The 72089-nt window shown below is 43.2% G+C and overlaps 1 long non-coding RNA gene across 1 annotated transcript; it reads left to right on the forward strand.

The window, feature by feature from the left end:
- Positions 1-2280: 2280 nt before the first annotated feature.
- On the forward strand, positions 2281-35500 carry LOC308478851. Its single transcript, XR_013987335.1, has 5 exons — positions 2281-2389; positions 31380-31516; positions 32601-32659; positions 33595-33689; positions 34204-35500. It is a non-coding gene; the product is annotated as an uncharacterized lncRNA (long non-coding RNA).
- Positions 35501-72089: the final 36589 nt, after the last annotated feature.

Raw genomic sequence — 72089 nt, forward strand, 5'->3', positions numbered from 1 at the left:
AAAGTGATGGGAAAATGCATTGGAGAGTATGGGAGAACTCTTCCTTTGATGCAACACCATCCAGCTTCCCCGCCAACAAATCATAATGAATGCCCATGAAATGGCCAATGCCTCCCTGAAAACAAATCAGGATGAATGCTCAACAAAGAGGTTGAATGGAAGCACCTGGCTGGGTGCCCTCCACAAGTTGTTGGGCTCCAGTTCCCATCAGCTCTAGCTTGCTGCAATCCAATGGTCAGGTGTGACGGTGGTTGTCATCCAAGAACATCTGTAGGGTGCCATGTTGACTAATTCTGTTCTAGGTTATCTACTTATCCACAGCCAATATTTATACTTAGTAACAAAGAGGCTGCTCCATTCCTGTATTCTGGCAGTGAGTGCTAATGCACTCATTGCATTGCATAAGGCACTGTGATGATTGGGAGGTCAGTACATACTAATTATCATGCATTTGCATTTTTCCTTACAGTAATATAATTAATAAAGCTATTTTAGCCTTTATCAACCTATGTTCTCTTTTGTGTTGATTTACAGCGGCTCCTTCATTTTTACCCTTGCCACCACTACCTCAGTCCGTTCAGTTGCAAACTTTCTGGTTGGAGCACGATTTTCTTTTCCATGCAAAAGAAAGAACAGCAGCAGCCCTATTTCCATCAATCAAACGAGTGCAGTCCTGCGATCAAAACAATTATACTCAAGGATAATGGCAAAGAAAAGGCAAAGAAAACATTACCATCGAAAACACTGCCACTCTGCAGCACAATGATTGTTCTGGTGAACGATTATTTGATTTTGCTTGAGTACTGAAATAATTAAAGCCCAAAAGATGCAGACAAAATATTTGATGCCACTAATGAAATCCACAAATGCATTCCTAATAAAAGCGGGGTGGGGATCAGGGCTGCTACCAGTACTTTTTTACCTTTTCTTTTTCTTTTTAATATGTAAAAAAAATATCCTTAAAATATATATAGCTCACGTACAGCTTTTCATTGGTATTCAGGAAAGACTCTCTAGGCCCGCGCTTTTGACAGCCTATTTAAAATGTGTGAGAGAAGGAGTCTTCCATAATAAGGTTATGCTGTATTGATTTGCCTTTCAAGTATTTATGTATTATATGTGCTATTCCCAGAAAGAGGAGGTGGGAAAGTGCCATCGTGGAGAGCCCCATTATTTCAGGGCTAAAAGGGAATCTCATAAGTGGAACATAAAGGAAACATGTAGAGATTTCATTTATACGGGATCACGCTTTTGGCAAGCCTCCGTGAAATTATAGGGATGTTGCACCCTTACACATCAGCAGTGGGGAACCTCTACAACCCTCCCATTGTTGGAGTCATAACATCTAACTAGTCCCATCCAGTAGATGGGAATTGGCAGCCCATCAACATCTGGAAGACGGCAGGTTTCTCACTCCTGCAATACTCAGTTCCTTTGGAGGAAACCTCATTTCAATGGGATCTGCTTTTGAGTCCACATACATAGCATTGCATATGCTTCTTAGGGTGGGATTTGTGGTTTCCTTAAATTGGTATGTCAATTGTTTTTACAGTGCACTCCTGTGCATGTCTAGGTAAAGATAAAGGGACCCTGACCATTAGGTCCAGTCGTGGCCGACTCTGGGGTTGTGGCGCTCATCTCGCTTTATTGGCCGAGGGAGCCAGCGTACAGCTTCCAGGTCATGTGGCCAGCATGACTAAGCTGCTTCTGGCGAACCAGAGCAGCGCACAGAAACGCCGTTTACCTTCCCGCTGGAGCGGTACCTATTTATCTACTTGCACTTTGACTTGCTTTCGAACTGTTAGGTTGGCAGGAGCAGGGACTGAGCAATGGGAGCTCACCCCGTCGTGGCGATTCGAACCGCCAACCTTCTGATTGGCAAGTCCTAGGCTCTGTGGTTTAACCCACAGCACCACCCACGTCCCTCCTGTGCATGTCTACTCAGAAGCAAATCCTATTAAGTCAATGGGACTTAATCCCAGGGAAATGTGGATAAGATTGTCGTGTTTGTTTGTTTGTTTGTTTTCTTAGGAAAATTAAAGAACTGCTACAGAGCAAACATATAAAGGGTGATTCACAACACCAAGAAAAATACATGAAGATGAACACCGTCTCGGAACTTAGTATTCCAAAACATTACAAAGCGTATTCATTTCTCTATCCAGTTGTTCTTCAGTATGGTACCTCATACAGTGAGTCAGCTTTGACATTTTAACAATATCCCTTATTCTTAAAAATCAGCCTGAAACCCAAAGTGCCACTGCTTCCCACCCCATCTGTCTCCTCTACATCTCTTTGTGTTCATTCATTAATTCATCATCAGCTTTAAGTCCATTTCGTTAACGCAGGCATTCAAATGACACAAGAGAATTCATTTGAGAGTCTCAAGGTAAGAAATACTCCCTATTTTCATCAAAATGTGGTAATACGGTGTGTGTGTGTGTGTGTGTGTGTGTGAGAGAGAGAGAGAGAGAGAGAGAGAGAGAGAGAGAGAGAGAGAGTCTGGCAATACAGGCAATCTGTATGTATTGCAGTTCATATACACTGCTTATTTACATTATAGTGCTGTTTCATACTGTCCTCATGTAATTTTGTTATTGCAACTTGCTCTGGGCTCCCTTTGGAGAGGAAGGGGAAGGTTATAAATGGGAAAAAATAAATAATGATCACCATAATACAACCACCTATTAAGAAATCATCCACTGAGGCATGGCATGATAAGGTTTGCCAGATCAGAGTGGCAATCTGAAAACAGGCCAAGATGTGACCCTGAATCCTTCCTTCTGCTTTTCTTTGTGCTTCTTCCTTTTCTCCCACCCCCAATGTATATCAAGGGATACAACTGACATAAGGAGATGATAGCATTCTTTTGGTTCTATTGATCATTCTCATTATTAGCCCTTCCAGAAAGCACAGCTACTGCATTTTGCTGCTTGGTCAAAAACCGAGTCCTAAAATAACTTGAATCAGATCAAATTATGCTTAAATCACCTTAATCTCCATTGATTTTCAGTGACACTAAACCAACAATAGAATTATGTTGTTTTATTGTTGTTTGTGGAACACATTGCTCATACAACAAAGTATGTATTTTAAATAATGGACTTTTTACAAAGGATATGTTCTGTTTTGTTTCTTTGTTTTAAAGTTTAACATGTACATTAAATATACAGGCAAGTTCTGGTATCGGCTTCACTTATTATATGCAAACATATGAAATGTTTGCAGTTTTTGTTGATGCAAATTGGATGCACAAACAGCTGTTTTCTATCTATATCACCCCCCGCAAATGCAAACTCAGAGATGAACATCTAAAAGTGCAGCATATTGAAAATGATGCAATACAGTAGTATTTAGATGCCCATTTGAGTTACCTTGCGTCCCTTTAAACCGGGGTAGCAAATGCAGCAATAGGACTTGCTCCCTAGGAAGTGAGTTTAGAAGCGCAGCTTTTTAAAGCTACCTTTGCTGTCACCACAGACTTAATTGGGGCCAAGTAATAAATAGCAAACTATGATCTTTTTGGTCTCTGCTGTTGAGACTGGATTCTCCTCAATCACCTTTATTACTTGCTACCAGTGCACCAGCTGTCACCTAATAACCCCCACCTCAATGTTATTACTGTTGTGTTAATTTAAAAGGAATTCCCAAAGGATATATGCTGAACAGGGGCAGCCCACCCATGAGGCAAGGTCAGGTGAATGGCTCAGGCGGCAGGATCTACAGGGGGGGCAGATGCTGATGTCACTCTTTCTTCCCTCCTTGTTGCTCACACTTTCTTCCATGGCAGGGTGGGAGGTGCCATTCTGGGGTCTGCCTCAGGTGCGAAAATGTATTGAGCCGGCCCTGATGCTGATGATATGTATAACTGAGAACCCCTCTTGGATGAGCTGCTTATGCAGAGGGCTCTTCTTGTCAATCTTAGGATCGGCTAAAATCGAGGCAGTTTATTTCAGTGATGGCAACAGCTATCTTTGTTTTTTAATATATAGATATAATTTTTATTTATTTACTATTTAATAATATACATTCGGGGACGTGGGTGGCGCTGTGGGTTAAACTACAGAGCCTAGGTTCGAATCCCCGCGATGGGGTGAGCTCCCGTTGCTCGGTCCCTGCTCCTGCCAGCCTAGCAGTTCAAAAGCACAAAGTGCAAGTAGATAAATAGGTACCACTCCGGCGGGAAGGTAAACGGCGTTTCCGTGCGCTGCTCTCGTTCGCCAGAAGCGGCTTAGTCATGCTGGCCACATGACCCGGAAGCTGTACGCCGGCTCCCTCAGCCAGTAAAGCAAGATGAGCGCCGCAACCCCAGAGCTGGTCACGACTGGACCTAATGGTCAGGGGTCCCTTTACCTTTATCTTTACCTAATATACATTCACATCATCATTATTCACTTTACTACCCTGGCTCTTTAGAGCCTATAGACTTCCTTCCCTTCCGCCTCGTAGTTTTCAAAATTAACCTTTATATCATTGCATTTTGTACATTTTCCAATTCTAATTACACTCATTACAAAGGACTCAAAATTTAAATAAATATAGAAAGGTAGAAAATTTCTCATTACAAGTCTTCAGACAACCCTGCTAGTGATGTTAATTGCTTACAATAATCTTTCAGATATCGTATAAATTTACTCCAGTCCTTTTGGAATATTTGATCATGCTGGTTTCGGATTTTTCCTGTCAGCTTCACTGGTTCTGCAAAGTCCATCATCTTCATCTGCCACTCTTCTTTTGTTGGTACTTCTTGTTGTTTCCATTTTTGGGCTAAAAGAATTCTTGCCGCAGTTGTTGCATACAGAAACAGTCTTTTATCTTCCCTTGGTATCTCTTCACATACTATACCCAGTAAAAAGGCTTCTGGTTTTTCAACAAAAGTGTTTTTAAACATTTTCTTTATCTCATTATACACCATTTCCCAGAAAGCCTTTACCTTTTTACAGGTCCGCCACATGTGGTAGATTATACCTTCCCTTTCTTTACATTTCCAATATTCATTAGTTCTTGTCTTCTACATTTTGGCCAGTTTAGCTGGTGTTAAATACCATCTATACATCATTTTCATAGCATTTTCTTTAAGTGCACTGCATGCAGTAAAACTAATACCTTCCTTCCACAACCTTTCCCAAGATTCTAACTGAATATTATATCCAAAATCTTTAGCCCATTGTACCATCAGGCAACAGCTATCTTTTATACTAGCTTTAACATAGGCCTGTCACAGTTGTGCAAAATATGCCTCAGTAAATTACTGTTTTGTAAGTTGCTCTATTTAAATTATTCAGATACTGTTACTATGGAACTGCAAGTTTTGTTTGCTCACGTTGCACTCACACAAAAAGAGTCTAATAGTCCCTGGTGTCCGCTGAACTGTGCAAGAGCTCATTAAAGGAAAATACTTTACTAGGTTTACAAGACACACATGAGAACAGCTGAATACTTTCACCACTATTTTTATTTCATGCTTTCTGGTTTTGGCAGAACATGCTTTAAATATAAAAATTAGTCCCCTTCTAGATGTCCTTTTGAGTGTGCATTAATGATGATTTGTGCTCATGATGCTATCAGTGCATTCATACATGATCCTACTTTCAATACACTATGGGTATTTGAGTTTTTTTATTTCCCGCCAGTGCACATCCTGCAACTTCCTGCTGAACTAAAGGATATGTAATAAGAAAAAGAAAAAGAAAAGAGTATCGTCCCAATATGTGATCACAGTGGAGAGACTTTAAAATGGAAATGGGCAGAATAATTTATTATCATTCAAGTAATGTTGGTGGGAATTAATGGAGATAAAGTTATTGACATCTATCAATAATAATAACAATTAGGGAACCCATCTTGGAGTTTTTGTGGGTAAAAAGAAATGATTGATTCTGAGACACCTCGACTTAAAAGAAATACTGTTTAATAGAAGGTGGAGAAGATGAATGTTAGCATGGACTGAATGTCTTAAATAATACCTTTTTTCTTTTTTTAAGTAACCAGTAAATGGAGAATCGGAAGTTTTCTCTTTGTATCTTTTTCTTTCGTTTTTGCTTATATCTTTTCTCTCTCCCCCCTCTCTTTCTTTTTATTGTCCCTTTCTTTTTTCCATTTTTCTCCTCTTTCTTTTTCTTCTGCTTCTTCTTCCTTCTTTGGAGTTTTATTAAGGTCCAGAGATTGTATACTTATGGGGATGGCAGATGGTTGATGGAGGACCCTGGGTGAGAGTCAGGGAATGGCCCTCTCCCAGGGTGAGAGGCTGGGAGGAGAAAGGAAAGATTCCAGGTGGGTTGTAAGAGCTAAGAATTACTTTAAAGAGAGGACTCTGTATTCTACTTATTCAATTTGTATTTTTTGTAGTTATAATTTTACTGTATTTAAAAAAGAAAATTTAAATTTAAAAAAGAAAATAATAAAAAACATGAATATTAAGGGATTGTAAATTATACTAGAACAATGGTGGCTTCTGATGTCTCTATCTTGGGTATGCAAATGCTTTCATAGTAATACAAAGGTCCTGTCTAGTATGCAAGTCAGATTCATGCCAACACTTTACTTAATCTACTAAGTGCCCTTAATTTTCACTACCATTAGTAGCAAAGGAAAGTGGCTCTGCATATCATATGTAACTCCACTTTCCAGGTATGAAAATGTTATACTTTTTACCATTCAAAACCTTGTGTGGAAGTCTCACATTCTGAGCTCACGAATCCTGCTATTATATATTCCTGTTTGAGAGACTTCACCTATATGTGAATTGACAATGCAAACAAAAAAATGTGCAGCTGAGAGGTAAATTATTATAATATGAATATAAATCTAGAATAGAATAGATGAAGCATTTCCTCCAAAACTCGTTTTAATAAACTGCTCAATTATTTCTGTTATGCATGCAAATCCTCTTACAGATGAAAACAAAGGCACTATAATTAGTTTGTTATAAGCATCCCCCCAGAACAATTCCCTAACTTATAAAGACACTGTATTTTTTAAAGTAATGTTTATTTCTAAATTAGGTTACACTGAATGAACTTTCCAGTTTAATTATGAATATTATAACCTTTATACATAAAAGAAAGGAACGAAACAAAGGTGAATGTTTGCCTGATTAGTGACACAAGCAAACAGCCAATAATAATAAATAACCCCAGGAACTATACCAGAATGGTTCTAGAAAGGCCTTTGAGGTGATTTATTAACATTGGCATTCTGTTCCAGCTTCTTTTTCAATCTGCTTGCAAAAACTGAGTTCATTTTCCCCCCAGATGCAAGCTGTATGGATCAGGGAATCTATGAAGGAAAATGTGTTTGGATGCTTTCTATTAGGAAATGCAACCTTCTTGCCACCAACTAAGAAAGTATTGTATATAATAAAAGAGGACAAAAAATCAGGTGCAATAAAGTCCCTGCATTAGAGGATCTGCATGGTATTCCACATGGTTGCAATTGGCAGAGCAGCAAAAACGAACTCACGTTTCAAACTGTTTCCTTAATATAGCACATGGAACGTGAGAATGTACCACTGTATTATGGAAGAGGAGTTTTCAGCACAGCTTCTGAAGTGTTTGGTAATTCAGTTAAGAAACAATGTTAACCGTTGATGGCTAAAGGGGATTATGGTAGCTTTTTGTTGACTTCTGCTTGTGGACAGGAGCAGCACTCATTGGTCTGTGGTGTGTTCTGAGCACCATGACAAATGTGAGATGAGGAATGTGCTGAACCACTTCCCCTCTTTTTGAGTAAACAGTTACAAATGCCCAGCTATTTTGTAAGCTGCTTTGAGACTCTTTTCTAAGAGGCATGGGATAAATTTAATAAATAAATGAAATGGCTAGCCTTTCCAGATTGTGTCCCATACTGAAATCTGATATCTTTAATGGCAGTCTGGTAAGCAGAACTACCTTATGCCCAACTCTCAGTCCCTCTCAGTGCTGCCTTATGTGGACTTGCATATCACACAATAAAAGAGATATATTCCAAATGCATGAAATCACCCATCACGTGTGCAAAGGAAATATTTCTGGCAGCATGTGTAGGAAGCCCAAGATGAATAGAAAGACATTTCTGCCACTCAAAGGAGCAAGATCTTTAATATAATGGTTTAATAGTATTTCTAGTTTTCATTTATTTAAATTTGCCTTCAAAACACATCAGGCTCCTAACAGAAAGGCAGAAGCAACTCTGTAGCATTCAGTACCTTAAAGGAGCACAATTTAATTTTCAGCCCCCAAATGTGAAGAAGATTACAAGTCAAAGCAAATTTGCTGCTTGAACATCTGACTTGCTTGAAATGCACCCGAAGGTATGAAGGGATATAACTGTCTTTACTGGTAAGCCCCCTTGACGCTTGGCCTTTTCTGACACTTAGGAAGATAACCATCCATAATGTCATGGCTACAAAAGAAATTCTTCAAGACATAGCAAAGAGATTATTTTGCAGCTATGGAGATCATTGGCCTGAGAAAATGACATTTGGAAGAAAAGTCTCTGTGTGCCCCAATAGGGGGCATTTGTCAGTTCTGGAGTAAGCAATGCCAGTGGGGTGAACTATTTGGAGTTAATTTCCAACGCTGTTCTTTATTGTACATTGTAGGAAATTGAAATTATATCCCACTACAGTAAGTTAGCAAAATGAAGTTGATTAAGCTTTCCCCCTCTGGAGTACCCTATGCCAACTAAGACAAAGTTTTTCACATCTCATTGAAGCAAGTCTTTCTGAATCAAGGGGGGGGGGGGGAATTATTTGACACATCTCCTCCAGCCATTGAAAAGCAGTTGACTCATGTAGCTACAGCATCATGACTTGCCATCCTGTTGTTCTGAGTTTGTTTCTGAATCCAGGCACTTCTAAGGGGAAAGAGATCAATTGGAACAAAAGGTCTACAAGAAATGACTCTAATGGAAGCAAACAGTTGGTGGGCAAGGGGGGAAATGGGTGGTAATACTGACTCCATGTAAACCAACCAGTGCAGGGCATGAACATCAGTGGTACATTTCCAGAGCGCAAAAAAATGCATGTTTAAAGCAAATCATATGCTTTGCCTCCCCTTCCTCAAAAGAGCTCAGAGTGGCGTACCTGAATATGATGACCTTGGGGATGAGTGATACTGGGACAGTTTCTTTCCCTCAGCCTTAACCTACCTCACAGGGTTGTTATGAGGATAAACTGTGGCAGAGAAAAGCCATATATGCCACCTTGAGCTCCTCTGAGGAAAGGTGGGATATAAATATATATTAAAAATGGGATAACCTGCTTTATGCTCACACCAACCATGTGAAATAGGTTCGGTTGAGAGACAGTGATTGGCTGGAGGCCACACAGTGAACCTCAGGGCAGAGAAGATTTAAACTCTCATCTACCTTATCTTAGTTCATCATACCAACCACTATATCACAAAGTATTAATGTTTCTGAAGTACATTTTAGTCACAGTCTAATAAAGAGGAAGGGAGGCTTGTGGTTGCAGTCCTAAACACACTTACTGAGTAAACCCCACTGGCTACACTGGGACTTGCTTCTGAGTAAACAAGCATAGCAAGGCCAACGAAGTGAATGAGCTTAAACAAGTGAAAACTGTGCTGAATTATGCCCACAGTATACTTTATGGTAATAAATTCTCTTCATGTTAACACTGCATATGAAGAAAAACACATTGCACATCTGCACTGATTAAAGATATAGCAACATTGTTTGTTTGTTTGTTTGTTTAAAATATCTATTAATGTGCCCTTAATGTGAAAACCACAGCACAGGAAACAATAATTATAATTAAAAATGGTCTCAAATAATATAAATCTGATGAAATGAGAAAAATACATAAGACTTTAATATACTGTATAATATTCTTTTGCTTCCTGGCTGTAACATCAAACCGCTAACTTTATCCTGCCAGTTTGCAACTTCTAGCTAGCATTGTGCTGTTGCAGTTAGCCAGGACTGTTGTCAAGATAGTCTATATGAGCAACAAGAAAGATTCTTGACTGAGGACCCCCCCCCCCCCCACAAATAGAAAGGGATGGGAGTGTCAGTATTTTTTCATTTCATCCCTTCATGAAGGAAGGCTGTGGTGGGTTCCCTCAACTTTGAGGTGAGAGACATAGGCAACAAAGCATAAATATTTGTTAACAGTAGAGAGGAAAAAGAGGAGGGTGGGGCAACATAAACCCAAAAATGAGGGAGGAGTTTCAGTTTCAAAACAACTCGTTAATAATAATAATAGATTTATTGCATTAGCCATGTGGCCATAGCATGATATACATTGAAATAACAACATAAAATGGGGGTGGGGAGGTAGAGGTAGATATCGTCCTGGGCGAATATTTAAAGAAAGAGAAAAAAAAAACAAAAACTGCTGAGGCTGGAGGAGGACCGTTGAAGGGTCCTTCAGCTCCTCAGATTAGTCCTAACTCGATTGTCCTTGTACAATAAGGCTACTTGGAACTTCGTTCGGTTGTGCGGCGTATGGACTGCAGCTGTGGTGTTAAGGAAGAAGTTAGTGCCGCTTTCCTCTTCATCACACTAAGCAGGAAGTTAGCTGTCATCTCGGTAATCCAACAATCAGAATCCTGCAAAAAGAGGGACACTATCCAAGGCTGGATTGGGAGATGGAACTTATTCACGAGGGGAGTTAAAAACCGAGATCTTTCATCTGTCCAGTTGGGACAGAAGAGCATTACATGTTCCATAGTCTCCAGGGCCGTGTCATTACAGGAGCATGTTCTGTTTGCGATGGGAACTCTGGAATAACGACCCAACGGAACTGCTGTAGGATAACAGTTGAGACGGGCACAGGTAAAGGCCCTTCGCTTAGCCTCCGAAGAAATTGTGAAGCAGTATAGAGGGATCCCTTCAGGGGGTGGAATAGCTAGGGCTAGGCCTGAACACGGTCCTCTTGCACAAGAAGCTGTGTTAGAGAAGTCAAGTTGCTGTAGTTTCTTTTTAATTGGGGGTAGGGCCACCGGGCTGATACACTCTAAGTTAAGAACAGTTTTACAATTCAAATTGAGAAGAGAGCGGAATTTGAGGTTAATTGTAGTTTTCCAAGGGGAATTATGAATATCTCTTAGGATCAGATTGGAAAAGCCACCTCTAATTCGAGCATCCGATGCTAATAGGTGGAAGGTGTAGGAAATGGCTCGACTCCATGCTCGTCTAACAATTGAAGGCTGGGCGAACTCGAGTCGTAGGGCTGCACCTGAGACACATCTCGGGACGCCGGAAAGAGATCTCAGAAACATATGAAGTGGGCGATCCAAGTTACCTGATATTGCTGTAGTCCATACTTCGCATCCATATAATAATTTAGGGACAACTTTGGCATTAAATATTTGAATTGCTGCTGGAAGGTGTTTGCCGCCCTTCTGGTGGTAAAATCGGACAATGGCGTTAGAGGTCGTGGTTGCAGCGAGAAAGGCAGATTGTAGATGGGTGGTCAGTAGTGATTAATAAACTCAGTAGTGATTAATAAACATGCAAAAGAAAAGAAAAGATATGCAAAAGACATTTTCTAGCTCCCCCCTCTCTGTCAAATAGTACATTCTGCCTGAACCAGGCAGTGATGCTGCTGTAGCTTTGTGTTACCTAGCAACAACTTGTGCTTACTTATTTAGTAAGTTTTCAGGAAAGTAATCATTATGCAGTCGCTTGAATAGCAATAAGGAAATAACAAACACACCTCAGCAGCTTTAGTGCACTAAGGATGTATCTAGTCAGTCTCTTACTAGCTTGCTCCTTCAAATATGGGCTTGTTGAAATGGTCAGCAAATCTGATCAATTTAACTGCAGTGATGACTCTGCCCTTGTTTTGTTTGCCAAATCAAGGTAACTGATGATGGTTTTCTAGTCAAAGTCGATGTACTTGCTTATAGGGCTGGTATACTGGGGGGCAGATACAGGAGTAGGTGATTTGCGACTCTGGACTTCATGGTTTTCTGGGGAATTTAAATTTATAATGCGTACTTCTTCACTTACATCACAATGTGGTAAGCCAGCCTTGCTGCATTTGGTGGGGTCTTCCTGATTATTCTGCTTAGTGCCCAATCCTGTCCTGATAGCATATATATTTCTAATGAAAGATGTAAGAAGGCAGCAATTTCTGTTCTGATCTGCATTCATCACAATCAGTGCTGCTTCCATTCTGCTGCAGCTTGGTCTCTGTCAAATTATTTGTTTTGCTATCCATGGTAAGTTTTTATATGAGACCTTTTGGTGAAAGCTAGGTGAATGCAGGTGGTGCTATGGTCTAAACCACTGAGCCTAGGGCTTGCCGATCGGAAGGTCGGCGGTTCGAATCCCCGCGACAGGGTGTGCTCCCATTGTTCGGTCCCTGTTCTTGCCAACCTAGCAGTTTAAAAGCATGTCAAAGTGCAAATAGATACATAGGTACCGCTCCGGCAGGAAGGTAAATGGCGTTTCCGTGTGCTGCTCTGGTTTCGCCAGAAGTGTCTTAGTCATGCTGGCCACATGACCCGGAAAAACTGTCTGCGGACAAACGTCGGTTCCCTTGACCAGTAAAGTGAGATGAGCGCCACAACCCCAGAGTCGTTCGCGACTGGACTGAACTGTCAGGGGTCCTTTACTTCTAGGTAAAAAAAGATGTTGCTGTTATTATCATTAGTTTTAAATTTCAAAATTAACATGAAACAACATATACTTGTAAAGTATTTGCTTCATTAGAGTATGCAATACATATATTAGAGTATGCAATACATATACAGTGGTACCTCGGGTTAAGTACTTAATTCGTTCCGGAGGTCCGTACTTAACCTGAAACTGTTCTTAACCTGAAGCACCACTTTAGTTAATGGGGCCTCCTGCTGCTGCTGCGCCGCTGGAGCACGATTTCTGTTCTCATCCTGAAGCAAAGTTCTTAACCTGAAGCACTATTTCTGGGTTAGTGGAGTCTGTAACCTGAAGCATATGTAACCTGAGGTACCACTGTATTGCAATGTGGTGCTATGGAAGGGCAAGAGAAGCTGTGTTTTCCTCCTTCGAAAGTTAGATGTCTGAATAATAGACAAGTTTTGGAAAATTGTGAGGTGTTTTCGGACGACAGGCAAACGTCAAGCCAGAAGTGCATACAGTCATACCTTGGGTTGAATGTGCTTCAGGTTGAGCGCTTTCGGGTTGCGCTTCGCGGCAACCTGGAAGTAACAGAGCGCGTTACTTCCGCGTTTCACCGCTCACGTATGTGCAGACGCTCAAAATGATGTCATGCGCATGCGCGGAAGCGGCAAAACGCGACCCGCGCACGCGCAGACGCACCATCACGTCTTACGTTCCGTTCAGGCTGCGAACGGGGCTCCAGAATGGATCCCGTTCGCATCCCGAGGTACCACTGTATGTGGTTCAGCCAGCTCCAATTCCAAACAGAGTGCTATGTTACTGGCATTTGACATCCCATCATGTTGAGCTTGGGACTATGCAGGTTGCATAAAGGCATACCTTAAAACTGCAGTGAAGCTACAAAACAAAAAGTGCACGGCTCGTACCACGCTTCAGCTGTGCATTTCATGCTATAGCTCCCCCCCCCCAAAACCTGATTTAGTTATTCAAAATGAAATAGTGGAGGCAGTTAATCCTGAACCCACCAGGGATCCTGAACAAAATGGCAGCACAAGGGAGATGCAACAATGTGGGAATATCTGTTGCCATGCCAACCTTTGAATTTAAAGCTACAGCAGAACAGATACTATTGTTATGTTATATATTATACAGGGTTTCTCCAACGGTAACGTAATAAAGGCAATGCCTTCCCCCGCATGTTAATCTTTAGAATAGCACAACTTGCCATAAACAAGAAAGACGTCTCTTAATACCAGAATCCTGTAGGAATATAATGGTTTGTACATTTGGAAACTGATTGCATTTAGCTTACTGGGGCATGTTACCATCTGTCAGGAGAACCTAACTCACAGGGCTGTTGTAAGGAGAAATGGGAAGAACCATTGAACATTTTTTGGGAGGGACCAGAGTGCAGAGCTTCAGATAATGTCCTTCTGGATAAGGCCAGTGGCCCATCTAATTCAGCATTCTGTGGTCACAGCAGCCAACCAAATGCCCATGGGAAGCTCAAAAGCAGGACCCGAGCACAACAGCGCTCCCTTGACTCAGGGCTGTCTGAAGCATATGTAGCGCCGGGGTGCAAAGATCCACCCGGCGCTCCCCGCCAGGTTGTCCAGTCCCAGGCACGCAGGAGGGCGGAGCCGGCCAGCTGCCTCAGCATCTCGCTGGCTTGGTCGCCCCAGAACTCAGCAGCTCTGAACGACGGGTGGGCTCTTCCCCAGACTCAACTCTTGGGCCTCGGACTCTCGGCCTGGTGCCCCTGAGAGCCCGGCGCCTATAAGTAAGATGGCCCAGCCTTATGATTCCCTAGCAACTTGAATCCTGCCATTGATACAGGAGGTAATATAGTCACTGTAACTAGTAGCCGTTGATAGGATAATGCTGGATTTACACACGAAAGACCCAGATTCATATTTCTGCTCACCTGATAGCCTTGGACAAGCGGATGCCTCTCAGTCAAAGCTGGCTTAAAAGGCTGTTGTGAAGATGAATGAAAATATATATGTAAAGCATTTTGCTCGCTGGAAGTGCTATAGACATGATAAATCACAAACAAGCACCTTAGAGTTAAGCTTTAGAATACAGTTCTGCATGCCGGCAAATACCTTTCCGCAATGTATTCTGAGCCATGCACTTTCAGCAAGCTACCTATCAAACTGCAACCCTCAGCTCCTTCAAAATAGAAGTCTCATTTTTTATTTTGATTGAGGGATTTAATCACAATGCTGGGTAATGAGGGTAGATATGATGCTTCCTGGTGACAGCCATGAATAGGAAAACTGACTGCATGAATGCTAAGAGTGCAGAAAAATGTGCTCATAAATGTTGCTGGCAGGTATTCAGCTGCAGCTTCAACCATGTACCAGGGAACTTGGGGCATTTGTCACTGGCGAGTTTTACTGATGATTTTCCAGATACTTGCTTTCAGATCTGCTTGCAAATGAATGATGGGCCAAGCCACACATCATAAAACACGCATCCTAAACACAGACACAAACATGCACTGCATGCATGTCTTGACTTGAGAAACACTACACACAAACACACACACACACACACACACACACACTACCTAGGAGCCATACAATAGCAAAGTGCATTAATTAAGAGTGTGGATTCTGACAACACATCTGGGTAAGAGTAAGCTCTACCTTACTCAGCAAAAATGCATGCACATTTTACATCGGGCAGTAGGTTGGAGGAGGAGAATTTTAGTGATATTCTTTCAATTATCAATAAAGTTTGCTTGATATGTACTGACATGGCACTCAGCAGAAGGCAGTGCAACAGGTGTGGAAGGCATCACGCCTAGGGGCAGAATGTGACTCTCCTTCAGGCCTCTCTATCTGGTCATTTGGAGCTTCCCAAGCCACACCCAGTCCTTCTGCTGGCCACACATCTCATTGGCTGTGCTTCACGCCTACATTGAGTGCTCATGCCTGGCTGGAATGTGTCCTTGAACTCTGCCCATGGCTTGTCTAGATGGAAGACAGAGAGGGATGTGTCTGAGTGCATGTAGAGCCCAGCCTGCTGTCGCGGGAGACAATAGAGGCATGTGCCTTAGCGGGTGAGGTCAAGCTGTTGGAAGGTCACAGCACCTGCTAATTGTCATGTAACCTCTGAGTAAACAAATCTGAATGAATGCTCAATAAAAACCGGATATAGTCTGAGTGCCATGTAAGCTTTGTGCGAGCAAATCAGGATGAATGCTAAATAAACAAGTTGTCTGGGGGAGCCCAAAGAATGTTGCGTATAGTGTTCAGAGCATGCTTGCTATTTGTAATCCTTGAGTGTAGGAGTTCATACGAATCTGTGTATCCAACATTTATTCAGTAGGAAATAGTAGAATGTCACATGGCTGGTAAATTATGAGAAACGATACACTAACCGGGAGCATCAAAGGCTGAAACTAGCTGCGACAGCTGTGAAAGTTTAACTCACACTGTTGCTTTTAGTTCAAATCCGTGAGAATATCTACAGTAGACCTCCTTTCCCCCCAGGAATACACAAGGAATGTTACAGCCAGGGATGTATAGTTCATGTGGATGTGAGTAATCCACCAATCAGCACTGTCCTCATAGTGCAATGCTATATAAGCAGAAGTCAGGGAGTATTTGTGTCCAGTACCCAGAACATTCCTGCAAAATTCCAAATGTGCCCTGGGCAACCGATGGCCTCTTACAGCCTGACTTGCAAGCTGGTTAAGCTTGAGTCTTTGACTCCAATCAGGAACCATTCAGTTGCCTTCCACACTCTCTTTTAGCAATGAAACAACATTGTTTTCGAGTATAGCTGGAGACCTCCTGAGTCAAGTGGCCCTGAAACCAATCCATAATAATTTCAGTTACATTTCATGATGGATTACTATGAAGGATGAAGGAAGGTCTCACTCACTCATTAATTTTCAACTTGTTTTGGTCTGCTGGGAAACAGATGTGTCAATGGTAAAGGACACACTTGAATCATTTTCTATTTCAGTGGCAATGTTATAGGAAAAGAACAACAGCTTCTGAAATTATAATATGTGTCATGTCAGATATTATCCAAATTTTGCTACTTGGACTCCTGCAGCTTCAGTCCAGTGCCTGCAGTATTTGGAGATGGCTCGTTTTTAATCTTTCAGTAAAATTAACTGTGTGCCATGGCTGAATAAGTTAGATTCCCAGCTGTGACACTTCTACTCTCCAAATTCATTTAGGATGTCTGCAGTTATGTTCTGGTTGCAATACATGAAGCAAATAACTTCACCGTTTTAGTTGCAAACTGGTGGTTTGGTTTTTTTTAATTGCATACTCCTTAGAGAACAGTACTGGATACAATTTTGTGGTGTTTTATATAGTGCATGCTATATTTTCTTATATCCTGATTTTCAGGTTGGTTAAGCTGGATTGGAGGCCATTTAATACAGCTTTATTATCATGCGCCTAGATAAATGTGTTGTGGTGTTGATTATGATAAACATATATTAAAGTCAGAGTACATTAAGTTTGTATTAATCCAGGACACAGTATGAAGGACCAAGTGGGAAGGAACAGAAAATACAGAGACTGCTGCCCATTCCCCCATCATAGAGATACTTCTGAATTGCCACAGATTCATATAGAATTTCTCTGGCATATTATTGTACCAACACATGACAAGTGAAGATAAAAATAAGTCATAAGAATATAAGGAGGGCCCTTCTGGAACAGATAAAAAATCCATCAAGTTGAGCCTTCTGTCTACAACACTGATGAATCAGATGCTTCTGAGATTGTATGATGAATAGGGACGTACATTCAGGAGAAATGCATCCCTTTTAAAATGTAGTCACTGTTGCCCACCTTGAAATCTCGCTGGCTTTGAAGTTGGAGGTACCTTAGATTCTTCATGAGTAGGGAAGTAACCTCAAACCCCTTACAAAAGTATAACACAGAGTGAAACTGGTTATAAATATCAATAGGACAAATCTGAAGCAATGCACCAAGTCAGTCAACTTCAGGCGTCTGATTTGCAGTATTATTGTGTAAAGGCTTCAGATAACGAAATAGGGAAATTAATGAGTTTCCCTGGAAATAAAAGATCCAAGGCTTGTATAACTTTAAGTCAGCTTTCAGCACTAATTTAATGGACAGCATTCGTCTCACATGCAGTATGATGTGGAGCCACAGGAAGGAATCTCAAAACGGTTGAAGACAAAGCATGTCCCAAACTTGCCAATCTTACGTTGATTCCTAGAAAGGGTGGGCAGTGGATGTGCAAAGGACTCAGCATTCAATCAGAGAGGATCTTGGAAAATTGCTCAATCTAGTTCATAAGCAGTAAGCACTACTTAGCACTGTTCAGGAATGGAGTGAGCCAACAATGTCCTCTTGTAGGACCCTTTCATGATTGGGTGGACTGGAGATGTTACCTGTCTGGATGTAAATATGTGGTACCCTGAGCAAGGTGGCACTATTAAATCTAACTTTCTCTACTTTTTATGTGCTAGACCTTACCAAAATATAAACAGAATTGTGATCCAATAGATCAGCAGCTATGCATGTCCATTAGAACAAATTTGCTGGTTGCTCAACGAGGCTTACCTATCCATAGCGCATAATAGGGACCCCATGTGCTCATAGTCTTTGGTCACACAGCCATCTATTTTTCCTCCCATTGGACACAGGAGGTCTATAGATTTTGGATAACCATACAAATCAGAAGTCATACTCTCTGTCACCAGAGCTCATACATAAATACAAGCACAAACACATATATTATAGAGGGGCATGATCTTTTCTTCCCACCTCATAGCCAGGATTTGTGATTTATAATTGTAGGGAGAAAACTGAAGTGGAGACTGCGATGTGTGGGATTTTAATTATACAGAACCCAGAAGTTTATAAGAGATATGCATGGCATATATAGAACGTTGAGAACACTTAACTTTGTAGTGGAGAAATCTAGCTCAAGTGGTGACATTTTAGGCTTTTGTGTTATTATCAACAAAGAAATAGGTGACCTTCACTGCTTCTTTTGTTCTCTCCATATTACTTTGCACATGCTGCTATTTTAATAGGTCTCTTTACATCATCCTCAGCACCATGAGTCAGAGAGCCCTCTCACTCCCACACGATGCATTGCACGGAGTATTGTTGAACTTCTCGAAAGCTAGTGATATTTACAAAATGGACCATTCCTCACCAATTCCCTAGATATCTTCTGGGAAATCAAATCTCTTCCTAATAACAGCCTGCTTATTATTATTTTCTTTGGTGTATTGTGTTACACACACTGCTGAAATGATAAATGTGCTTGGCATATAGGGAAGACTGACTTCTACTTTGGCTGTTCACAGACTCTATCCATTCAAAATACCCAAAATTAAAGTTGATATTTTATATTGGTTGAAAATAGATGTTTCCCGCCTTCCATTAAATATTCCCATAATGTTAATGGAGGCTGCTGTAAAATAAAAAACAAAACAAAGCAACACAAACCCCTATGCCATTCTTCTCGATACTTCTTTGACTCATTTAAGTTTTCTTTTCTCAGTCATTTATTTTTCTACAGGCTCCTCTGGCATACTGTGCTTTCTTTTATTGGCTTGTGACCTGTTCTTATCTGAATAATGTGGGCCAACACTTTAGGGTTCATATGAGTTTGTCTATGGAAGATGCTACCTTAGGGTGAGGATTGGGACCCCTTGTATCTTCACAGTTATGGTAACTAATTCTGTAATGTCACTTGGTTGTCATAAGTAAGCTGAATCTCTAGAAATGCAAGGAGTGGGACAACCACTGGTGATTTATGAATGCTTCTCTAATTGCAAGACAGAAACTTGAAATTCAAAAGTTTTCTTTAAATCCTATCTTATTGGAGCAGGCCTAGCATCAGCACAGGCACTCTGGGGCAGCTACTAAGGGTCCAATGCCTGAATAGGGCCTTTGCCTTGTGGCTGCCATTTTGTTTTCTCCACAGTGCCCCTGATGTTGCATTGGCCCAGTGTGTATTGTAAGGAAAACGAAGTGATTCCTCTAGATTACTTCTGAGGAACATTCCTGCTCCTTATAGTATGAAATCACCCCTCACATATCTGCCACACAAGAATATAAATCCTTCACTGGGAATCTTAAGGTGTGCAGCCATATGGAAGGAAGCCCACATATAACACTTTGCTGGACTGAAATGAAACTGTTTCAGCTACGGCTGGAGGAAGAAGTGACTGAGCAGGGCTTTAGGACCTAGTCGTCGTCTTCTTCTTCTTCTTCTTCTTCTTCTTCTTCTTCTTCTTCTTCTTCTTCTTCTGATACTTCCCATTACAGCTAGGTTCCATATCAGCTATGGAGGATGTCTGGTCCATCTTGTTTTTGGACTGCTGTTCTGATCTTCCCTGAGCACTGGCCATGCTGCCTAGGGCTTATGAAATTTGAGAATACATTAATATCTGGAGGGCCACAGGTTCTCCACCCCTCTTCTATATAATCTCAAGCTTTAAGTCAGTTCTTCCACTTATACAGTGTTAAGTAGGCATACCTGCAATTCTAAACCTAGCTGCTCAGGGCGCCTTCAGAAGGCAGCTTCTAGCTTTGGTTTGGGTGCTTGCATGACGCCAACTTAGCAGGCATTTTCAAACTGGGCATCTTGTTTACTCGACACTTTATGACTTTTTCAGCTACGTAGACTGCCCAGCCCCATGCTGGCAGTGGCCCGTGGTATGGAAAAGCCGAGGCAGATGGGAGAGCAACAGGGAATAGAGGCCTGGGACAAGTAAACAGCAGGAGCTGGATGTGTACTTTCAAAATAGCTGTCTGGCTGTACTCTGAGTCTCTATAGAGAGATAGTTGGGGGGGGATACTTTAATAGAAGCAAATAACGCAGCAGGCATGAAGATAAATGGTGTGAATTAGCATACTCTGCTCAGAGAAGTCCACCACATTAACATATCCCTGTTTCACTTGCAAATGAAAAATGACATGAAATTACATTCATTTTCTCCCTGCACTTTGTGCTAAGAAGATACTGCTTGCTGGGATGGAATGGGCAGAATCAGTAGTGGGATTTCAAAGTTAGCCCCAATTCTCTTCAAAGCTATGGAGAACTTCAAGCTTCTGAATGCTTAGGCACCACGTTGTAGTGAAAATAAATACCATCCCACTGACTCTTTCAACAGTTGTCTCCCCTATTGTTCATTACCATAAGCTGATATTGGGGCAGAAACAATTGCTATCGTTTTAAATCCCCCTTTCTACGTTGTGCTTGCATATAAACTGAAATAAAAGAAAATAATGTTTGTTACACTAGGGAACTTTTTTTTTTATTCTCCCCCCAACATTTATGTTTGAAACCTATTATCATTTGTGTTGTATGAGGTGAGTGGGAAGCAGATAATTAAAAAGAAGTTGACCTCCGTTAGAAAAACATCTTAATAGCTGTCTCTCATGATTAATTCATTGAAACTGGACTCAGGATGAGTAATAGACAATGTCACTTCTTTATCTCTTTCCTCTCACAAGCTGCTGTCTTCTAAGTGAAGGCAGAAAGAAGTCTCTCTCTCTCTCTCTCTCTCTCTCTCTCTCTCTCTCTCTCTTTTTATTCTGACAGATGTGGATTCATGTTTTTTTTGTGGGGGGTGTGCGGAATGGATAAAAAGCCACCTGTTTGCTTAAGCAAACGGTTGTTTTCCTATAGTACATTTAAATTCAGAAAAATGTAGGCAGGAAAAAAGGTAAGTTACTAAGTTATTATGGAATCTGTGAGAAGGGCAGGGCTTTTTTTTCAGCCGGAACTCACTGGAACTCAGTTCCGGCACCTCTCAGGTGGGCGCCATTGTTGTTATAAGAAAACAAGGGAGGAGTTCATTGTTAGTTCCAGCACCTCTTTTTCTAGAAAAATAGCACTGGAGAAGGGCACCATGAGAGGAAAACTAACTTTGGTTCCTTCTAGCACAAGCCCTTAAATTATCAGTTTCTGACTTCTCTTGCTGACAGCAATACATTGCTAGTGCTTAAAGAGCCAGGAAGAACCTTGGCATAGTGAGAGCTGATGTATCTCTGGCCATCATTCTTTAGGGAGTACAGTGTCGTTAAGACAAGGCCATGTGTATTTTACCTTGGCTATGTTCAGAGAATACATAATTCTGTATTTGAATAACACAATATTCAGGACACCAAAAAGATTGCCATGTTAATGGTCAAATGCATGCTTACCAGTTAACATTTTATTTATACATCATGAGTGGTTATTGTGTAACTAAGCCTTGGCTATTCCTCAGAAATGTAACCGGCACTGCAAATATAATATATGGTACTGTAATTGGCATAAAAAGGGCATGCACTTTGAGTTTTAGCATGGTTCCATTAGATGTGGACACTTCCTTAACTGCTAAGCCATCTCATCCACATTTGCAAGTGGCTAGAAGGGTGTTTAAATATTACACCAGCTTTCACATCTAAGTACCTGCTTCTTTAAAGACTTTTCATTTATAACCAGCCCATTTACATGACCAGTCCCAATAAAAGTAGTGAGGAATGTACTCACATGAGTAAAGATTACTCATCTGAATAAGAACATATTGCTAAAGAACTAAATTTATAATTCTGGGGTAGCCAATGTAGTGCCCTCCAAATGTTGTTGACTACAACTCCCATCAGCGCCAGCAAGCATGGCTGATGGTCAAGGATGATGGGAGTTGTAGTCCAGAACTATCTGGTGGGTCCTACATTGGCCACCCTTGGCAAAGTTAATCCTCACCGTATCTGCTTCTGGGGCTCCTGCAAGGAGATAGAGGCTGCCATCAAACACACACTTACAGTACTTGGAAGTAACTCCCATGGAGCTCAGTTGGACCTACTGCAGAGCAGAGATGCAGAGGATCAAGCTGTAATGTGAATTTATCTAATCCCCCTTTAAAGCTGTCTACACTGGACAACCATTGCCACTTCTTGTGGAAGAAAAATGTGTTGATCAGCTAGGCACTATGTGCAAAGAAATGCTGCCTCTTGTTGGTCCTGAATTTTCTACCCTTCAGCTTCCTTGGATGATGTTCTAGTATGACGAAAGATGAGTAAAACTCATCTCTGTTTGTTTTCACACTATGCATCATTCTATTAATACCTCTATCGTGCCTCACCCTTTTTCTGAACTAAATAGCCCCAAATGTCATAACCTTTACTCAGAGTTGTTCTTGCACCCTGATCATTTTGATTGTCTTCTTCCGCACCTCTGCAATATTCTTTTTATGAGGAGGAACTGAATTCCAATCCAGTTTAACATGGGTCAGGGCTTTCCCCGCTCTGCCAGACATGCTTTTATGTATTTGTATCTAGATGTAGGTTGCCACCTTATATGGCATCCAATCATTAATCTACCTAGCTTAGCCCTAGACTTTCCTAACCTGGTGCTCTCCAGATGTTTTGGCCTACAATTTCCAACACCCTTAATTATTGACCGTGTTGGCTTGTGCACATGACAGCTGGAGACCAACATTTGGAGGTCCCTCGGTTGTGGACCAGCAGCTGATCTCCAGGGTTTCCTACCGAAGTCATTTCCAGCTCTATTTGAAGTTTCCAGGGCTTGAATCTTGGACCTCTGCATGCAAAACATGTTCTCTGCCACTGAGCTCTTCCCATGTGTGAACTGCATTATTAGCCAAGCATACTTCTGCAAATAATTTAATGAGCTTGAAGACATCCATCCCTTCCTACTGTGAACTAGTGAGGTTAGCAACCTTTCAGGTTAGAGTCTTTACTCGCCGGTGCTGGGTTAGTGATCCCTCGAGGAAAGAATCAGCTCAGTGAGATAATATGAGCAGGCCAAGGAGGCCTCTGCCTCCTAGCAGAATTGCCGGATCACAGTAATTACTGTGGCAGAATTTACCCTTCTATGCAAACTTTAAAGGCCCTGGAGCCAATCCAGAGCACTATAAAATAATAATGGTGCAGTTTTCTCCCTCCAAAGGGTCAGCCTCCATGGATGCTTTGTAATGCAGCATCACTTTTAACTCAACCACCTAGGCCTTAGGCTACCTAGTAAAATCAAATGCAAACAACCTTTTATTGCTGTTTCCAAATTACTGTAGACGTTTAACTTGATGCTGCTGAGTGAATTCCAGTCACAGTAAGTAGTTTTAGCATTCCGTATAACAACCGGTGGGCTTCTTAGCATTCTACTAAGGAAAGGAAACAAGTGCAGTATTCCACCTTGGGAAAATGGTCTAACCGGGATTGCAAGCTGTGGGCTACTGTTCTGATAATACTCCACAGGATCTATATGCGGGGCCCCATATTCGCATGCAGAATTGCTCCTGGGGATAAGGACAGCAGCATTTTTAGTTTGCCATGTCCGAGACAATTTGTGACCTACAGTGGAACGGAGCTGTGCCTGGTAGGGTGAGGGAAGGGGAGAGAAACTGGGCAAGATTGCAAACTGCAACTGTCTGCTGGACTTGGAGAGTCTTGTCCCTCTTGCCAGTGGTGGATATTGGGCTTTACAGTTTCAGCGGTGCCCTGTGCAATGCCAAAATCTAGTGCCCCCTGCCTCTTGCCTTCCATTGTTTGCCATTGCTGCAGCGCCCCCTGTGGTGCCCTTTTGGCTCAGCGCCCAGTGCAGGTGAACCGGTTGCACTCCCATAAATCCGCCTCTGCTCTGGCTGGCTTTATGCAGTAAGATAGACTTAGAAGGGGAGTGGGGGCAGACCTAGAGGAAGACTACTTCCCTCTTCATCTTTTTTATGCAGCTCATTGTTGTCAGAACACAATGGGCAGGTGTAGTAGCAGCAAACGTGGTGTAGTAGTAGTGAGGGTGTCAGACTAGGACCTGGGAGACCAGGGTTCAAATCCCCACTCAGCCATGTCCCAGGAAGTGGTGGGCTCACCTTCTCTGGAAGCATTTTAGCAGATGCTGGATAGCCTTCTCTCACGTATGTTGCTGCCTCCTGAATTGCAGAACCTGCATTCAGCAGATCACAGTAGATCAGGGGTAGGCGACATGGGGCCCTTCAGATATTGTTAAACTACATCTCCCATGAGGCTCACCAATGGTGACAGCCAAAGGTGAGGTGTGATGGGAGTTGTAGTCCAGCAACATCTGAGGGGGCACTACATTGGCTACCGTAGACTAGGTGCTCTCCAAGGTCTCTTCCAGCTCTCTGATTTAATGAAACTTGACTATACGATAGCTAGGCTGTGAGGATAAAAGAGTGCAAACCATCCAGCCATTTTTGGGAGTATATGAGTGGAACTATGTACTATGTTCCAGGTGAAGAAACGGCATACATTTACATAATGGCATTTCAGTTGTTTGACTCTATTTTCCACCCCATTGCATCATGGACTTTTGTTTGTTGCTTTTATCCACTGTAGCTCAAATTCTTTACAAAGCTGTCCCCCGTGGTGTCCAGCCATGTGCACTAAGCCCCGGCTTAGCCTTCCGTCTTGTGAACACATTCTTGCATTATTTATACACTCTGCAATGCAAATGGGAGAGCTGCCCAAGCACGTGAAAACCCATCCGCTCCAAATCTGCCTTTCGTCACCTTTCTTTGCTCATTCCTATTGGGAGGCAGTAAACCTGGCTGCTTAAATAACTGCAGAGAGTTGCTCTTCTCTTCTCTTTTCCGCGTTATGTATTTCCTCATTGGACAGATGCTGATGGCAGGAACACAGTTCTGCCAGTACAGTATGATGGGTCACAAGGCAGTAGTTGGCCGTTGATTTATGGAGTCCTTTCTCAGATGGCAGAAAGAATAAGTACGGTGGGTAAAGTCACAAAGCTTCTAAGTCTTTGCTGCTGGTAGCATTTGTTGCAAGAAGTGTGTGTGTGTGTGTGTGTGTGTGTGTGTGTGTAGACATGTGTACCTGGCAACTGGGGGAATTACATGTCTCAGAAAAAATATCTGCATGAGGTCATTTCCCTTCAGAATGACAATTATCTAGGACAGGGATAGAGGATCTGTAGCTCACCTGATGTTGCTGGACTAAAACACCAAGGGTCACTAACCATTGGATTTGCAGGCTGGGGCTGATGGGAGTTGGAGTCCAACAACGTCTGGATGGCCACCCCTTGCTTGGGATGTTTGAAAAGAGCTTTTCATAAGCTTTTAGGAGGAGAAGTGTCCACTCATTTATGTGGGGCACGTGGACCATGGCTTAGGAAAGGAAACAGAACCAGGACATGGTCAAGAAGTAGTAGCTGATAAGCTCCTCTTGCTAGGTGGTCTGGGAATAGATTGTACCTGGAAGGGAGCCAGCATGGTATAGTGGCTAGAGTGTTGGACTAGGACATTAGAGACCAGGGTTCGAATCCCACTCAGCCATGAAGCTCATTGGGGAACCTTGGACCAGTCACCAACTTGCAGCCCAACCTACTTCCCGCCCAGAAACCTATGTCCCCACTGTGAAAGGACATGTGGATCCAGAATTGGCCTCCACAGTCACCAACGGACACACCATTCAAACCGTGCTCATGGAAGACAATCTGACTCGGCTATCGCCAAAGAAGAAGAAGAATAATGTGGAGAGGGAGAGAACCTTGTATTTCACTTTGAGTTCTTGGAGGAAAAGTGGGATTCCTTGTGGGAAGTGATTGATAAAGGACATTATTAATAATAATTTCATATCAATGTCATAATAAAATAAAATATGGCAATGTTGCCTTTGGTCGCCACTGGGGAAAGGAGCCCAATCCGTTATTCTGGAGGCTAATGTAGGCAGCAGGTTTCTTGAACACAATAAGAGGGTAATGTATAAATGAGCCTCAAATAGCTAAACAGAATAATTTGCATTTTAACATTGAGTCTCGGGGGAGGAAAGGCCTTGGCCAAGGCTCGGATGAAATCCCCTCCCCTCATGAAACTGTCGTCCCATTGCAAAAACAGGGTCCCATTTTCTGCTGCTTTCCTGAGTGAAATAACTTTTTGGAAGGGGGTTGCTGCTTATATTGAGCCTTGCCAGGAAGTATGGCCCACAGGAAACTGTGGAGACAGCTGTGAACTGCCCCTTGGTTCCCATACTTCCCATAATGCCTTGGGAGTGTCGCAGTAATGTGGCATCACTCCCAAGGCATTCCTGCAAGCGTGGCAGGTGAGAATTGGTCCAGAGAAAGACTTACATTGCTGTGAGAGGTGTGTTGTTGTTGTTTTTTAAAGCTTAAACAGCAAGAAAAAATGTTAAACCTTTGGCCCTGACCATTGCCATATTCCAAGGCTATTCAGAATTAAGCTGGTTCAGTTCAGCATTTCAGAGTTCTGAATTCAAATAAATTTGACCTTCAACCAAACTGGGCATTTAATTACTTAATTAATTATCCTGCCCTTCCTCCCAAAGGAGCCCAGGACTACAAGCACACTCATAATAAAACTATTTTTAAAAGAAGTGCCCCCCCCACAAAAAAAGCATTCTAAAAACAGTATTACTTAAAAACATTCTCTCATCTAGTGATCTCTAGGTTACCAGGAACAGTGTATTTCAGCTATGAAATGCCTGGGTGAACAGGAATATTTTCAAATTCCTCCAGAAAATCACTAATGAGAAAAACAGATGCATGTTAGCAGGGAGAGCATGTACACTTTCCTAAGAAATATAAAAGCAGAGTCATACGTAAAAGTATTGTCAGCAGACTTTATTCTTGAGTATTATGAGAATATCACATACCTTCAGAATGCAGTGTGAGCAAAAAGTTACATGGCTGCATTCCTGTTAGGTCCATTTGTTCATCGGAGTAAGGCCCCCACCCTTCTTTCACACCAACGAAAAATACATTATATTCCCTCCCCACCCCATAGAGATCTCCAGTCTAGCTGCTAATGCTTAGCATTTCCAATGCTAATCCTCCAATGCTTAGAGAGCTCCAGTTTGCCTAATAAATAGTATGTGACTAAGGGCACTTGTTGATTGAGCATTCTTCTTGATATGTTTGCACAAAGTTTGCAGGGAGGCTAGATGATGTTGGCTGTTCGTTGAGCATTTGTCCTGATTTGTTTGCGGATAGGTTCTATGGCATAGCTTCAAGCGGTTGTAATTTCACATTTCCCAATCACTTCCCTAACTGCAAACCGTCCAATTTGGAGGTAGTGGGGATGGCTCTGTTGCACAAGAATGCCAAATCAGCTTTATTTGTGCAACCTAAATTTGCTGGTGTGTGATTGAATCTCACCTGAAGTCCCACCAGTCTGGAAGTGCCCCGTGACTTTGTAAGAATAATAATCCTCCTTGTCTAAGGTTACCAGACGTCCCCGTTTCCCGGGGACAGTCACCGGATTTACAAATCAGTCCCCTGACAAAATCCTATCATTCCTACTGAAGTTGAAAAGTGTCCCTGGATTCATTGAAAAAAATCTGGTAACTGTATCCTTGTCAGAAATGTCTGGAAGTGCTAAGTATGGATCATATCTCAGTAACAAACAAATTCATAGAGGACAGGCCTTTCTGGTCAAATGATGTTAGGTGATCTGGACAAACAACAGGGAAGGCTCTACTTCTGAGTTTTGCAAAGGCTCTTGGCTGGCAAGGAAAGAGAATACTAAACTAACTGCACCTTTGGCCCGATCCATTAGGGTCCTGCTTAGGTTATTTATACAGGATTGGGGAACCTGTGGTCCTCCAGATGTTGTTTGACTCCATCTCCCATCATCCCTGATCACTGGACATTCTGGCTGAGGGTGATGAGAGTTGGAGTCTGACCACACCTCAAAGGCTTTAGGGCTCCCCATCCATGTTACAATGAAACATTATGAAAAATGTTTTGGAGTAAACTCTGGAGTAAATCTGAGTACCTGCAGTTCAGCTGACAGTGTTAAACTGCAACCTGCCGTATGCCCCATGCTACTGATTACACCCCAAAGGGCAGAAATGTGAATGGTAAGTTAGTTTTTCAAAAGACTCGACTTTCACAACCATCTCAGGATAATATTAATCTGTACAGAGAAAAGGGATGAAAATGAAACCCGCCTGGAGGGAACAACACATCTTCAGCCATTATTGCCAAATCAATTCCTACTGTTGCTTAATCATGAGTAATCAGAAACCAAATACTTCAGCAATCTCTTCACAAGCGTGGAAAAATCTGAGAGCTTGAAATGAAAAAAAGCTGATGACAAACACTCACTGAAGGAAGCTGCTGTTAATAAATGGGAAGAGGCGGGAGGACGTCAACAACGGGGAGAAGGAATGTGATTCAATAGCACACCCAAGGGGCAGAACCAAATTGACTCACAAAGTATTATGAAGATCCAGCAAGGGGCAAAAATTTTCATCAGAAGCAATTGTAGACGGTGCTGCCTGAATGGGAGAATTAGACTTGGAGATATACAGAGTAGAAGAATCAAAGCTGCATCTTTGATTCCTTGCACATCTTTCTGCAGAAAAGGCAAGACAGCTAAGCTCCACCGCATGCAGTTGGATGAGTATGCAGATGAGAACTATTTCACACCAATTAGTCATATCTCCCAGCCCACAATAAGGTCTGAGGCAGGAGGGAGGAGGAAGCGTTCAGACAGTCTATGGAGGGGTGACACTTGCTGCTGTGATGTGAACACAGCAGAGACGGTGACAGCAATGGCTTGTGCTAATCTGCACCCTGATAGGCCTGCACAGCTATCAACCACAGCAAACTTCAAGCATACAGTACAACTAACCAAGATGGACCAAGGTGAAAGGTTACAGTTATTGTTACTTTTTTTGGTATTGGATCAGATTGTTATTACATGTGTGATTTTTACTGTCTTATTTTGTTGTTTGTAAAGCTTGTAAACTGCCTTGTGTATAGTAATACAGAAAGGCGGTATACAAATGAAAAGTAAAATGAAAAAATGAAAGGAATGAAAAATTTGAGTCTGTGGCTCTATGCATAGGCTTCGTTGAGATTTCACTGGCTGTTACATGAGACCCTGGTGTCTTGGATGATTAGATTAGAAGAAAACATGAGGCTATCAGAATAATGAAATGTTAAGGAATGCAGAGAAGACAATAGTCACTGCCCCTAAAAAATAAAAAGTGGAATCACTTTTATTGAAGTGTTTTGGAAAACAAGCACTGGGATGTGTCAGGCTGTACATCAGGACTCTGCACAGTTCCTCCCAATCTGGACCTCTGATCTGGGGCCCTGGATCAGTTTGGGGGACTCCCGACTGGAATCCAGCCCCAAAATCAAGGAAGGCACTTGTAAAGAAGCACCCTGCACGTGGCAGGATTGAATTCTCTGCACACCAGCTGGTGAGGAGAGGATGTTTCAGTTCTGCTGAGATGTGCTTCCACAGCAGATTCCCTGCAGGGTATGGGGCTGGGGCTGCCTTTCTCCTCCCCTTCCCACCCCATGTGTGACAGCTCTAGATTGTGCTGAGCAGCCAGACCTAGGGCAAAACAAGGATCTTTCCAACTGATTTGGGCAAAGCATAGAGGTCCTGAAATCAGCCCTGTTCAGTTTTGGATTTGGGCTTTGGCAATACCTTAGGTGAATAATTTCTGAAGAAGCAAGAATTCTTGTTACACTTCCTCCCCAGTTAGATTAATCCAAAGCCAGCATCTTACATAGGTTCACCTATGTAAGTAATGGGATTGATATAAAAGATGGGAAAGTCCATCCTGCTGATGAATAGAAGAGGTTTAAAAGCATCCTTTCTCATGCTCTCTCTGCTTGCTGTTCCTCCAGCTCTGCTTCACATGCTTCCACGCAGCTGAAGGCCACAGGATGCTGGCCCACAGCCCTGGATGGGTAACTTTGAACTTTATTCCAAAATGCTAATAAGCTGGGGAACTTAGAAATTCTGTTTCACCAACTCGATCGGCTGGAGGAAGTTAGAAGGAGGCCAAATCATCAATTAGCATAGGAAGTAACAAACGCTGAGTGCTTTGTCAAGGCAACTGCGATGCTATTCTTATGCCAGCTTCAAACTATATTTTCTATTGATGTATTACATTGCTTTGCATTTTTCATATTCACAGCCAAGTGGCTATTTAAAGCTCTGTGCCAGACCAAGAAATAAACAAGTAACCAAGAACCGAACGGCATGCAACGTTAGTTACATGCAAGCCATGAATATTTTGAAGTTGTGAGAACTCAATCCAGAACATGCTCTTTTTAGCATGCATTGCGGGCCATGCTAAATATCATCGCCTCTTTACTGCTTTTTGCCCCTAAAAGTGTTGTTTGCTACAAACAGCACACAGGGAGGTGTTTGTAAACCACCGGCCCATCTAGGTCTGTACTGTCTACACTCCAGGGTTTCAGAGTGGAATCCCCAGTAATTCTGCACATTCTCCAATCATTATGCAGTGTTTACATAACATTTCCATAAACGGGTGTAAGCCTCTCATTCCATAGGCCCAGCATGATTTTCTTTATTGAGAAAACTTCATGGGTGCCATCGATTGTCTTGATTTTGCATGCCAGTCAATTGCAATACCTTAACACCGAAATGCACGTTCTCCCTAGTGGTACGAATTCCTCAAAATACAAAGTTCTTCTGGAATATACACTGACTGGGGTCGATAGGACCTGGGGTCTTCTCAATATCTGGAGGACAGCAATTTGTGGAAAGCTGGTATGTATAAAGTAAAATAAAGCAAACACCTCTTTTCACCTAGGTTGCAGTAGCCTGGGCTGGTAATAGTAAATATTCTGAATCTTGGAAATGCATTTTGAATTTCTAAGGGCAAAGTGGTAATTGGCATGTTGAAGGGAGATGTAGAAATAATTGCTTGATAATGCCTGAAAAGACATTCTCTGTATAGAGCAGTTGCAGAGTGACAGTGGAAGGTCTCCAAGCAACACTGCTGATTGCATTCCAAGAACAATCGGCCATTATTTTAAAAAAGCATGCTCTCAGGGCTGGCTCAGTTCTCAAATCAAGCATTTAAAATGTTTTCCAGCTTCTCCACAGCCTTGCTCTGTGGCACTGCTACCAGATACATCCCCCAAGCACGGCACAGCTAAGAAGAGCCCCGCTGAATCAGGTCAGCCCATCCAGGAACCAGTTTCACACAGCGGCTAGCAAGGGAGCCTTAAGGTGAGCTCTGTGTCATGGAGAAAATTCCAGAAGTGTTCAGCATCCCTCATCATCCCCTGTTTTGTATTCCAACAGCCTCATTTCTCCCTGACACTTTATTTATTTATTTAGGGTTTGGGTTTTTTATATATATATTAAAAAAGAGGATTAAGTTGATAGGTCATTTGCTCCTTCACACACACACACACACACACACACGCACACACACACACACACACACACACTATATGTTTCATATATGTTCTGGCTACTGGTCAACCCCATTGGTCCTCAGGTCATCTACAGCAGAGTCCAGTGAATGAGAGGAGGAGGAAGATGAAGAGGAAGACTAAGAGCCTTATTCAATTTTGCTTATACACGTAATGGCCAGTAACATAATGCCCGCCTGTGTTGTGAGTTAACCTGTATGTGCTGCCAACCTCTGGCCCGGCATTTACTCTCAGTTTTTCCTCTCTTTTTTTCCAGTCTTAAATTTAGCCCTCCACATTTCGACACCAGTTTGTGATTTAAAAACAACAACAACAAAACAGCCACAAGCATTCATGAAAATTCAGCAACATTTTAATCAAATGTCTCTTAATACACATGTTCTTGTTTTTAATTTTGCCTAATATACCCATTTTTGGAAGCAAAAATTATATGATCCATTTTTATATGCTGTTTTCTCTAGCAAATGCATTGTTATAAGTACCCCATCCTGTCTTTCAAATGCACACTTTGCATAACTCAGGGCAGAAAAGTAATTACCTGATGCCAATCAGTCATGAAACCATGTTATATTTTTGGAGCTTTTTCTTGTTTTTAAAAAGTTTATATGCTTTAAAAAAATGTAATATGGACCATTAAGCATCTCCCAAGAAGATCTTTTCCGGGCGTATATATCATTTGTTTCAGTCAAAACTATTTTTCATTTCGCCATTTCTGAATACATTTCGTATAATATACTGCACAAAGATATGAGTGGGAAAGATCCATAGCCTATGTGTACCAATGATGCATGGAAACTATTAAGCCCTCTCAGGAGTGAACAGAAATATCATCAGTATCCTTCAGTGTGAGAAATTGGATTTACTTTACTCCCTAGGTAGCACTGGGTGCGACGTCTACGAGGCAGCTGCATCCTGATACGGTGCATGGGAATAGGTGTAGTAATTCATTCAACATCATGTTCATAAGATTGAATCTGTTACTTGAAAACACCACGCTCTAGATTGTCAAACTAGAGGCAGGTGGCAGGAATGAGAAATCACATCACACCTAGCGCTTAATTTTTATTTTTTTAAAGTTTGGGATCAGGTCTTCCGGGAACCTTTAGCGTTGTCTCCAACTAAGTTTCCAACTCAGAGTCGACCCATCGAAATAAATGTCCCTAACTTGGTCCTGTTTATAATTTCAGTAGGTCTACTCTGAGTAGGACTAGCATTGGATAAAACCCACTGCTTTTGGCATCTTGGGACTCATCCACCCTTCCGACTTCTAGGCACTGGTCTGAGATGTTCTTCTTTCGTCCCGCTGCTTTTCCTGGGAAAACCTGCTGTTGACTGCTGAACTGGAACAAATGTCCACCAGGTTTTCTGCAGATGGACATTTGTTTCAGTTCAGCAGTAAACCTCAGGCAAAGTGGCAGGACCAAAGGAAAACCTCCAGGACCTGGAAAGCCATGGAACGAATGGAAGAAATTGCGGGACAAAGGGAAATGTCCCCAATTTAATCTCCAGCCAATCTTGATCTCCTCCTTTGACCTCCATCTGACCTCCTCCCCCCACCAAATGGACATGGCATCCTTTTGGCCTGCTTGTTATGTGCACGCTAGTCAGTTGTGCCGAATGCAGTTTTGGGTACCTGGGTTACAAAACCTGTCTCCTCTTCGCGTTACCAGCACTAGTTCCGTTACTGCTAGTCTGTTGATCTAAATGCAGATTAAAACGTAAATCGGTTTAAATTATGAGAGTTAAAGAAAGAGGCAGAGAGGGAACCACCACCACCACCTTTTCATTAAAAAAACACCATAGGTTTCAGCCCAAAGGTGTTCTTACATGAGTCCCCTGATTTCACTAAGGATTTTGCTCCAAGTTTAGGCTCCCAAAACATGTGCCACACCACTCCAAACAGTTCCCAACTCTCAGAAGCATCACTGAGGGACATGTATGTGACAGAGACCTGCAGGAGGAAGGTAGGTCTGTTACCATAGGGTAGTTTTGTGTAATTTTTGGTTGCAATTCCTTGCATTGTATATTATTTGTGGTTTTTTGTGTGCAATGCTTTAGGCATGGCACACCATGAAAAAGCAACAAGCTAAGTTCTTTGGACACATGAAAGTGCTATACAAATGCTTCTTTCCCCCATTTTCATCTTCACCATTATTATATAATAATGTAGCCAATTTTGCACAGGTGAAAAGCATTTGGCTCTTTCCCTGCCAGCCTGTTTGTATGCCCTTTCAAATCAGGCAAAGTTGTGCAGGGAGAATAAAACTGAAGCAGATACAAAGACCATTAGAATCACTGAAGAGCACCTGTGCCCCCGTTTTCGCTATCCAATCTATTTTTTAAAATTCTATGTGCAAGGATAGTTGAGCTTTCCCCCCTTTAAGAGCTGCATCTCCTTGCTGCAAAGTTGCCCCTTTAAGGAGGATTTCATTGACTGCTCTCTAATTTGTATTTTTATGGTTTTATTGCACATGGTAGTTGTGCAGTTTCTGTGAATCGCTGCCGAACCTGGATCAATGGAAGCTGCAGTGCTAATCGATGTCTCAAAGCAAATACCTTTTTGAAGCAGAACAATTCCACTCAAGCCTTGTTTACTACTCCCAAGAAGGTTAATCATTCTGCAGGGATTCAGCTCATCAATCCCCCCGCCGAAGCAAACTGACCCCTGCAGACATCAGCAAAGCACTCACTGAAATAAATCTCTGCAATCCCTGAGCCTGATTCTGTCCTCCTCACTTACCCAGTGATCCTAAATACATCTGATGGAAGGCCGTCTCATTGATTCCAATGGATTTTTACCTCCAAGTAAGTGTGCTAAGGAGCACATCTTTAGTCTGTGTTTTCAAAGACATAACTCTATTGTCTTCATTACAAAACACTTGACCTTCACATAATGCAGACCACATGTCAAAAGTAATTTGATTCAATAAAAGATCCCAGTGACGGATGAGTTATTTACTGGCTTTATTCTCTTGAATGTATTTTCTGGTGACTTCAGGGTAGCTTGCTTTTTTCGGCAATGCTTGCTCTGCCTTTGACTTGCCCTGAGAAAAGAGACGCATGAAGGTTTATGAAAGTTTGATGCCGGAAATTTACTCTTCCCTTCCCATGAAATATTATGAATTTAATCAAATGTTGCCTGTAGGTTGTTTATTGTACTTTTGTTACAGTGCCCTGCATCAGGCAAGTTGAACTTTATAGGAATATTGCCAAGGGTAAAGACTGATGGCTTTATAATATGTTTTTAAGTTATCATGCCCGCGTTGGATTTTGTGCTGTATCTTCTGCATATTTACCGCAGGAGTTAAGACTGCATCCTAAAACTCTCTCTAGAATAAGAAGGGACCACACATCTCTAGCCAGCAAGTAGATGGTGACTTGGAAAAGCAAGTAAAGGATGGCATGCCAAGGCTCCATCATCAACCCCCTCCCCAGAGTGAAATGCCACTATGTCCCATGGATGTGCAATGCCAACAAGGATAGGACATAGGGCATTCCACAAAAGGCTGGATGTGGTCAGAGGTCTAGAAACTGCCAATTCTTGTCTTTCATGCTGCCACAATCCACATATATCATTCTGCTGTGCTATAAGGGAAACAAACAAACAAACAAACAAACAAACAAACAAACAAACGGCACTAGAATTCTTCTACTGCTTTCCTGTGGAACTGCCAGGTTTGCAAGTGCCATATAACATTTATTACACACATGCAAGAAATTGAGGGTTTAGTACAGCAGCACCATTTCTGTGTTGTTCATTGAATCCCATTTTATGCCTGCTGGAAACTCTTTTATTTAGGCAAGTCTACTCAGACATGTAATTTTATTATGTGCATTTGTTGTTTAAAACTAATGATTAAACTATGTTTTGATCATTTCATTATGTCTACTTGTTTTCAAAGTCTCTTGATTTTATCGGCATTTTCTCACGAGTATTTTATATTTTTTTATGCAAACTGCTGACAAGGGTTTTGTTATTTATTAAGTAGGCTATAAATGCTGTCCATAAATAAAAATCGTGACAGTTCTAGGGCTATTGCTGCATCCCCGCAGGCCTGAACTGTGCTGCTCTTGGTAGACTTCTTGTTGAGTGAGAGATTTGGAGAGATGTTGGGAAATTATCAGATCCTGCTCTCTCCTTCCCTCCCCCCTCTCTTAAACAATTTTTATTGGTTTTTAAACTAAAATAACCATTAAACACGTATGCAGTTGTACAGCTAATGGTGTTTGCTTTATCCATTGTCTCTAGACGTAAGCTTACACATTCAACATTTCTTTCTCTCTCTTGAGTGGTAGATGATTTCGTCTACATGGGTTCCACCATAACCAGCAACTTCTCCATCAACACTGAACTGGACAAGAGTACAGTGGTACCTCGGGTTAAGTACTTAATTCGTTCTGGAGGTCCGTTCTTAACCTGAAACTGTTCTTAACCTGAAGCACCACTTTCTCTAATGGGGTCTCCTGCTGCTGCTGCATTGCCGGAACACAATTTCTGTTCTCATCCTGAAGCAAAGTTCTTAACCCAAGGTAATATTTCTGGGTTAGCGGAGTCTGTAACCTGAAGCGTATGTAACCTGAAGCATATGTAACCCGAGGTACCACTGTATTGGCATGACAGCTACAGCAATGGCTTGTCTCTCCAGAAGTGTATGGGAGAATGTGATGCTAATGACCAATACAAACATGAAAGTCTACCAAGCCAGTGTGTTGAGAACATTACATTATGGTAGTGAGATATGGACAACATACACTCGCCAGGAGCGGCGCCCCTGGTTGCCTTCCACATGCTCTGCATCAGGAAGATTTTGGGCACCACATGGCAGGACAGAGTCTCAAATAAAGAGGTGCTTTCTCAAGCCAACATTCCCAGTGTGTTTGCACTTCTGTCTCAATGACGTCTACGCTGGCTTGGTCTCTACAGCCAAAACAGGCGCTGTAACTCTTCAGCGGTTTGACTTTGTCCCTTAAGGTGCCCTCTTCCATTGTTTCCTGAGACAGACGGGTGCCAACCATCATGCTTGTGATAGAAAAAGCGTTTTATGCCTATTTCAGTTAATAGATTGGAGAGGCCTAGACAGAGCTCTGTTCAAGAACTCTAGCATTTATATAAGAGTGAGAACTCTTTAATCCACCATCATGAAACTTAAGTTCTGAACTTCAGCTCCATCACTACTTGTAGGTGAAAGAATGAGAAGAACAAAAAGTTCCTGCTTGAGAGAGGGCATGCAGAAGAATCACCAGAAGCTACAGTGGAGCTTTCAGAAGGATATCAGAATGCTTATTTATTTATTTATTTATTTATTTAATCTCACCTATTTATTTCAATCTCACCTATATTCCCAAAGTAGATCATGCCAGCAATGCTAGAATCAGAATCCAGAATTGATGGATGTGCAAGGTTGTATCCACATTTTATTTTATTTTATTTTTAAATCTTGTGGGGGATCAGAGTTCACCTTTGCATAAATGTGGTGGTGAAATAGCCAAGTAATAGACACGAACATGTGACTAACAACCACCCATGTCTTTGCAAGGGAATAACTAGGTCACCAGTAGGGAACCTCGGCACTTTCCCTTATCTGGGAAGTATGACTGAAAGAACAGCCTCAGACGGATTCCTTTTCTGCCACAGACTGATGTGAGGTTTGATCCAAGCAGCTCAGCCACCCTCAGGCTAGTCACCCAGATTGTCGTCCTCATGAATTACCCTAATTAGTCTGACCAAATGAAGATGGACTTTCCTGTGTCCCCCAGTAGGTTTTGGTGACTGCTGATAAGTTTTCTTTATACGTGAAATTACATTCTTATTTACATTGCCTGCATTTTGAGCTAGCAGCACTTTCCCTCACACTATGGCAAAAAAAGAAGAGTGGGGGAAGCACTTCTGGGACAGAAGCAGAGGCCTATGAGCAAGCTGCTGGGGTTCGTATGTCTGGCTGGGCTCCATCATTTTCCTTGCTGTGAATCACAGCCCTAAATTATTCTGCTACACTCAATGCACATCTTTAAAGGTGACTGGCAAATAGTGAATAAAGACCTTTCTTCGCAGTAAAGCAGCCTTCCAAAATTCTGCAAATGGCTATGTGCTTACATTAAATTTATAGTAAAGAGCTCTATTTAATATGTTCAGACATATTAAACTCTAAACTCCACTCCCTTATAATAGGTATGTTTATCCTGGAAGGAGTGTTTGCACATAGTAAATATTATTTTGGAAATCCACTAAATCAGCACATTGGCTTCAATTATCACCCCATTATCTGGTCTGTATAGGCTGCTCAAGCCTGACCTGCTCATGGACTAATGTATCTCTTCCAATGATGGAGATCACCTATTCTTGCAGGGGGTGGCAGAAGCATGGTTGTGGAAATCAGAACAATCCACCACCTTTACAAAACCACCAAAAACTTCTCTGGACAAGGGTTATACTGACATGCCCATTTTTCTCATGTTGCCAAAAAATATCCCCTGAAGCCTGGGGAGCACACAGTTGCTAGTCCTGAGCACGATACATTCTTGAGAGATTCTGTGGGTTGGGTGGTATGGCTCTCAGCTGTCTCCCTGGTCACTGGTTCCCCACAAAAGGATGCTTTCAACGATGAAGAGGATGACTTCTTTCCCACCAAAAAGATAACCTGCAAGTGAGAAGTTGGGGCTTCAAGGATGAAGAAAGGAGTATCTGCTCATTACTCCATTGCCTCTGAAAGATCCTATGTAAGGGGAATTGGGCTCTGAGGACATTTGTCTTCAGAGCACAAAATCACCTCCACTGACTCATCTCCTCCCCCCATGAATTCTTTGAAGATCCTAATTTGTGCACTAATCCGCTGAACACTCAGGAGGGCTGGTTCACACATGGACTGGGTAACTTATATACAGAGTGGGTTACAAGAGTGCACTTTGAACATGTTTGCTGTCCCTCAGCATACATAGGGACTTCAATGTAAACCCAGGCCTATGCAAAGAGGGTCTACTGGCTCTGTATCCTTGTCTCTTTTTCATTGCAGGTGGATTGTACATATCCACTTAAGCACTGCACAGATATTACCCTGAACCATAACAATTTCCATTGCCAAGAAGAGGCAATGTCTGGGCTAGCTTCATGCTAGACTAAGGTCAGGGACTTGGATAACCAAAAGGATTGGCTCAGAGTTCAGAAGCACAAGTTTCAGGACCATGGGCAGCAATCTGGCAGCTGAGAGCAGATTGGGTGTATATCCATTATTGCTTAAAGGAGACGTATTGAAATTAATGGACATGGCTACAATTTAGCTGGATACAGCTCATTGTCTCAGCACCAGATTCATAGTCTGGCCTGGAGGATTAAGACTGAAGCCCCCGCCCCACTTCTGACTGCTGCAACAGCCTAGTGCCCTTTGGTGCAGGTGTTGGTAACTTCTAGGTGGCAGGGTTTGGGGCTGTGGGGACATTGCGGATGGAAGCTCTGCAGGACTCTCAGAGGAACTGATAGCTCATTCTCCTGTGTCCCTAGGAAATGGTACACCCTCAGGACCTGAGAGGTTGAATGTGAACTCTTGCGCTGTTAGTATTGGGTCCATCTCCTCCTCAGAGTTACGACAGATCAGCTAGATTCAACTAAACAGTGGAACAAGAAGGAGCCAGCATGGACTTCACAAGTGCAACAGGGGCGCCCACAACTCCTCCTTCCCACACCTACCCAAATAGGCTCCATGTGGTTGGAAGAACCTCCAGAATTGCTTGCAGAAGGAGACTGTTCTGTCTGGGAAGCAGAAATGCTTGTGTTAATGGAACAATCATAGTGGTGCAATGTTGAATGCCTTCCTTAGAGACTGAAAGCTCGTGACGCATAGATCCCTTTTCACACAAGCATTAGTGCAGGTAGATGCCTGTGCTTTCTCTGAAATCTTGTCATGTATATATGCCAGTCCACACACCATGGCCAAGTGCAATTGAGCTCTCATGTGCATATACATAGTTGGTTCAATCTGCTTAGTTGGATAATCAGCGGATTGTACCTTGGCTTCTGCCAATAGACTAAATAAAGTCTAAGAGTTCAATATGAAATTCAAATGCTTGCTTTTAGGCTACCTTCCTGCCTCGCATTAAAACCTTTCCACGTCATGTTGCATAATGTAGCCTGTGTTTTTCAGAATATTAAGTATCGCAGTTGCCTAATCATACCAGATTAATGAAGTTACCAAGATTCATTTAGAAAGCAATGGAGAATGTCTAATTTTAATTAGGAGTTTTGATTACTGAGGTTAATGGAACCTCCCCCCCACCCCTGCAAAAAAAATCATTTGTTTTCAGAAGTATATATTTACTATAATGAAATCACAGTATCTAGATATTATCCCAGTTTGTGCTTAACAAGAGCGTAGCAAAATGAAGATGAAAACAGGCACCACGATCCTATAAGGGGATGGAGATAATCCACAGCAGAGCAACCACCACATCTATTGCCCTTCCAGCTTGACATAACAGAAAGTGGAGTGGTGGCCTCTATCCCCCAACCCTTTTCTCTCTCTTCCATTGACTATTGTGAGACAGAATTTACTATTCGAGCTCCAGGGCTGGAATAGCTCTGAGTCCATGGGGTGGGCGTGTTAAGGAAAGCAATGTGACCTGGGCAGGGTCACTATCATGCCATGGACAAGTTAGGAAAAATTATGGAGAAAATACTGAACGCTAAGCAGTAATTCTGCATGATTGTATATCATGCATATGGATTGCTAATGAGGGATCGGTTGGCTCCCTAGAGTTTCTGTGATCATATTGGGCTTTAGATGCTGGATTTACCTATTGATTTTCTATTTTGTTTGTATGTTTTGTATTTGTTCTCTGTGTTATTAAACCTAATAAAATACATATCTGAAAAGGAAAGGAAAGGAAAGGAAAGGAAAGGAAGGAAAGGCTTTTCAATAGATCTTCTCTCTACACTTCATTTAATGCAGGGATGATTAGGAGACCCTCTACTGCTAATCTTAATGTACAGGCAGGTTGATATTAGAGAGAATGGGTTTTTTTCCTTAATAGGAGGCTAAACAACCTGATCAAAAGAAAGAAGACTGCAATATGGCACAAGAGGGAAATTATGCTTAAAAGATGTCTTTTCAGTTATTTCAGAGCGAATGCTAGGCAATCAGTCATCTTAATAGGGGTTAAAATGACCTGAAAATTCAAAGGCATGGCTGTAATGGATAAAGTTTTGCCAGGAATTCAGCAAGTTACTTTGATCAGTGGATCTGTCCCTAAGTTACCCTCAAGATATTCTTTGGAAGTGAAATAGTCTTAGGAGAAAACCGGTGAGGGATTTCTTTTCACCATCCTAGAAAACACATAACTAAGGAAGGCAGAGAAACATTTCCTGAAGTGTTGGAGGTTAGAATCATAGAATCATAGAATCATAGAGTTGGAAGAGACCACAAGGGCCATCGAGTCCAACCCCCTGCCAAGCAGGAAACACCATCAGAGCACTCCTGACATATGGTTGTCAAGCCTCTGCTTAAAGACCTCCAAAGAAGGAGACTCCACCACACTCCTTGGCAGCAAATTCCACTGTCAAACAGCTCTTACTGTCAGGAAGTTCTTCCTAATGTTTAGGTGGAATCTTCTTTCTTGTAGTTTGGATCCACTGCTCCGTGTCCGCTTCTCTGGAGCAGCAGAAAACAACCTTTCTCCCTCCTCTATGTGACATCCTTTTATATATTTGAACATGGCTATCATATCACCCCTTAACCTCCTCTTCTCCAGGCTAAACATGCCCAGCTCCCTTAGCCGTTCCTCATAAGGCATCGTTTCCAGGCCTTTGACCATTTTGGTTGCCCTCCTCTGGACACGTTCCAGTTTGTCAGTGTCCTTCTTGAACTGTGGTGCCCAGAACTGGACACAGTACTCCAGGTGAGGTCTGACCAGAGCAGAATACAGTGGCACTATTACTTCCCTTGATCTAGATACTATACTCCTATTGATGCAGCCCAGAATTGCATTGGCTTTTTTAGCTGCCGCGTCACACTGTTGGCTCATGTCAAGTTTGTGGTCAACCAAGACTCCTAGATCCTTTTCACATGTACTGCTCTCAAGCCAGGTGTCAGCCATCTTGTATTTGTGCCTCTCATTTTTTTTGCCCAAGTGCAATACTTTACATTTCTCCCTGTTAAAATTCATCTTGTTTGTTTTGGCCCAGTTCTCTAATCTGTCAAGGTCGTTTTGAAGTGTGATCCTGTCCTCTGGGGTGTTAGCCACCCTTCCCAGTTTGGTGTCATCTGCAAATTTGATCAGGATGCCCTTGAGTCCATCATCCAAGTCATTGATAAAGATGTTGAATAAGACCGGGCCCAAGACAGAACCCTGTGGCACCCCACTAGTCACTCTTCTCCAGGATGAAGAGGAACCATTGATGAGCACCCTTTGGGTTCGGTCAGTCAGCCAGTTACAAATCCACTGAGTGGTAGCATAGTCAAGACCGCATTTTATCAGCTTCTTTACAAGAATATCATGGGGCACCTTGTCAAATGCCTTGCTGAAATCAAGGTAGGCTACATCCACTGCGTTCCCTTCATCTACCAGGCTTGTAATTCTGTCAAAAAACGAGATCAGGTTAGTCTGACATGACTTATTTTTCAGAAATCCATGCTGACTATTGGTGATCACAGCATTCCTTTCTAGGTGCTCACAGACTGTTTGCTTAATGATCTGCTCCAGAATCTTCCCTGGTATTGATGTCAGACTGACTGGGCGGTAATTATTTGGGTCCTCTCTTTTCCCCTTTTTGAAAAAGGGACAACATTTGCCCTCCTCCAGTCTGCCGGGACTTCGCCTGTTCTCCAGGAATTCTCAAAGATGACTGCCAGCGGTTCTGAGATCACATCTGCCAGTTCTTTTAATACTCTTGGATGCAGTTCATCTGGCCCTGGAGACTTGAATACATCTAAACTAGCCAAGTATTCTTGTACTATCTCCTTAGTTATTCTGGGCTGTGTTTCCTTTGCTGAATCATTTGCTCCAAATTCTTCAGGTCGGCCATTGTTTTCTTTATCGGAGAAGACTGAGGCAAAGAAGGCATTGAGGAGTTCAGCCCTTTCTGTGTCCCCTGTTTGCATTTCACCATCTTCTCCTCTGAGTGACCCCACTGTTTCTTTGTTCTTCCTTTTGCTACGAACATACCCATAAAAGCCTTTTTTGTTGCTTTTAACCTCTCTAGCAAGCCTGAGTTCATTCTGTGCTTTAGCTTTTCTGACTTTGTGTCTACACGTGCTGGCTATTTGTTTGAATTCCTCTTTGGTGGTTTCCCCCCTTTTTCATTTTTTGTACACATCCTTTTTTAATCTTAACTCAGTTAAAAGTTCTTTAGATAGCCACCCTGGCGTCTTTAGGCACCTTCCATGTTTCCATCTCATTGGTATTGCCTGACGTTGTGCTTTTAGTATCTCCCTCTTAACAAACTTCCAGCCATCATGAACTCCCTTTCCTTTTAGTATTACTGTCCATGGGATCTCACCCAGCACTTCCCTAAGTTTTATGAAGTCGGCTTTCTTAAAGTCAAGAAATTGAGTCCTAGTATGCTTGGCTGCTCTTTTCCGCTGTATAGTAAACTTCAGAAGAGCATGATCACTCGCGCCTAATGATCCTTCCACTTCTACCCCACTAACCAGGTCATCAACATTGGTTAGGACCAGATCTAAAATGGCTGTTCCTCTTGTTGCTTCTCCCACTTTCTGGACAATGAAGTTGTCTGCAAGGCCAGTGAGGAATCTGTTAGACCTTATGCTCTTGGCTGAGTTTGACATCCAACAAATATCCGGGTGATTGAAGTCCCCCATTACTACTATCTCCCTTCCTTTTGCATGCTTGGCCATCTGTTCCAGGAAGACATCATCTATGTCCTCCGTTTGGTTTGGGGATCTATAGTAAACTCCCACAATGAGGTCACTGTTATTCTTCTCTCCCTTAATTTTGACCCAAATGCTCTCACTTTGGCTTTGAGGTTCTAAATCTTGGATCTCTTCACAGGTATACACATCCCTGACATATAACGCCACTCCTCCTCCTTTCTTGTCTGGTCTGTTTCTCTGAAATAGATTGTATCCCCCCATTATTACATTCCAATCGTGGGACTTATCCCACCAGGTTTCAGTGATGCCTATTATGTCATATTTAGTTTGCTGTACCAAGAGCTCAAGCTCATCTTGTTTATTTCCCATGCTTTGTGCATTAGTGTACAGACATTGAAGTCCATTAATCATTCCCCCGCGTCTCTTATTTAAGGATTTTTTCCTCCCACCACTAGGTCTGCGTGCTGTTTGCTCCATTTGGTCTATGACATTTGGATGATCATCTTCATCAATTGATAGACTCCTACCTTCAGGAGCACTGTCTCCCTCCCCCACATTAGTCAGTTTAAAGCCCTCCTGATGAGGTTTCTGAGATTTTTGGCAAAAACATTTCTCCCAACCGTTGTGAGGTGCAGCCCATCGCTTGCCAGAAGTCCATCTTCAAGAAACTGCAGTCCGTGATCTAAGAATCCAAACCGTTCCTGTTTACACCATTTGTGAAGCCAGGTGTTCACTTCCCCTATTTTTCCCTCTCTCCCTGGGCCACGTCGTTCAACTGGGAGGACAGATGAGATGACAATTTGTGCATTTAATTGCTTCAATTTCCTGCCCAGAGCCTCGTAGTCTCTTTTGATCTTCTGGAGGCTATTGCTTGCAGTGTCATTGGTTCCCACATGAACCAAGAGGAAGGGGTATTTGTCAGTGGGTTTTATGATTCCTTGCAGTCGTTCAGTTACATCTTGGATCTTAGCCCCGGGGAGACAGCACACTTCCCGAGACATCTTGTCAGGCCCACAGATCACTGCTTCTGTTCCCCTCAGTAGGGAATCCCCTATCACCACTACACGCCTCCTCTTAGGTTTGGTCGGGGTTCTTCCGTGAGCTGTCCGTTCCAAGGTCGCCTGCACATTCCCTGAGGACTGACTTTGCTGCTCGTCTTCATATACCTGATCGACTGTAATGAGGGAGAGATCCTCAAATGGAGTCTGCTCTTCGTCTTCCATGCTAGGGGAGAGGACCTCAAAGCGATTGTGTATTTCTAAACAATCAGAGTGAACCCTGGGCCTCCTACTTCTTTGAGTCACGTTTCTCCATATATCTGGCTCCTGTGTTGGTGAACTAGCCTCCTTCTCAGGGGAGTCCCCTGTCTCCTCCTTGGTGGAGACGGTGTGCTCTGTTGCTTCCAAGAAGAGCTCCAGCTCTCTAATTCTTTGGAGCGTAGCTACACGTTCCTCCAGTTGCTGGACTTTGTCTTTTAAGAGGGCAATCAACATGCAATTGCTGCAGGTAAAGCTGCCTGCAACCTTTGGCAAGATAGCAAACATTGCACAGGAACCGCAGGTGACTGCAGCTGTTCCCTCCCCCTCCATCTTGAGAATGTGTCGTTGGGGGTGGCTACAGTGGTCCTCCATCATAAAAAGCGTGAAGACAGGACAAATAACTCCCCCCACAAAAAACCTAGGTCTCCCCCAACAAACGTTTGAGACTAGCTCCCCTAAATCTAAAAGATGGATCAAACTGCCCTGCAAGCTCTGATAAGCTCCTCCCACAGTTAATCACCTGCCTCAACAGAAACCCTGCCCCCTCTGACCTTTGCACAGGGAGAGCAGCTAATCAGCCACAAAGACTGATTCAAAGGTTGTTCAACCCAACTTGTAAGAGAGCCCTTTTCATCCCAGTGCGTTCTTTATGTTGTTCGATGACTATCCCCATCACCCCTGGCTTGGGATGGCCTTGCCTGGCGGGTTCCAACAACATCTGACAGACACTAAGCTGGGGATGGCTGCTGTAGGGATTACACATTTTCATCACAAACTCACAGTTCATATTCAAGAACTGCTTATTTGTAGGCCTCCCCTGGCATTCTGGCCCATACAAACCGATGTAGAACACATAATCTATTCAGAGGCAGTTAAGAAGTTAACAAGAATGGGGAGAGTGCATCAGGGTTGTAGAATGTGGAAGTTAATGTCTTTATTGCTTCAGGATAAAGAGTTTGCAGTAAAGCACGGAGAAGAATCGGAAGAATTTACCCCCTAAATAGGTTATAAGTCAAGAGCAAATAGTATAACAGAGCTGAAAGCAGGAGAAAGCAGCGATATTTTTTCCTCTACTAAAGGGATAATCCTCAATAAATAAACATGTTGGAAAAGGAGCACAAACAAAACAAATCTGAGGAACTCAAAATACTTCTTAAAATGTTGGTGGGGAATTAAATTCCCTAGACTAGTCTTTCCCATCCAGGTGCCCTTCAGCACAACTATGCTAGCTGGGCCTGATGGGAACTGCAGTCCAAATCAGCCAGAGGGCACCATGTTGGGGGAGGCTGCAGTAGACTTGGGCCGGATAAGCTTTGGGCAAATGGATTGGCCAGTAGAATGCAATATAACACACACACACCAGTTAAAAATATGGAAGATAATAGGGCTAGAGTGAGGATGTAATTATAGGAGAATTTTCTAACTAGCAGTGATTCACCAGGAAACACCATAGAGTCATATTGGAAAGCTAAGTGGAAACATAAATTCAGCAGTGTCTGAGCTAGGCATTATTAGGAAAAAGATTTAAACAAAAATGGCAACACCTGTATATAAATGAGTGTGACCAAATTTAGCATAGTACTGCTTACAGTTGTGGTCGCCTCCTCTGAACAAGAATATCATAGAAATGCTGGAAAGGGAGGGGGGGGAAGGCCTGCAGTATTTTAGATGAGATTAAGATTTACAAAATTGGAAGTGTCCGAATCTCAAATGTGTAGGGTCAAGCTTTTCATTCATTCATTTTTTCTCTAAAATGCTTCTAGACAATTCAACGAAGAAAGAAAATGCAAAAGAAAATGAAAACCAACAATTCCAGTTCAATACAATTAAATAGAAGACACCAATGTAAGTAAAAAACACACTAGATACAGTTGAAAACAGGCAGATAACAATACTTTAAAACACCTGGGCAAATAAATGAGTTTTGATTACGATTCTTGTAGTGGTGAAGGAGGTGTATTTTGTAGATGTTCAGAGACCTTCTTTTCCAGAACATCCAGCACTGAGCCTTGGGAACAAATAAAAGGTTCTGAAGCTCAGTCCTGAGTTATTCAGGCCCCACCTCCTCTATCAACAAACTCTGAAGCAAAGATATCTTTTGCAGGCTCCAGCAGAAACACCAGCACTGAAAAGATACAAAGCAGAAATGAAGCCAGAAGGGGCAGCGGAAGGAGAGGCATCTCCTAAGATCCATATCTCACCACATCAGAGAATTGTGCTGCTCATCTTTAAGCAGCCCATGGCTCTGCCCTGATATGAACAGCTTTGTACACCTGCCAGCGGGATGGTTTTAATATTTGAAGTATGAAGATTTTTCCTTTTTTGTAAGATGTCTACTGTTAATTTTTTAAACAGGTGTCTTGGCCCTTGCAAAAGCTTGGTTCAGTAAAATTATGTGAAGGCCTGAAATCTCATCTCCCTACACAGCGCAAGGACAGGAATTTTCAGAGAAATGGCAGCTGCAGTGGTGCAAGGAATCCTCCCCACCCCTGACCCACTCACATTATCACACTTCATAAAAGAGACTCGGTCATATTGAATGTACATTGGGAAGTTATATATATATTTAAGCCACAGCTACACAATTGTGTGGTAGATTTATTCTCCTTGTGGCGCATTTCTGCTTCCCCCCGTCATTATTAGCTGTGCAGTGAAGTGGCTGAAAGTGAAGCACAGATGTAAAAGCAGAATATTGGTATGTTTGCCAATGGATCCTGAAGACCCAGTCCAAAAATTCATCATCATCATCATCTTGGGGCACCTCCAGGTGATCTGTTTATTCAGCATCCATCTTGATTTGCTTGAATAAAGCTTATACAGAGGCTAGGTGACTTCCAGTTTTAGCATTTTGTTGTGATTGGTTGCAGGGCAATTGTATGGCAATGAACATTCAGCCCGATTTGCTTGTTAATATGTCTTCCCATTAATTATTTGCTTATCCAATCATCTCACTGGATAACCCCCATCTTGTTCCTATGCGCAAAATTGTGAGGAGAATCAGAACTTACAGGGTTAAACAGTTCTGTGTGACGTCTCACATTCTGAGGCATGGTTTGGTTCACATACGGGAATCTTTCTTTGTGTGTGAGTTTTCCTTTCGTTTTTGGCTGAGAGACGAAAGAATGTCCGCTCTCTCGCCGGGCTGATTTATGATGTTTTTCTTCTCATTAAAGGCTGTTAGAGATTAGCAAGAAGCCTGCGTTCAGTCTGATTTATTATCCACACACAAGGCAACACTTTCTACGCTGCTAAGAACTCTGCTAAGAGCTAAGAGCTCAAGTTTTTTCTATCGGCACAAGCGTCCAAAGGCACAGGGGAAGTGTGCCGGGCGCTATCTTATCTCACAGGTTATAGGAGCTAGCCAAGCTTTGGAAGCTGTTGCCACGTCGTGCCTGTGTGTGTGGGAGAAGCCAGCTGGAGCCCCTACCTAACGTTTGAGGCAGGGAGGCTTGCTGGGGAGGATCGATCTCATCTTCAGGACCGGGTGCCGAGAGGAGCTGCTGTTTACGCGAGTAGGCTCAGCCCTGGGGGAGAAGATGGCAGATGGCCAGGAGTCATACTCAGTCCTGGGTCTTCTCGCTGAAATGGAAAAGCGAGGCGGCGCAACTGATCAAAGACTGGGTTGCGGCGGTGGAACTACAGTTTTCCACCAAGGTGCTGTGTTTTCAGAGCGACCGAGGCTGAGAGTTCACCGGGTCTGCTCTGCAGAGTTTCTTCCGCCAGAAGGGGATAAGTCACAGGTTGACGGTTGCTTTTTCTCCTCAGGAGAATGGCGTAGCGGAGCGCAGGAACGAAACGCTAGCTGAGGCAGCTGACGCTCTACTGTTTGACTCTGGTTTGCCTCAGAGCTTTTGAGCCGAAGCTTGGAAAGCTGCCAGCTTCACTTTGAACAGGTCCTATAGCTCTGTTGTAGGAGACACACCCTATTTTCTGCTGCACCGGAAGAAGCCCAAGGTGCATTTCTTCCGTGTGTTTGGTTGTGAAGCTTGGGTGCTTGTGCCAAAGGCTCAACGCAAGAAAGGTGACCCGAGGTCCCGGAAAATGATATTTTGTGGGTACGAGCCTGGGACAAAAAGGGTGGAGGTTTGCCTATCCAGAAGGCGATCAGTCCAGGATTCTAGTCAGCAGGAGTGCTGAGTTCTGTGAGCAGAGTGGTTGGTCAAGGATCCATGCGAATCCTGACGTTCTCTCAGAGTGTCTGTCTGATTCTGCTGAGGAGGGAGAGTTAGAAGCTGAACCTGTTGATGAGGACCAGGTCTCTGACCAGGGTCAAGAACAGGGAGGGGCATCTCCACAGGTTGTTAAAAGAGAGCCCAAAAATGAGCCTTCGTCTCCCGTTAGTCAAGTGCAGAAGGCCAGAACACGCAGTAAGTTAGAGGGGGAGTCTTCTGATAACAAGGACACACTTGCTGGCCCCAGTGGGTCAGAGGGAGCACCTGAGACAGTGCTCAGACGTTCCACACGCACTACAAAGGGGGTACCACCTGAGAGGTTTGAGGTCACCAGCGTGTGGGTTGGTTTAGCGCAGTGCGAACCAGAAAGTTTTGAGGAGGTTCAACAGTTGCCTGAAGCGGAAGCCAGGAAGTGGCAAGAGGCAATGGGAAAAGAGTTGAACTCAATGAGGTCCTTAGGTGTGTTCTCCATCACGAAGCTGCCAGAGGGCAAGCAGGCTGTGAGCTGTCGTTGGGTTTACAGGATTAAGGCCACAGCGTCTGGAGAACCACAGTACAAGGCGAGGCTTGTAGCCAGAGGGTTCACACAGAGAAGGGGGCTGCATTACACCGAAGTGTATGCTCCTACGTCCCAGAATGAGACTCTGCGCGTGCTTTTAGCAGTAGCTGCTCAAAGAGGGCACCAAGTGCACCACTTTGATGTGGATGTGGCTTATTTGAACTCGGATCTGAAGGAGGATCTGTACATGTTACCTCCTCCAGAGTTTGAGGGCAATGAGCCAGGTGTTGTGTGGAAGCTGCACAAGTCAATTTATGGTTTGAAACAGTCAGCCAGAAATTGGAACATGTGCCTGAATGAAGCTCTGGAAAGTTTGGGTTTCCAGAAGAGTCTTGCAGACAGTTACCTGTACCTGAAGGGGTCAGGAGGGACACAGGAAGCGATTCTGGTGTTCGTAGATGGTATTTTGTACGTGGCACAGACAGGTAGACAGGTGCAAGGTTTTGCCAAAGAGCTTGGTAAGAAGTTTAAGCTCAAAAACCTTGGTCCTGTTCAAGTTTATCTGGGCGTTAGGATAGACAGGTCTGAGAACGGGAGTTTCTTGCTCAGTCAGAAAGGTAAGATTGAGCAGTTGCTTGAGAAGTTCCGGATGTCTGACTGTGCAGGGGTCAGAACGCCCATGGAGACCAACTTCGTGAAGGACAGTCAGCTTGGGGAGCGTTCTGAGTTCCAAAATCCTGAGGTGTTTCAGTCAGCGCTAGGGAGTCTGTTGTATCTCTCTCAGTGGAGCAGACCAGACATAGCGTTTGCTGTGAATCTGCTCAGCAGGGAGGCTACAAAGCCCAGTGTGAATGCCTGGCAAGGCATCAAGAGAGTGTTGAGGTATTTGCAGGATACCAAAGAGTTTTGCCTCACGTTGTCAGCTGAAGGTGACGGCTTACGTGCTGGAGTGACAGCGATTGGGCATCTCTTGGGGACAGGAAGTCTGTGTCTGGGCTGGTGGTAAAGTTCGGGGAATCCCTGGTTGGGTGGAAGTCCCGGAAGCAAAGTCTTATTGCACTTTCTTCCACTGAGGCTGAGTTCAGTGCGTTGTCGGATTTGTGCAGGGAGTTGGACTTCTACCGGTGCTTGATCCAAGAGATCTGTGGGGATTGTTACTTGCCCATAACTGTTTGGGGAGACAATCAACCTTGTCTTAGGTTGGCAGAATCTGGACAGTTCAAGTCCAGAACCAAGCATTTGGACATACGATTCCAGAATGTATGTCAGAGTGTCCAGGCAGGTTGGATACGGCTCAAGTATTGTTCGAGCCGGGAGAAGCTAGCTGATGGGTTTACCAAACCCTTGACCTTCCAGCGACATGGGGAGTTCTGTGAAGGGTTTGGGGTGAGTTATACTCACAGTTTCCCTCAGGATGCGAGACGAGAGGGGGTGTGAGGAGAATCAGAACTTACAGGGTTAAACAGTTCTGTGTGACGTCTCACATTCTGAGGCGTGGTTTGGTTCACATATGGGAATCTTTCTTTGTGTGTGAGTTTTCCTTTCGTTTTTGGCTGAGAGACGAAAGAATGTCTGCTCTCTCGCCGGGCTGATTTATGATGTTTTTCTTCTCATTAAAGGCTGTTAGAGATTAGCAAGAAGCCTGCGTTCAGTCTGATTTATTATCCACACACAAGGCAACACTTTCTACGCTGCTAAGAACTCTGCTAAGAGCTAAGAGCTCAAGTTTTTTCTATCGGCACAAGCGTCCAAAGGCACAGGGGAAGTGTGCCGGGCGCCATCTTACCTCACACAAAATATCCGGGTTTCTTTTTAAGTGGATTTGTTTGCTAGAGTGACAGAGCACTTTAATCCACTTGAGTTGCGCAAACCTTAATAGCTGGTTATGCATTGGAATCTCTTGCCCAGCATAGTGACAGTCTGGAGGCACCCTTGGATAGAAGCCCCATTGAGTTCAATAACACTTCCCCCCAAAAAAAGTATGTATCTTTTATGAGTGTAGCCTAGATGCTCAAGATGGTGCCCTATAAATTAAGACAAGCTGTTAATACTATCACATGTCCATTCTAATTAAATCCAGTTAACCCCCCCAAGTAATTATAAATGTGTCTAGAATATAAGCAACGGCCCATTGTCTATGGATAGCTCAGTCAGTAAAGCATGAGACTCAAACTCAGGGTCATGGGTTTGAGCTCCACGATAGGCGAAAGATTCTTGCATTGAAGGGGTTTGGATCAGATGTTCCTCATGGTCCCTTCCAACTCTACAATTCTATGATTCCACAAGACATGATGGCTAGCACTCCAGCATAGAGGAAAGGCACTTCAAATTCACATGTAGAATATTAATTAGGTTTTTTTTAATATTCTCAAGGTGTGCTTCCAGATGACCTGTTTATTAAACATTTGTCCTGATTTGTTTGCACAAACCTTGCACAGAGGTTATGTGTTGTCTACTGTTTATTCATTCTGATTTGATTGCGTGGGTTTTATAGGACATCCCATCAATTTGTTGTTATCCCATCATTTCCCATCATTTTCCTTAGCACAAAAGTCCAGTTGTTGTTTTTTAAATGTTCTTGTTACATAAGTAAAGGTAAAGGGACCCCTGACCATTAGGTCCAGTCGTGTCCGACTCTGGGGTTGTGGCGCTCATCTCACTTTATTGGCCGGGGGAGCCGGTGTACAGCTTCTGGGTCATGTGGCCAGCATGACTAAGCCACTTCTGGCGAACCAGAGCAGCGCACGGAAACGCCATTTACCTTCCCGCCGGAGCAGTAGCTATTTATCTACTTGCACTTTGACATGCCTTTGAACTGCTAGGTTGGCAGGAGCAGGGACTGAGCAACGGGAGCTCACCCCGTTGCAGGGATTCGAACCGCCGACCTTCTGATTGGCAAGTCCTAGGCTCTGTGGTTTAACCCACAGTGCCACCCGCGTCCCTCTCTTGTTACATACAAACACTTTAATCCACTTCAGTTGCACACACCAAAACTTGCTGGTTAACTTCCTGCAAAATATGTAGTGCCATTTTGGAGGGAGCCAAGCAGCTCTTGATCTATCAGTCATCCAGATGGTCATGATTAATCTCTGTAGTGTACAAACAGGAGTATGGGAAGCGCTTGGGGAAAGGGCAGGTTCCCTCCCTCCTTCTGGGTGAGTCTGAAAAATCAGTCATGAATAGGCTCTGGGTCCTCTTTGCTTGCAGTGTGGATCGGCTAGAAACTCTTTCAATCCTTTTCGTGCATGAAGTGCAACGCAGAAAATGTTTAGCGCTCTTAAACATCCCTGGAACATGTCTCTGAAAGATGGGATTCTTTATTGAATATAGCAATTGTATCCTTTCATTAACTGTTTATATCAGCTGGCTTTATTTTCATTGATAGTTGCATGAAATGTCAATGACTTTCTGAAGGCACTCAGATCATCGTATGGCTGAATCAGGTGAAAATGATTTGATAGGGAAAGTTTGCCTCTTTTTTTGGCAAATGTGTCCATCTTTTGCTTTAAATGCTTAGGGATATTTTCAGCTCCTTGCCAGCTCAAAGGATGCTGCCCTAGATAAACTCAAACAAGCAGATGTAGCGTGCTGACATGATTATCTGTACTCTGCTGCTACATTCTTGAAGCCAACTTTGGCTCTCTTATACAATTTTCTGTGAGGAAGTTCATGGCATTGTCAAAAGACAAGCTGAACGTAAAGTTTAGGTGTTGTTCGAAAAACGCTTGCTACAATGAAGGCACATTTGGTAAGAGCAATCGCACTCCACTGTCCACTGCCTCCCTCTCCACTGCTGCTGGTGTGTATAGGTGGCACTTTCCTATAGCGGACTTATGCCTGCTATTATTATTTTGTCCATTTTTCCTTTTCTTCTGAAATATGTGTGCTTCTGCATAGCTTCTGCTACAGACCGCTGGTTTGCCAAGGAGGTGGTGACAATGTCTCCTACATATTACAACCCCTTTTCAATTGTTCGCCACTGCTGACTCACAGACGCGTCCGGGGAACTTGCAATTTTCATCTCGGAAGCACTTGTTAGCACATGTTTTTTTTTAAAAAGGTATTCAGTTGCAGAGCTCATTTAAATGTATTTCTTTTTATCAGTTTGAGGGATAAGATCCACAGCCAGGTCGAGAAACTAGCACTCCCTTTGTTACCTTTCTTTTTGCAGATGTTGCTGAACTACCTCTCCCATCATTCCTGGCCATTGGCTACGATAGCTAAGGTTGATGGGAGTTGTAGTTCAGTAACATCTGGAGGGCCCAAGGGTTCCTCACACATTATGAGAACATCCTCAATGAACTACTGTATTTTTCGCCCCATAGGGCGCACCTAGTTTTTTTTTTGGGGGGGGGAATAAAGAAAAAAAATTATTTCCCCCCCCCCCAGGCGCGGGGCTGGGGTGGGGGAAGCCCGAGCTTCCCCCGACCCCAGCCCCCGGAACAGGCTGCTATCCGCAAGCCTAGGGAGCCCGGCGGGAAGTCGCGCCGGTCTCCCCCGGCTTGCGGATATCTGCCCAAAGCCCGGGGCGCGCTACTCGGCGTGAACTCCCGCGGGCTCCCAAGGCTTGCGGATAGCTTCCTGAAGCCTGGAGAGTGAGAGGGGTTGGTTTGTTGCGTAGCTTAAAAAAAATTCGGTATGGACAATACAGTGTCAGCGTTTTGTCAGCTTTCCCATTCTCTCCCTTTACCCCAAGTTCAAGCTTTCTGCTGTGCTTTCAGATTTCAGCATCTAATATCTCATGATCAGTAACCTTTTTCATTTACTAAGCTTTTGCCGCCTCTCAGATGTTTTCTGTTTATGTGTGTTGTACTCTGAAGCAACAAACGACGAAGGCTCAGGTTAAGAGTGTGCCAGTTCAAAATGAAAGCCTTGCTCTGGCAAAAAGTGATAAACAGACCATTTTGCCGAATAGGGTTGTGGACTGAAGCAAAAGGTAATTGCTGTCTATTGACTTTGAGACAGGCACCCTTGCTATATAGTTTTGGATACTTCTTTTTGTTTCAGTAAGCCTACCAGGCATATCTTTTACTTACCTACATTTATTTAACTGACCTTATCTGTGCTGTGATGATAATGATGGCTTGTTCCTTAGTTGTTTTGAGGATTTTAGCTGTGTTTCATTTGCCCATTTCTCAGAGAGCTCTTTAATCAAATCTTCTAAATAAAGTAAATTAATAATGCAAAATAAAATGTTTACATTTCTCTCTCTCTCTCTCTCTCTCTCTCTCTCTCTCTCTCTTAGCTGTAATTAGAAATAAATGGTCTTGTCTTGCTTCCCTGCCTCTCTATCACTGCCTTACAGTAACTAGGGAAAGGGAAGGAATGAATCTCGTTTTCAGACTCCACTACTCTGAACATGAGCAAAGGGATGTTGCATTTCTTAAAGAGTATTTTCAGACTTGTCTCATCCTCCCTCCTGCCCCTGCTCCATTGCCTCATTCAGAACATTGATGCAGATGCTGTATCAAAAGCTTTGCCTTCTTATTCACCATCACAATAGTGTGGTGATTATTTTGGGTTTCTTTTCTTGCTGGGAAAAGAAATGAGCTGCGTTCCTCTCTGCAGTGGAAATCATATCAGCCTCAGTGTGAAGACAGGTTAGCTATTGGCCTGGATAGATCAGTCAGTTAGAACATGGTGCCAATAACACCAAGGTTGTAGGTTCAATCACCACGCGGGACAGCTGTGTATTCCTGCTTTGGAGGGGAGTTGGACTAGAGGATCCTTCCAGCTCTGCGATTCTTTGATCTCATCTCTGTGTTCTCTACGATCGAGCTGGCCTTGTGTTTCCTTCCTCTTCTAACTTCTAGGAAGAAGACGCTAGCTTCCAATGAAGTTGAATGTTGGAAGATTCAGCACAAGCGAAAGGACATACTTCTTTACAAAGCACATAACGAAACTATGGAATTTGCTTTCACAGGAGGCTGCAGGAGAGCAGAGTGGTTGGTGCTCAGGTCCTCCTTGTGGACTTCCCATAGGTATTTGGCTGGAAGAACAATATGGTGGACTAGATGGGCCAGTGGCCTGATCCAGCAGATTCTTCTTATGTTCTTATGGTCGAACCTGGGACTTTCTGCATGCAAAGCATTCTGTCAGGGACTGTGCTGAGGAGGGCTTCACTGAGGAATGGTGGGAGGCCCCCCCCCTTCTCCTGAATCTTCTCAGGAGCAGGAGGACAGTATAGATTTGGAACAGTGGTTTGCAGAGGGGCATAGTTCAGAAGGCAGAAGCTGGGAAATACTGGATGGGAAACAGTTAGGTGAAGAAACACTGGAAGAGAGAGGGTTAACAGATTCACAGTCACTGGACAGCATTCCTCCAATCTCCCCAGAAAGTTTCAGAACAGAAAGCACAGAGGGTACAAGCTCAGATTACAAGACGTAGGAGTGACATAAATAGGGACAGAGGGGGTGTACGCTTAATTGGGAGCACTGCCATTCTGGGTGGACACTTTCTTTTGTCCTTTGCTGTGTTTATTAAAGAAACTAATTGGTAAGAATTCCTTTTGTTTGATCTGCTCATTTACGGCCACAGGGGAGGAAGCCGATTCCCCAAAGCCTGACACATTCATTCAACCACTATACCTATGAATGTACAGACAGAACTGTTAAGTATAATGGTTTAATTCACACAGAAATGAAAAATTGTATAGGTATTAATGAAGGTTTTAAATGGGAAACGGCTAGATGTGTGTTGCTGACACTGGGGTTTTTTCCACAGGAGTTTTCTAAAGCACCCTGAGCTTCTTGATGAGTTGATGATTAACTAACTAACTGTTGTTCTCTGGTGGGCTAACAGGTGTGGGTTGTAAACTTTTGTGATTTTGTGAGAAGTATTGCGTTGCAATCTCCATTTTGAAAGGAGTTGCTTTTGAGTCTTTATCTTCTAAACTCAATGGAGTGAAGGTGCAAAGGGAGTGTCTCATCTGAATGCTACAGAGAGAACAATGCATGTAATGGCTTCCCTGAAGGGAAAGCAAACAGCCTGGAGGCTGGAAAGCAGGCTGGATAGAGAGAGACCTTTGCTTATAAATCTGTTTGGATTATTTCATAAGATGCTGGGCCTGTGCTGGACAGCACAAGATATTGTATAGATATTTTTGATGTTTTACTTCTGTTTTGAAGAAAGTTTTGCCAGTAAAGTTTAAATAATATTTTCATGGGTCTGGACAATGCTTCTTTTCCAAAGGAGTAAGTTCTTATCCTTCTGGTAGCTTCAAACCACACAATATTTAATATCTGCAACAAGAACTGTTTCACGGAAGTGGGGATCCTGGGCCAATCTGATTCCTAATTTATTCTTGCATAAACGAATGAAACACAGCAGAGGCAGCGCTAGGCATTAAACTTGGTTCGCTTTCCCCAGCTAAGATTTCAAAGTGTTGTGTGCTAGAAAATTATAAGTGCTGTCACAGATTCCCCAGGTTCCTTCGTCTTCATAGAAACCTAATGAAGACACTGTCAACGCTCTTGAAAAGTAAGGATTTTGATGCAATGCTATTAACTTTGACAAAGACCTTACAAAGCGTGATGTGGAAAAATGAAGTGGGCACATTTCAGGAATTATTATTTTTTTCCAGATTTTGCCTGTAGAAAAAATATTAATGAGACACTTTAGCCATAATCATACATTCATTATCTTCGCTGAGTGAATGTCTGCTAATGAGACCTAAGTCATTAAAATGAAATAGAGAGTTTGTTGCATTTTCTTGATTCCTTTTCTTTGATTAACCCCTACCTAGTTGTAAGTGAAACATGGAAGGTAACTCAAAAGGCCATCAAGTTCAGTCCCAAGCTGACGCAGGAAAGCCTTTGCTACAGCCGGGGGTGACAACTTGAATAAAATGGGGGGAGGGAGAGCAGGTAAGCCCCACCCCACATAATCCACCATATGATGCAGTGTGCACCCACCATTTGAATGACAATGTCTATTAACTTCGGGAGGGCCTGCCCCTTCAAATATTTTATTTGAGGGGACTGAAGCTCACTGGATAACCTTGGGCCAGTCCCTGTCTCTTAGCCTAGCCTGCCTCGCAGGACTATTCTGAGGGTAAAATAAGGAGAGGGGGAATCATGTATAAAACCACGAGGTCCTTGGAGGAAAGGTGGGATATAAATGTAACATATAAAAGAAATGGAACATACACAAGATAAAAAGGAATGGATTTGCGTGTCGAGGACCCTCAGGACACCCCCAAATAAAGACACAGTTCACACAACAATTTTGTTTTGGTTTTTGGCATAATTTTGGCCACAACTTTATTGAATTGCTTAGGCATTGGTTAGCGACTATCTGTTCCCACACAGAGGTAGGAACAGAACTGACAACGGCAAGCCTGCAAAAGTCAGTAAGGGTGAACATTTTGGGGGAGAGAATAGAGCTGGGCACCAGGCTCTCACCTCTCCCCAAATGCTCCCAGGGGCTCTTGCGTGGCCCTAGCCCCTTGCCAGGGGTTCGGACAAGAGCATGGCGAGCCCCTGGATTCCTTTAATGGAATACCCTTGCAGCAGCAGCATTGGAGGGGCTGGCACAGCCAACCATACCCCCCCACCAACCAAAATTAACCAATGCCTAACTGCAACCTTACAAGTTGTGACGATTTGCTACTCAGTAGGCAAAAAACCAAATGGCACCAGCCAATCAGCCAAATGGTAAAAATTCCTACCAGGCCCCTGCCCCAAAGCAGACAGCCCCATGACAGGCATAGCAAGGTTAGCACGAACAAAGCCTAAATATAGGGAGGGTGGGCGGGTGATCCAATGTGCGAAGCAGAAAGAGGAAGCTCAACGCTGCGCTCAGGGAATAAATAGCACCCCCATCAATCAAACAATTTTGCAACATTAAATTTCTCCCAGCAACAATTGGAGGTACCCTATCAAATTTGTGGCCATTCATACTAACCCACCCAGCAACAGGGGATGTCATGGTTGCCCCCACCGCATCACATGCTCTCCATGAAGGAGAACCCGCTTTGCTTGACAAATGGAGCAGATGGGTCTGTAAAAGCTTGCTTTTCTGGTTAAAAACTTGAATAAGCTTATCAAATCTTCTCCAAATGCCCACATCATATTTTTGCTTTTTTTTTTTAAGGCATGATAAACTAGGGTTGCTTTAAATAATTAAGATGAGCTGCAAATTGCAAAACATTAATCTTCCTTGGCAACGATTATTGAACAAACCAGCAATTAACTTTTCATGTCACGATGTGTTTAGCTGGCATAGCGATAATAACACATTGTGTCTGTCCACTGACTGTTTGCCCACCCACTGCAGCAAAACCTCTTGTCAAATCTGACAGGCCGCAAATGCGTCACGCAGGGTGACGTTTATAAAATGGTGCAACATGGAGCTGCAACTCAATCGCCTGCAATGGAAACGTGGTAAGTGTGTCCACACATCATTCATTCTGTGTTTTGGGGTCAGGAAGGGAGGACATGCTCTTGTGACATGCTCTTGTGTGAAGGAACACAGGGATGGTCTGGAATAAACACGCATTATGCAACACGGGCTTCATATTTTCGCAAGCTGCACATTGGGTATTTGATCTTAGCTGGATGCTTGTAACAACAAACTGTTGGTCCCTGTACACAACTGAACTGTGCAAGTGTTCTTTGCCCTGTTCCGGATTAGTGGTGATTTTCAAGAATTTGCAGGGGTGGAAGAGAGCTAGTTATTTCTTAAGGCCAACAAAAAAGAGGATACAGGTGAACCTACTGTACTGGGCTCAGAGTCAACAAGGGGCCTTTGTTGGTCCTGACCACACACTCTCTTTTAAAAACAAATCTCTAGCTGTTATAGGGTAAGAGATGCAGGCAAACATGCAGGCACTATTTTAACCCATCACTTTGTGAGAAATGAGTCTGCCCCCACCTTTTAGTCAATAGGTGAAGAAAATCTAGAGTCACACCTGCACTCATCCCCTGGGAACAGGTTTCCACTCAGTGTAGACCTGGGGGGGGGGGGGACTGGATCTGACCGATGAGCAATGAAATGGTGTGGGTGAAGGAAGTGAGTGTTGCCTTTGACTGGGAGGTATGCCTTTACCTGCCCCATGCCTGACATCAAATGTTAGGACAGCGGTGTGGGGCTTGAAGAAAAGGCATTGCTGGCAAAATTGGGACCTAGGCTCACGGACTGGAGGTTTCCCCACCATAGACAAAACTGGTGTAGACAATACAAGGTTAGATGGATCCCTGATTTGTATTGGTACATGGCAGCCAGAGCCGGCCCACTGACGAGACAGAGTGAAGCACCCACTTTAGGCAGCAGAAGTGCAATAGGCAGTGTTCTGCTTGCCCCACCGCCTCTGCCACTGCTGGAACGCCCCCTCTCACAGGCAAGAGGGAGGTGTTCTAGAGCGTGGCATTGCTGCTCATCTTCCCTGCCCCTGGGGCGGAGAAGACAAGTGGCAGTGCCTTGAGGAGCACCCTGGCTCTTGCCGAGTTTGGCAAAGGGGGGACGGCATTCTGTTGCCAGTGGAAGTGGTGGTGGTAGAGCATGGTAGGTTGTGTGTCAGGGCGTGGCACATTCCCATTTTGCTAGGTGGCAAAATGGGACCGGCTGCCTTTGATAGCTGCTACCTATCTTTTTAACCGTGGAGACAATGAGCTCACGAGCAGTAGGTGTCAGACTGAACGCTTGTGCACTTCCCTCAATGTGCCTAGGGCTGTGTCAGGGACTGGCAGGACTCCGATGAGTGTGCAATAAGGGAAGGGGGGCTGGGGTCTGACTCGGGAGAGGGAGCAGTGGTTTGTGGGGACCTATCCCAGCCAGGAGGCAAGAATCAGAGGAGAGGGAAGCTTCAGAGCTGGAGGCTGGAGCACAAGATGGGTTGGAAGAAGAGGAGGAAGAGGCAGGTCAGGCAAGGAAAGGGCCAGGAGCTTCCCCACCCTCTCCCTCTCCACTGGCTCCCAGAACCAGCAGAGAACTGAAATAGGATGAACAGAGAAAGTTTCCACACCGGAGCAGCCTCCTTCAACATACATGCAGCCTATCAAAGGACGACACCTAAACTGGTGGAGGGAGATTGGTCCCCTGTTGCTGCAACTGCGCCATAGAGCACAGAGCTGCCTAGCAGTTAGATTGGTGTGTGTAGATATCCAGAGCGGCAGAAGTGAGTCAGAGCCATCTTTGACAATAAATACCTATCTGTCACATGCATTCCTTGGGCTGGGAAGTGCTCTTGACAGGCTGGAGTGAAACTCCAGGGTTGAATCCTGAGGAGTCCAAGCTTAATTTCAGCCCGGGCCTTGTTACTGGAAGAAAGCCTCTGCCCATTTTGTTGAGCTGCCAGCTAAGCAGATCCCATACTTAGATGCCGGGGCCTCTGCTGAAACAATATGTAATATTTAAAAGAAGCAATTGAATAATGTTTCCCGCATGCCAACATTCTAATTAAGGGAGCAAACAGAGAGACGAGCAGTTCTGAGCGTTTCTATGTGAGTGAAATGTTTTTTCTTTAAATGAAATAAAATAGAAATCCTATCTCCATTCTACAAAACGTTACAGTTACTTACCTGCGAAAACGTATTGCGCTACATGAAAGTGTGGGAAATTGATTTGAACAAAGAGATACCTACTGAGATGTGGGGAAACCATATGGTTAGCGCAATCCTGAGAACTGCATGCATTAAGGTTAACAAATTCTAATTTAAGTTAATGAGCAGATGGTATCGAACACCATGACGCTTTATGCAGATTTTTTTTTTAAAAAAATGAATCTGGGTGATGCTCGACATGCAGCAAAGAGGAAGGGCGCGTGTCTACATCTTTGGCGGTTCTACCCAGAAGAAGCTACAAAAGGATGTGCAGAGACAAGATGGGTTGCATTCATGCAGCCTAAACAAGCAAACACCTGAAACCCCGCTTATCAGGGGAATGGGAGAGATGACATTCAGGGCACAGTCAGCCTCTTCAAAGGCTGACTGACTACATTTTGGCATTTTGAACAGGGCACACATCAAGCTAGAATGGTGAATCAGATTCTGTAAAACGATTGCTCATTCATCAAGTGACGCCTTGATGCTTGTAAAAGCCCAATTGGTTTTACTATTTATTTATTTACAAATTAACATGTGAAATCTTCTTGGTGGTGCACAGAGCATTATAAAACAACACAGCCCCTACCTAGAAGCTTGCAATCTAATAGACAAGATTGCGAATGCATAGAGGATTGTCACCAGCATGAGTTCTTCATAGTACTGTAATATACTTATCTTTCCAGCAGAGGAAGTAGTATAGTTGGCTATGTAATAGTTACAAGATCAGTGCTATAGACATTTTGGAGCAGAGAGGTTGGCTTGACGGTGACCATCATTCACCATAGATTACTAATCCGATCGTCCCCTCTTCTGTCCATTTAGCCCCATATTTGTGTTCTTATAATTATGAATCGATTTAATTTCTTCTCTTTGGATGAACATAACTGTAGATCACGCTCCCCCCCCCCCCATTAAATAAGGTTTCAGCATTGGATCAGGAATGTGTGTAAATGGGAACATAAGAGAAATCATTCCTCACAGTCACATAGGCTGCATACATACCATTTACTTATATGGGCATCCTGTGCCCTTTTACAATGTGGGGTTTTTGGGTGGGGGGTTTATTGGGTTGCTGTTTTTATTTTGTTTATGTTTTTGTGGTTTTATATTTTGATTTTATTTTGTGAACCGCCCTGAGACCTCCGGGTATAGGACGATATATAAATTCTAATTGTAATCATCATCACAATCATCATAATAATCACAATATATTTATGTTATTTTCAGTAATATGTGCATTTTTATGCACCCTTTACCTAGTATATGCATTTTTGTGCACATTAATTGGCTGGAGAAGTATATTGCAAAATTCAGAGGAGCACAAATTTCAAAGGATGGCTCTGCTTCGACTTATGTACTCTTTTGGAAAGTCTGAATCAGGCAGGTTCATATTTAAAGGATACTATAATAATACTTATAGCACATTAAATCTGGGTTTCCATATTCTGAAGAGCGAAAAAGAGGACACATTTGCCGACTTCTACTTTTGAATATGGATTGATATGACGTCTCTCATTTTATATACCCATGAAAAAGAGGGTGTGTCCTGGAAAAAAGAAGACATATGGCAACCCTACATTGAATACTCAATGGATCATGAAAACTGTAGTTTAGTCCTCACAATTCTCGGCAGCCTTAACAAACTACACTTCCCAGGATTCTTTAGGGGGGTGTCATATGCTTAAAATGTATGGTGTGTGCACAGTCATAAACATGTCATGACCACGTTGAGTGGCCAAAGTGACAGACAATTCTGGGAGCCAAATGGCTGTCCATCCCAGCTGAGCCAACAAAATTGGCTGGTCTGTTTCACCTTTCCGTCTACTGTAACCATGCCCAATGGCTGTGAATGGAACAAACGATGGATCATTGCCTCCCAAGCAATTCCCATTTCTCTCGCCATTCTTTTAAATGGGACAATATAATAACTGAAGAATGTAGATGACTTAACTGTGTGTTTACTGCTGCCAGCTAACTAAATGGGGATGAAACAGAATTCCACTTCGCCCCCAGGCGCAATGCTTTCGCAATATCTGAGCCACGATGATAACAGGAGAGATGTCACTCAGTTGACAGCAGGGCAGATCCAATCAGGACGAAGTGAATTCCTCAGCACCTGGCTGACTTTTATCTTATTTGTAGATGACAGCAATCCCCTCTCCACCCTTCTGCTGAAATATGAAATGGTACACTAGCTGGATTTGAGAGCTTGGATGCTTTCACCCGCAGAATACAGAAGGAGCCCACAGTCAAAAGAAGGAAATATATTTCAAAACCCTATTTCTTATTTCTCGACCCTCGTGGATTCCCTTTTTCTCCCCTCTCCCGTGGCTTGATAGTTGTATTTTGCATTGCTAAGCAACTCTAGTGCTTCTTTGTCACTATGCCTATCCTTCCATGTGAATAAACTGTAGTACCGTATGCTGACTGCTTAGAGGTCTTGAGAGAAACAGCAGGGCCGCCCCAAGGCATCTTGCTGCCTCGGGTGAAGGACAAGACGGTGCGTCTCATTTCTTGTACAGAATCTGACTGGACTGCAAGGTGAATCCTTCACCACACTTGAAGGTAGCAGGCTAGCTTAGAGGATTTAAGGGCAATGGAGAGATTTTGCTACTCCCTGGAATCTGCCACGTGAGGCAGCTGTCTCACTCTGCCTAACTGTAGGATCGGCCCATAGAATAGTGTGAAATGTTGTTGCTTTACCTGTCCCCAAAACAAGGAAACAAATTAGTTTGTAAAATCCTAAAATCTTCCTCCTATCCACTCTTGCAAGCCCTTTTTTGTAGCAGTTGTATCAATGGGTATAAAATTGGCCAGACTACATGGGAACCCACATACCTTCCCACAAGAAACAGTGTCTATGAAGTTCCAGTTTCAAGCTGCTACTTTGCCACTAGTTTAACATGTAGCTTGGTCTGGGAGCGAGGAAAGGTGCCAAACCCAGGAGTGGTAAATCCCAGATTCCCCCCCCCCCCCGCTGGCTTTCCCCCAGGTTTCTCTGTAGAGTTTTTGTGTATACCTCCTGAATGTTGATGACTACAAGCTAGCAACCCCAAGGAAAGCTGACTCTAGAATTTTGTAGATTTAGGGCAATGATGTTTCTCACAACAGCTGCCAGCCCTGATGCTGGAATTCAGTCTATGCGACAGGCACCGTGGGAGGGAAGCCTCAAAGAAGAGGCGCCAGTTGTAGCCTTCGATCCTGTACACTGCAGAATAGTCTGTGAATCCTAGGCTGTGCAATCAGTGGAAATGCCTCTCCGTGGAGTTGCTTTTGGGCTGGGTCCTGGCTGCACCTGTAAGCTGGGTGTGTGAGTGCTTTATTTGTTACACTTCCATCCTGGTTTTCATCCAAGGAGCTCAAGGTTTCATGCATGTCTCTCTGCCCATCCATCTTTCTGACATTTTATCCTCACAACAAACCCATAAGGTAGGCTAGGTTGAGAGGGAGTCTTTGGTCCAAGGTCACCCTGATCCTAGTCTATGCAGAAATCTCTTCAGCAAAACAGTATCTCTGTTTTCTTTAGTGCTTGACCCGCTGTGTCAGCTTTCCACCTAACTGTCAGCCAATCTTCCGTCTAGACCCAAAATAATTGAAAATGTGTTTGTGCAACTGCAAAATCTCGCAAGCTTGACAGGCCAACTGTTTTCTTATCGTGGCATTTTATTAGCATCCTTTCTCCTGCATGTGGAGGGTCAGGATTGTTTTTTCTACCACGGGAGAGTCTGTGAATTCTGAAAATCTGCTTACTTGCTGGATTTATCTGGAGAGTTTCTTTTAAAAAAAGCCGTAAGGAAAGGAAGCTCCATGTGAAAGAAGGAGGCCAGAGCAAATAGCAAAGCTGGGAGTTCCACCATAAATCTTCACATTGCAGACTCCCTTGTTCTGCTTTCATAGCTGTTTCTTGAGAGAAGTACATGGCAACTGGCTCACGCCACAGTGCAAAACCAAAAAAGTGTCTCTTTTCACCCTGCACTCTGGCACGGCCAGAGCACAAGAGCCAAAATAGGACATCCCAGATTGGGATCAGAAGCCAGGGCAGCTTCTGCCAATGTAGGATGTCCTGCTAAAAATGGGACATTTGGAGGGTATGGGAATGTATATTTAGGCTTAATCCAACTATTTGAGGAAAATGCTTGATGGAAGAAGACCTCAGGGCCAAGCAGGGACTAATTAGGTTGATATTTATGTTGTGGTCCATGCAAAAGCTTCTGGTTTGGGAGGAGTTTTGGTTTAAACCACTTTAGCTTCCCTGGAGTTCTTTGCAAGAGCACTTGTTTCTCAGAGGATCCTCCCCCCCCCCCCCAGCAAGATACAGAGTTCCATGTCAGGTGCAGAGTTCCAGCTGAACATTGCTTCTCGGTAACTGTAGACATAGTACAATATTCCTTCAGCTTGTCTCTCCGGTGAGAAGATCAACAGAATTTGTCAAAGAGCTCTCCCCTTATGTATTTCAACTGTCCTCTCCATGACTTAGACAACCTGCTGTTTCATTAACCTGAGGAGCAGAACAACTGCATAGCCTTTTTGTTTCTTTTTCCGTTGGTTAGGAACAGGATCACATCCACACCACACATTTTAAGTGCATTGTTTATGGCAAGTAAGTTTGGGAACTGCAGTTTACCCCTCTCTGAGCTTCAGTTCCCAACACTCTTAATAAAGGACCCAGGGTTCCCAGGGATTTTTGAGAGAAGCCATATGCTTTAAATGTCTGGGATGGTTATGACCTAGGTTACAAAGCTTGTCTTGGCTCCCACTGATTAATGTTGTGGGCCCTTCAGTCCTTGATCATGGCAAAATATGTCTTTCTCAGAAATTAGCTGGCAGCCAGAATCAGGGAGGTAGCAATTCATGGTTGTCAAAATAGTTCACTGTGAACCAGGGCTGTTGGCATGCAAGGCAGATCCTCTAGCACTGAACCACAGCCCTAGTGCTAATTTAATTGCAATATATGAATAAGTTATCTTCTTTCTCTCTCCTTCTCTCTCCTTGTTTGTAATGCACAATATTATATTTTGATTAATGGTAACCAATGTTATGAATCTGGGGTTGATTAATATGCAAAATAGCAATAGTGTCAAGGAAGCCCATCTGCCAATTAAACAAACATTTGCTCGTCAATTTTGTGCTTACTATTAACGTCAGTGTTTTATGCAATGCTAAATGAAATGAATATTGGAGTTATTTGCTCTAAAAATTACCATAATATTGGAACAGTGCTCCTAAAAGAACTTTCGTACAGACAGTGGATAAATGGTCCTATTTAACACCAGAGCGCTGGTTGCATAAGGTGATTTAGATTCTTGCAACATATTTTGCTCTGACCTTCTTTAACAATACTGATTATTTTTTCCTCTAAATTTAGTCCTAGAAGATCAGTCAAGTATGTAATTTCTAATTATGCCAACTGCTGGGAAAATGGAATCCTGTGTGGGGAAAGATGCAGAAACCGCTCCGACTTTTAAAAAAATATTTTGATCATGCTGAAAGTCTCAAGAGGCAGATTTGATCTAATTTTTATTCTGGTCAGTTTAGCACCAATGAGCCCCGACTAGCGAAAGGGTGTGGAAAGAGCACGGCCTGCTGCAGAATGCCTTCAGAATGGGCTGGAACAATTACAATCTCAGAGAACGCCTTCTCCCCAGGGTCACACTGTGCCCTCAAGAAAACCCTCCCAGCTATATTACATCTGTGCTCAGAGTCTGTTTTATGAGGTCACGCAGAAAGACGGCTCTAGTTGCTGCTCGAGGGCCAAGTTCCACATGATATTAAAAATGCATCTTTGAATCTAATGTGCGGTGAGTTTCTTTTTTTAAAAAAAAATCCAACTTGCAAGAGCGGAGAGGGAGATCAGTATCAGAGCAGAGGTGGAGAGGGAATTTAACCCTCCCCTTCTGTTCCCGGTTGCAATCTTGACAGAAAAATCCCCCTTCTGCATGCAGAAGGCAGATGGAACCTTTGGCATTCGCAGGTAGGGCAAACAGAGGCCCAAGTCTGAAAGCCTGGTAAGTTGCTTTCAGCCAGCATAGACAATGCGGACCCAGATGGACCAGTGGTCTTTAGTTAAGACACTTTCTTATGTTCCTATGCAGCTGGTATCTTCATTGAAAAGAAGTCCGCCACTGGTGCTTCCCACGTTACATGCATTCTGAAAACATCTGAAGAGTGTCCTGGTTAAATTTTATTTATTTTTTCATACTATAAGTTCCCTACACTGGCCTTTGCCTTTGCCTTCTCCTCCTCCCATTTCTGCCCCCTCTTCCCCCCACCATAGAACCCAAGGCACTGTATTTGTGGTTCCTGGTCAATCTCCCATAAAATAGCAGACAAGTCCTCCTGTTCTTTCCTCTCTGCCCAGAAAAGAGGGAGAAGCTGTAGCCAAAGCTAATACTTAGAGATTCATGAGTGTGGAATGGCTTGTTTCTTTTCAGCTATTGAATCAAGCATATGTTCCAGAGTACTGGCCTTCACGAGCCCATTCTGCTTCTACAGCTAGTTTTAATTTCTGATTAAGAAGAGCCAAAAACATCAAACACACACAAACATGCTCCCAGTGTCTCAGATTGTAATCTGGCAGTGTTTCCATAACAACTGCTAGGCGCTTCCGTTTTCAGTAGCACATGAATGTGGCGGAGAGTTGCTTCACAAGAGCTCTAGAAAGGATGCTTACTAAATATATAGAGATGCAGCATGAGTCATATCACAGGCTAGTATAGGCCATGGTCTAGACTAGCTGTTCTCGCTGGGCCTGATGTGAGTTGTCATCCAAAACATCTGGAGAGCACCAGTTTGAAAAATGTTGGGCTGGAGTGTTGGGCTGCAACATGGCAGAACCAGGCTTAAACCATTACACAGCTACAAAGCCCACAGAGTGATCTAGGGCAAGACAACCTTTCTCATTTACCTCAGGGGGTTGCTGTTGGCAGGCTAAACTCCTGCCCTGAAGCCCTTGAAGGAAGAGCAAGAGACACGAAAGTATTTTAATAAAAGCCCTCTTCAGGCACTGAAGAACATGTGAAGGACCCTGGGGGAACAAGCGAGGCTAGCTCCGCCCCTTGGGTGATGTCACACCTGTGACACTGATATATGATCAGGTGAGTCTCAACAGCAGCACATCATCGCATGACGAGTTTCCTTAGGTTCAAGGCTCTTTGTACAACAAACCTTCTTCCCCTGGGGGATCCCTGGGGTGTGGGTGTGGGTGTGTCCCACCACTCCTTTGTATCCAGCCAGTCCATGACACCATTTGGGGGCTGCTCTCACTGTTGGACTTTTTTTGGGGGGGGGGTTCTCTTATCTCCTGCTAACTTCTACTGAACACTTGGCATAGTAATATGCTCATTTAACACCAGCCCTTTGTAAGAGGCGGAAAAAGTACTCATACCCATTCACACCCACCCTATGCATACTCTGTTTATTTTATGCTATAATCGTTTTTTCCATGTGTGATCGTCACCTGAGCAAGTTCCCACCTACCGATTTGCACCTATTGAAAATACAGTGGACGCTTGGGTTGCGAACGTGATCCGTGCGGGAGGCACGTTCACAACCTGCAGCGCCATGTCTGCACATGCGCAAAGCGCAATTTAGCACTTTTGTGCATGCACGAGCACCGAAACCCGGACGTAACCCATTCCGGTACTTCCTGGTTTTGGCGCGTCTGTAACCCCAAAACCCGCAACCTGAAGCGTCTGTAACCCGAGGTATGACTGTATAGCCTGTGCCCATCGCAGTAATCAGTGACCTCTTTAGAATGTCACGAGATATCTCTTCCCAATCTGACGAGGATGCATTTATCATTAACCTTTTGACTTTGCTTATTTAACCAAAAGCAAATCCATCTTCTGATGACCTGTTGAGTTAACATTTCTCAGGTTTCTTAGGAAGCTGCCATGTGGAATAGGCCTTTTCTAAAGTTACAGTCACTCTGCTACAAAACTCACATGGAAAGAATCCGATAAGAGATGTCACCTTACCTTTCAAAGGTGTAGAAAGAAGGGGGGGGGGCAAAGAAAGATTTGTCAAGAAGAATGGTCTTACCAAGGCCCTTTATTTTTTAAAAGCAGGAACTAATGAATTGCAAGAAATATGAAACAGGTTTGCACACTGATAGGGGAGGTTTTCATTTTCCAGCTGAAAGCTTCAAAAGAAGAGCGTTCTTCTTTTGGAGAAGCAGGAAATTCAGTTTGCAGATAACAGGCTACTGATTGAAAAACTCCCAGGACTTCCTGCATGTTAGAATCTGAGTCTTTAAAAAAGAAAGAAGAGAAAAATGCTGTCTTAGAGACTGAACAGCCTGACCTGATGTCAACTAAGTGCAAACGTTGACTTCTGAACGTGCCTTGAGGAAGCCTGAACAGATACATATTTGAAGGTGTGTCAAACATTTATGTACAGCTTTATCACCTTCGGATTAAGAGATGATTGTTAGGCTAGCCCAGGGTTAGGATAGCCCAGGGTGTAGTGCAATGGCAAAAATGTCAGACGAGGACTAGGACAAATCAGTTTCAAATTCCCATGCAGCCACAAATATCACTGGGTGACCTTGAATCAACCAAAGCCTCTCACTCCAACCTATTCCACAGGGTTATTGTGATCCAGGAAGAAAATATGACTCAGGAAGAATACAGTCCTGAATAAATTTGCTTTGGGTCTTCAAGTCATCAGCATGGGCTATTATTCACTGGTTTGACAAGTCCTTGAATGCAGGTATATCTATATATTTTAAATGAGAGTGAGTGAGTGAGTGCAGGGCCAGCCTACCCATGAGGCAAGGTGAGGTGATTACCTCAGGTGGTAGGATCCACAGGAGCAGCAGACCCAGATATACATATTTATTTCCCCTTTGTTGCTGATATAGATCTTCACTCACCCTCTCTTCCCTGGTGGGGCAGTGGGCACCATTTTATGGTTTGCCTCAGGTGCCAAAATGTCTTGGGCCAGCCATGTGTGTGTGTCTCAAGCCTAGACTCCCGGTGGGAGTCATACAAATACCATCACACAAAGAATCCCTCCCACACATATCTATAAATGATCACAGCAGCTTTAGATATCATAGTCATGCAGGCAGAAAGGAATTTTATTACACTCTCTGGAACATCTCAGTAGTGTGGGCGTATCAGAAAATCTGCATGCATGATAATTTAACTATTCTGCTGCAAATTCTTCCTAGCATGGTTTCAACCTTCGTGCTGGCTGGGAGATGTGGGGCATCGCTGTAGACTTTTTTTTGTTTTTTGCCATAGAGGATCTACAGCTGTCAGTTCATCTAGACAAATGCACATATTTCCTACAAAGTTAATTTGTGCAATGCTGTGACTGTTTCAAACACGGTTGCACATTTATTAAAGACAAAGAACATGCACTTGGGATGTCAGTTATTATGCTGCCCACACAGACCATCTGTCTGTCACTCAAAAGTGAGGAGCTACCCATCTGCACAAGCTTCAGGATAATTTAGCTTACGGCATCTTTGCACGTGCATTTCTGACAATTTTCTGTGTTCTGTTCAGTGTTTGCCTAGTGCATGCAGATGTGGAGATGCACTTTTGAAATGTGTCCGTCTGGTGTTCTCTGGTAGTATGCTTTTTGATAGCATGTCGGTAAGATGTTGCTGTAAGAGGATATAGCTCAATTGCAAAAGCATTTTTGAGCACCAGTTGTATTCCTTCAGTTTGGTGAGGAGCTTCATGAATTGGCTGTAATTATAGTGTCAAGCCTATGAACAAGACAACTATGAACAAAATTCTCTTAGTAGCGCTGAGCCAAAATGTCCCCTGTTCAGAACCTGTTTGGAGTCTGACCAGTGATTGTACTCCACTGGGGTAGGAATTGAAATGGCCCCCACCCTACCCACAAGCAGGGATGGGGAGAAATTCAGTTCAGTTCACCTTTAAACCCAAATTTATCAAATGTGCGATTTCTGAACCAAGATGGGAAGCAAAGCACAACTGTCCTTCAACATCCATGCTTATCTGACTTTTGTGATGTACTTCTCAAGATAAATAATGTTCACATAAATGCAGAGATGAGTGCAGCACCCCATAGTCGAATTGGACTGGACTTACCTGTCCAGGGGTCCTTTACCTTTTTATTAGGGGAAAATGTGTATAAAACTGAATATACTAGTGAAAATAGCATACAAATGTTCATTTTATTAGGGGAGGTTGCTAGCAAAAATTGGTTGAAACTCCATACAAAAATATGTTTATTAGCAGAAATTCACAACAACCTGCTGAAGACGTTTCATGACAGATCACCAATTGGTGCAGAAATGTGAATTAGAGATTAGAAAATGTGAGAGAACCCAAATTGATTGATCCTTCTATCCATATGCAGAAGTCACAAGAGTGAGGGCAAGATTTACCCTCACTATGATTTGTCTTCAGACATCATCTGCGCTCGCTCTGGTGACTTATGAGTAAAAAGAAAAGAAAAGATGGCAGGTATTCCTTAGTTAAACTACTGAATGAATATAAATGATGTCTTATTCCTATTTCTTCTTTCACTCATCCTCACCAAAACCTTGGCTGAGAAGATGTGACTTGCTCAAGGCCACTTCACTCAATTTATTCTTTCATTAGAGCCCAGAAAGCAACACCCAGTACCGACCTGACTTCCCTCGAACGGATCTCTTGCTATGCTTTTTCCCCCCATTTTCCCCCATTCACAACTTATGTTGGAATTCTGCAAAGCTAGAAGAGTATATCTGCATGAGGCAGCTAATACATCCCTCCCTCCGCCCCACCTTTTCATCCAAGTGAATCCATGTTAGCTAGAGATCACTAGAGAGCCATTTCCTTTATTCAGCATCACAACAACCTGCAAAGAGGATGCTGCTGAAAAGGAAACAAACATTGTTGATTTGTGTACTGGTTCTTGCAAGTGTGCCTCTGCAAATCTTAAGGAGAAATCCCCGCCCCTGCCCCATTTAGGCATTTTAATAATTGAATTGAGCCCCACAAGGCAAGCAAGCGAGACTGACCACCAAGCAAGCAGCAAATCCAGAGCTGCGGAAGCTTCCCTGTGAAGGCAATTGCACCAACATGTGCTTGCTTACTTTGAGCTCCTGA

Source organism: Podarcis pityusensis, assembly GCF_964106645.2.
Source record: "Podarcis pityusensis genome assembly, chromosome: 6".
NCBI lineage: Eukaryota > Metazoa > Chordata > Lepidosauria > Squamata > Lacertidae > Podarcis > Podarcis pityusensis.